The sequence below is a fragment of the Alligator mississippiensis genome, chromosome 13 (genome assembly GCF_030867095.1).
Source record: "Alligator mississippiensis isolate rAllMis1 chromosome 13, rAllMis1, whole genome shotgun sequence".
Taxonomy (NCBI): Eukaryota; Metazoa; Chordata; order Crocodylia; family Alligatoridae; genus Alligator; species Alligator mississippiensis.
In genome coordinates, this window is record NC_081836.1 from 34,068,868 (window position 1) to 34,140,956 (window position 72,089).

The following is a 72,089-nucleotide window of genomic DNA, read 5'->3' on the forward strand; positions in this document are numbered from 1 at the left end:
ATAGACCTTAAATGGCAAAACTCCAATTGACTTTAATGGATCCAGGATTGTCCCTTAATGAACACAGAGTAAGCTAATTTACTTAATTCATGTAAAGCTCTAATTTACCACTAAAATATAAAGGTAATCTGGGAAAAATCAACAACAAAAAAAACAAGCAATTTTGTCTACTTTCTCTTTTGTTAAAATGTCAATGGGCACCTATACATGTACAGTGAGGCTCCTCCAATGTGCTGTAAATGCACTCCAGCAGACTCTAGCATCATGTGTATCAGCATTCCCATGCTGAAAAATGGCAGTGGGGGTGCTTTAACTAAAGCTCGTTTGATGAGCTTTAGGTAAAGTGCTCCCACTGCCATTTTTCAGCATGGGGATGCTGATACATGTGATGCCTCAGGTGCTTTAATTAGAGTGGCTCTCAGAGTTGCCACCGCCCCACTCTCAGAGCACATGTATAAACACCCAGTGAAAGCAAAATAGTCAAAATTCTCAATGGTGAAAACTACAAGTTCTAACTGAAATTTTCCAGTTGGAAAAAAGTTGACATTTAATCAATAAGGAAAATGTTAAAGTTTTCACCTGAAGAAGCTAAATTGCTAAAGGTGTCTTGACTATCTTCAATAGTATTTAAATGGTACATCAAAAATGAACAAGCGGTCATAAATTCATTCTTTGTAATAACCAGAGGTCTTGTTTTTTTCCATTTAAACATCCCAAATTCACTGATAGAAAATCCAAAATTCTCTGATTAAAAACCCCAAATTCATGTTTTTCCATAATTAAAATGAAATATTGGTATCAGCTGAATACAATACTTTATTGACATATTTACAAATTTAAAGCAATTTGGAAGACTACCAGTGCCTCAATCATAATAAAATAAATTCTAAATAACTATACATTTTGGCATTTGATTTTATTTTATTTATCATGAAAAATCAGAGCTGCCCCTGCCCTCTTCACTCACCAGGGTGTAGATCCAGCTGCAGCTGTCCTCCCCCGTGCTTTGTGGTGATGAGCAACCCTGATATGCCAGTGCCCAGCCCCTCATTCCAAAGCCATAGCCCTCATCCCCATCCCTGATGGTGCCCCTCACTCCTGACCAACAGCACCCTGGCCCTGCTGATGCTCCTCATTTCTGACCTGCTGCCCGCCTCTGCAGACCCTAGTCCCTCAGTGTGTGAGGAAAGCCATGTTGAGAATGGGGTAGGTATGTGGGGAAGGGGGAGGTGTAAGCACAGGCAGTGCATTGGGGGTGGGTGGTATATGCCCCACAGATTTCTGTGCCCACAGTAGGGCATGGGGCTATAGCTGGCCCAGACCAGCTCCAGTCGGGAACCACCTCTGTGGCCAGAACCCAGCATGGAAGAGAGCACTGTGCTGCCATGGCCACCAAGGTGAAGCATGGCAGTAGCAGTGGTGACAACAGTGACAGCATAGAGTTGTGTCTTCCACTGCTGCCAAGTGGGCAGTGGAACGCCTCTCCTTGGCACCCATGGTGATGCAGCATTCCCTCCTGCACTGGTGGGTTCCACCATCTTCTGGGCCATGGAAGCAGCTCCTGCCTGGAGCTTGTCCAGTCTGGCTCTAGCTCCACACCCTGCTGTGGGCACAGAAATCTGGGGGGGCACATGCCCCCACCACACACCTGCCATGTTGTTTGTTCCCCTCCACCTCTTGCCATGTTGTCTGTGCCCCCCCCCCATACCTCCACACATCTCCTGTGCTCCCCTGTCCCCTGGCTGTGCCCCTCCATATGTCAGCTGTCCCCCTTCCTCATCTGTGGACCCACACCACATTGCCTGTGTTCCCCCACCAGGTTGCCTGTGCCCTCTGCACCCAGAGACTTACCTGGAGGGAGCTGCAGGTGCTGCTCTTCATGACACTGTCTGGCTGCTGTGTGCATGTGTACATGTACATAGCACCCCCTGTGTCCTGCTCCCCTCAGCTCTAAACAGCCCCTTGCAGACCGGAGCTCTGCCATTGCAGACTGTAACTCTGCAATGGTTTCCCATATTTTTCCCTTTTAAAGGAGAAAATCTGTGCTTTTCTGTGACAAAGGGAAAACTCAGATCTGTGGTAAGAACACTTTAAGATTAGCAACAACTAAATAGAATGATTTTTATCATGCTGAGACTGCATCATAGTATAAATGATATGTGCTGCATATTTGGTTTCTCTGGTTTGTGCATAATCATCATACATTTCAAAGAGAACAAGATACTGAACGGTATATTTTCAATGATTGAGTCTAAAGCAGCAGTGAAAGAGTAGAACCTTGGAATTATAAAAATGGTTATAATAGAAAATAGAATGTTAAAACAGGGCAGGCCACAGGCAATAAGGCCACTGTGTGATTGGCCAAAAAGGCAGTAATAGAAAATACAGTCATTCCTCAGCACTTTGGTGTCACACAAAGATGTGTTATTTATGTCTATGAACCTATTAGTATTTTCTAAAAGCCATAATGACCTTGGAGCTTGGGTTAGAATTCTTACAGTGACTGAGAAAATATTTCATATTGAGCATTTGAATGTAAAGTGAATCTTAGATTGACATTGTTTTAACCTCTCTTTTCCTTTTTTTTCTGTCCACATGCTGTTAATAACTATTGTGAGACAGTGAATTAAGATATTTTAAATGTATATGTCAGAATGATGCCACCTCTACAAGTCGTATGGTTTCTAGAGATTTTAGTGTAACTATAAAGATTTCATATTAGAAAACAATCTGATAGAGAGAACGGCAGAGGCCTCCCTTGGCAAAGACTGTTTTTTTTTTCCTTTAAGTATGCAATATTTTCCACTCACCATATCTCTTAACTGGCAGTTCTGGTGTAGAGTAGACAAAAGTTAACAGAAGAAAAATTTTGCAAGGGTAAAGTACAAGAAAGCAGAGGCCAAAATAGAAAATGTTAACACCCAGTCTTCCAAGCTACAGGACACCTTCAAAGTACTTAGAACTCACAAATTCCACTGAAGTCCTTTGAAGAAGGAACCTAGTGCATTAGTTCCTGAATCAGGAAAGCAAATGTAGCAACTATGGGGTCTCTGTAGTAATTGAATAGGTCATATACAGAGATGAACAAATGTTCTATAGTATTTTTGTACTTTCCCTGTATTTAATATATACTATATTGTCCAATCTGTCTAATTTCCTCATTTGACCTAATTCTGCACTTAAGAAATTCATCTCCAGTACAAAATTTTGCCAACTCTTTCCTTGAAAATTTATCATTTTTTTTTTATATCTCTGACTAATTGATAAGTGATATACATGACAAACTTAATGCAAAAGAGAAATCAAGTTGAGTATCCTTGATCCAGTAATCGGAAATGTTCTCACAGTTGATCAAAACTGTAAATACTGAAGGCTCAGCCTTATTTTTACTGCATGTCATTCTTTCATTTACAGGGAGAAGCATATATCTGGTGCGAAGTTCCTCACCTGACTAAGCTTTTAGTTTTCCTCTCTATGAAAAACTGTTATTTTAGAAAGGAGAGCTTTTCATTTACCTGAAAGCATCGAGAGGCACTAGTATATAGGTTTCAATATACAGATTTAGGCAAGCTTTCAGTTTATCATCCTTTGTGCAAAGCATTTACAAAAAAAAATCTTTTTTCAAAACAAAGCAAATCTTAGCTTGCAGACTTAATGGAAAACATGAACCATCTGTGGATGTTACTTGCAGCTCATTTGCTTCATTGGCAAATATTAAACTGTGTTGTAAAGATCCAGTGAAATTATGGAAATGGCTTTTAACATTAAAATCAAAGTGCAATTAGAACATTTCACTGCATAATTGTTTGGCAGAATACAATAGTAAGCAGAAGATACCCAGCTTTGTGATTTATTGGTCACAGGTTGTTTCTTTAGAACTACAGAAGCTGAGATGCATTTTTTCTGTTTATTTTTTTTTAAATGATCTACATAATGCATACATTTGTAGCTTTTCCTTTTTTTGTCACTTTTTATGTTTTCAACCTGTTATCTACATTTCCTCTAACCCAACATTAGTTGCAGTTTATGCAGTTCAGGAAAGACAAGACAGAAATGCCTTCATGTTTTACCTTTGTGTATGTCCTTGTATGAAAGGTATACCATATTTGTTTTTAATTAGCACTTAGATAGACATAAGAGAAAGTGGTTAATCACTGACATGGCCCAGAGTGTTTTGTAAGTAAACACCATATTGCAATAGACATGCAATTAATTACACAACATACCAATTAAACATGTTCAGAATTAAAAAGGAAGATAAAAAGGGTATCACAGATTCAGTACTGAAATCCCCAAACAATTTAAAAAACACAATAACATAGACAACTATTTCAAATAAATTAATTTAAAAAAGTGTGGTATCATCTTTCTCTGGATCTAATATTATGCTTTCAATAAATACCTGAACCTTCTTATAACCAACTTCTCACTCACACTAGGCATGTCTATATATGCACTGGACCGCAGAGTCATTTAAGCAAGTACTAAATGATGGTGCAGTAACCAACATTACTGCGCAGTCCCAATGCCACATGGGTTTTTCTCCCATGCTACTGTGCAGTACCTCAGTGCTACTGCAAAGTAGTGTCGATGTCATGGTTTGTGCCTGTAGATGCTATGTCACCATAGCAACAAGCTACAGTGATGTAGCTCATCACTATGGTGGGTGATGTAGCATCTTTTGTAGATGCGCCCAGTAAGTAGCATCACAATGGGCGTATCTACATGTGAATATTTATGTGAAATAAAAAAAACTCTGGGGCAGTTTGTGTGAGAGTGTATTGCCCCTGGACACAGTATTTGCACATGCTCCTGGGAATACAGCACGTTGGGTTGGAGCAGCACAGCCCCCCAGCTGGCAGGAGGCCAGGGGTCAGCCCTCCAACTCAGGGCTGCTCTGAACCCTTTCAGTGTGCTGCAGAGGGGCTGGCTAGGGCATGATGGGGTTATAGTGTGGAGATATCCAACTAGCCAGCACCCTCAGGCCCCAACCAGCCCTGGTTACTATCTACATGTGTGTTGTAGCAGAGTAAATAACTTTGCCATAGAATGGTACTTGTATTAGGCAGTACTAACCTATGGTGGAGATAATTAGTTTATTCCAGCCTAATCCGCAGGTATAGATGGAGATGCTTTACTGTGGAGCTAATTAGGCAACTCTACAGTAAGCATCTTGTGTAGATCTTGTGTAGATCTGGTGTAACCCCACTTGGTGTCAAATGAGCACTCCTGAGTCCCTTGCTGAACACTTACATGCATGTGACTGTGTGTGTGTAAATGCTTGAACTGACTGAGAGCAAGGGCTTCACAATTAGATCTCAGTAAGCTGTCCCTTTTAAAATTAGTAGAAAGTGCAGTACTTCAGAGATTGAATAGGCTATTCTGGGTCTAATTTCCATTGGCATAGAATTACTTCTATTAGTAGTTTTACTGACTTTATTCACATGTGGAATTGAGGAACATGCAATCTAGTTCTGGGGAAATTTGATTAATTCTCTATAAGTAAGGGCAGCAGAAAGGTATGGGGTGCAAATGATTTGTGTGCATGTACATGTACCTGTGTACACACACACGTGTGCAGATGTATGCATGTGCACACACACACACACACACACACACACACACACACACAAACTCGGGTCCCAAACCTTTCTGGTACCCTTACTCATAGAAAATGGACCAGATTGTGTGTCCCTCAGTTCTAGACTTGAATGGTTAGGGTCATATATGTATTGAAGCATCAGTGTCAGAGCCTGACCCTGCAAGTTCTTCTGCATCTCAGTAGAATCTCAGCTGATGTAAATCAATGTGGCTATGTTGTCATCTATGGAAACATGAACATTTATATTTCCAATGATTCCAACACCCACTAACTTTGGTGGTCCTAGAGTGGGGCAGCAAAGTCCAGTCAGTAGGCTGGATCGGGCCTATAGTGGACTCCATATCCCAGCAGCCCCTACCCACATGGCTGCAACTGGTTTCCATGGCAGTGGCACTATGACAATGTGGGGCCAAGGTTTCCATGGAGACCAGACCGAGCAGCTCTGGCAAGACACGTGTCTGGGAGGGGCTGGGATCTTGTGGCTGTGAGAGCACGCTCTTGAGCTGGGGCAGAGCTGGGATATCCTCCCCGCACACCCCTCTGCCCCAGCTCCACACCATGCTATCGCTGCTGTAAGATTCGAGCCCCAGAGCAGTTCCCTGCTCAGCCAAGTGCACTGCCAGGGCTGCTGGGGCTGGTTGCCATTGAAACCCTGGCCCTACACTATCATGGTGCCACCACTACTAGGGTATCCATGGAAACTGGCTACAGCTATCCAGGCAGGGGCTGCTGGGAAATGGAGTACAGCTGCCAGCAGGGTCCGCAATTTTGTCCACACCTATCCTAGAGGGTGGTCACTAACTCATGCTTTCAGCAACTTGTAAGATCAGGCCATAATAGCTAGTCCTATCAGAAGAATTTGCACGCAAGTAAAGTGACATTATGTTCATTTCTACTTAGATTGTGAGTTATTTTGGGCAGGACCCATCTTTTGCTTCTGTGGCCAGGTACAGCCATTACACTTATTGTGCAGTAAGGATGCAGAAAGTGCTCTACATCTGTAAGTGAACAGATAGTCAGGGCACATCAAGTACTGAACTATGGTGGATCCTGCTCTAAGAAAACCCTGGATGGATGTAGCATCATACTACAGTGCTATAGATTAGAGTGTCATAACAAACATCTGTACCAGATCCCATTGCAACTCATGGTTGGTCCCATTCTGCCAGCAAACCGTGGGGCTTTACAGCACCACACTCACCCCCTGCTCCCAGGTGTGCACTCTAGCCTTGGCCAGAGCTCACAAGATCTGCCCGAACACTGGGCAGGCCATCCTTGGGTTCTCAGGTCCCCAAGGGGGTGAAGCCCCTGTTTCCAACCCCACCGTCATCCTGTTTCCTTATGAGCCACTGCCTGGCATTATATCTTAGTGTGTAGATTCCATCTACCCTGTCTAGGCATTTGTAAAGATAGCAGCTTTTGATTAAGTGCTGTGCTGTTCGCTGGACACTGCACTCGTACAGGTCACTGTCTGAGATGTTCATTTTGTACAGTGTTCTTCTGAAGTGTCCATATCCAGATCTCAGTGTGCATGTCCAGACAAGCATGGACATGCCTGTTGCAGTGCCTCAAAGCAGTTTGAGATGCTGCAAGAGACACAAAAAAAAAAATGTTCCCTGTACTTCATATTTGCAGCACAGGCTCTAAATTTGATACCAGGTAATCCTGATATTAAAAAAAAACCCATGACAGAAAAAAGCAATGCAGGGCACACTCCTAGAGCATGACCTGAAACAACTGGAGGCTGGGTCCTCCAGAGAGATGCTCTGAAACCTGGCCAGAGCATCTCTATGACTGTCCCATTCCCAGCTACCCCAGCATGCTGCCTCAGCAAACTGGGGCAAGTAGGAGTGAGCAAGGCCACAGTGGTGGATTGGACCCAGGTGCTGTCCCAGATAAGTAGGGATGTGGGGGTGAAGAGGCAGTGTGGGTGGGGGGAACTGCTTATGAGGGGTGGGTCCCCTGCATGGCCCACAGCCTGCACCATGGCCCACAGCTCCCCTGCGTAGCACACTGCTCCCCTGCATGACCCACAGCCCCCCTGAATGGCCCACTGCCTCCAGGGACCACAGCCCCTCTGCATGGTCTACAACTCCCTCCACAGATGCAGCAGCACCAACAAGATCAGGGCATATGCAGGAAGGACCCAGCCTGGCCTGAGGGTATGCAGTTTCTGTCTGCAGTGCTGGAAGTCCCAGGAACCAGCAGAAGCTGGCCTGGTTCTGTCCAAGTGTACATGGGCTGGACCAGGCTCGTGCCATGTGCAGCTGCTGGTCTGAGCTGACCCCATGTCGCCAGGGGTCTCTGTCAGAAGCAGTTCCCATCAAGGGCTGCTGCTGGGGGCTGTGGGCTGTGTGGGGTAGGCCAGGGGCCCTGCATGAGGGCCAAGTTGGGGACCCAACCCTCCCAAACAGTCCTCCCCACTCTTACAGTCCCCTCACAGCTACACAGTCCACCCACCAACCTCATCCTCAAAAATCCTATACCCACCCCCCACACCCTTCCCACCCAACCCCACATATCCCCACACATTTCACATTCTGTGTGCCCAGATTCTAGATGGGACAAGACCTGGTGGCAAGAACCATGGCTGCAGGGGCAACTGCCACACTGCAGCCCTGCCTCATGGCCACACTGCTAGGACATGAGGCCCTGGCCTGTGGGGACTCCTGGGCCCAGGAACCTCTTGGGGGGTGTGATGGGATGTGGGAGGGGTGGATATGGTAGCAGGGCGCGCGCATGTGTGTGTGTGTGTGTGTGTGTGTGTGTGTGTGTAAGAAAGAGAGAGAGTTTTGGGGGCACAGACCCTGGCACCAGTGAGGGCACAGCTTTTGGGGGTTCAGACGCCAGCACCGGAAGGCGCAATCTTAAAAAGGACAGGGAGACCTAGCTATGTCAGGCCCACATAGGAAAAAGACCCCAACATATACAATACAACAGGCAGTCTCCCGCATAATAATTTCCATCAAGATGTGGCAGATGAGTATAGGGCTCCAAGGGCACCCCACTTCAGGCGTGAAGTATGGGGAAGATGGCGCTGGGGAGGGCGACCTGTTTCAGCTGGATACCTTCAAGTCAACTGGCCCTGACAATCTACACCCCAGGGTACTCAAGGAGCTGGCGAGCATCATAGCCCAGCCTCTGGCACAGATCTTTGGGAAGTGCTGGCACTCCGGTGTAGTGCCCAAAGACTGGAAGAAGGCCAGTGTGGTGCCTATCTTCAAGAAAGGGAGGAAAGTGGATCTGGCAAACTATAAGCCCATCTATCCCGGGGAAGGTCTTAGAAAAGTTTATTAAAGAGGCCATCCTTAATGGACTGGCTGATGCCAGCATCCTGAGGGATAGCTAGCATGGGTTTGTTGCGGGTAGAGCTTGCTTGACCAATCTCATTTCCTTTTACAACCAGAGACCTATCACCTGGACTAGGGAGAAGAGATTGATGTAAAAAAAGCCTTCAGTCTGGTATCCCATGATCACCTCTTGGCAAAACTGGCCAACTGTGGCTTTGGGTCCACTACAATCCACTGGCTGGGAAACTGGCTTCGTGGTTGGACCCAGAGGGTGATAATAGATGGAAGTCAATCGTCATGGTGCCCTGTGACCAATGGGGTCTCCCAAGGCTCTGTCCTTGGACCCATATTGTTCAACATCTTCATTAATGATGTGGCCATTGGAGTCTGAAGTAGACTGGCCAAGTTTGCCGATGACACCAAACTCTGGGGCAAAGCATCCACACCTGAAGACAGAAGGGTGATCCAGACTGATCACACACACTTTAATAGTTCAAAGCGGGCCACCACAAATGATCACATCTTCTGGGCAATAGCTGTCCAGATGGCAGAGCAGGGATGCCAGAAGATATGACAGCAGTGCTTCCTGAAGGCCAACTGTGCAGCCACAGCCCATAGGCAGCTGGCCTAAAGGTATAGGTGGCTCTGCTTCAGTGCCTGTACCATAGCCCAGGAGGCTGTGCAGTTCCTGTCTGGGTCTGTCAGGTGTGAAGACATGGGGATGCAAGTCTAAGGGGGCAGATACTGTCACAGGTGGCAGCAGGTCACAGGCAAGCAGCAGTCCCCACTGCCAGACTGCTGCAGTGGGTAGAGGGTGCAGGGGCCACTCTGGGTTAAGGATGCTTCATCAGTATAACTAGCACAAGGGGCAGGTGTCTCCAGTTACCAGCTGGACAGGCCTCAGAAGCTCCCGTCTATTTGTTCATCTGATTATCATGGTCAAGGTCCACCTGGCTAACTAGTAGCCCCTTTTTGGGGGGCTAATGGATGAATGGAACAACTAAATTCTTGGGAAAACTAATGAAAAAAAAAAAACAGGATAGGGGTGTTGTGTGTGTCAAAGGCTCAAAATGTGAAAATAAGTGCACCTGAGGGAGGACACCAAGCAGAACCCCCCCCCCCCCCATCCACCAGTCCTCAAAGGCATCCAAGGAGCTGGTAGATGCTGCCCACTGGTGCTCTGCACAGAAACATGCACAGGGAAGTGGGAGGAAAGTGGACCCACAGTCTCCGGGCACCTTCCCAGCCAGAGCCTCCTTCCTGGTCGAGTGCAGGGCCCACTTGGCCAGGACCAGGAGGAGGTTGACTAGAAGGTCCCAGGACTTAGAGTGACCATGGATAGGATGACCAAAACCAAAAAGATGGGGGGTGATATTCAACCAGAACCTCAGGAGGAGGTTTTGGAGGTGTTTGGAGGGGCTGCAGCCTGGCGCATTTGAGTGTCATGTGCGCCAGAGTCTCCCTCTGCCCACAGAAGGGGAAGGAGATGGGGGCAGGGGTGATGCATAGGGGGTACATGTACACTCCCTGAGTGTGGCAGTGAACCCCTCTACAAAAATGTCCTGCCATACACACACACACACACACAACTCACACACAGCAGGTGCAGGGTGCATTGGGTGGCCATGTGCAGGATGGCTAGCTTGTGGGTCATAGCTGTTACGAGCCACTGCTATGTCAGGTCAATGTGGGTGGCCATGATGTCCTCACCAGCCAATCAGGGGTGGCTCAGCTCAGTCATTCAGCTCCACTCAGGGGAGCTGGGCACACTGGGAGGCATGCAAGAGCCCCTCTCCCTCCCAGCAGCATCTGTTGGGCTTGGGCCATACAGACAGCTTCTGAGAAACCCCTCATCCCCCAGAGTTAGTATGTACTTTGCTTGCTCCTGACCTAACTTTTGGCTCTTAGAGTAAGGCTCAAAAGTTACTGTGCTTCCTCCTTGGTCTTCTTAAACACCTGTACTTAGCCTGCATCTGCAGCATCAAGCACATCATCCTAATCCATGGCTGAGGTTTTTTTTGTGTACTGGAGTGAAAACAAATAAATTGCATATACTGAATTTACACAAGTAGGCTTTGAATCAAGAGCTTCTTTTAAAAATAAGTATGACTGATATTGGACACTGGCTTAAGGCCTAGAATTCCCATTTGATAAAAAAATGTGCAGCCTGTTTGTTTGAAAGATCACATTAGTTGCAGGAAAAAATGGCATTTCGCTTTTAAAATTAATTTGCTATTGATTTCAGCTAGAATTCAGATTCCATGGCACTCTGCCAGATGTGGTCTTTTGTGAGTGGAAAAAAAAAATCTGAATGTAGCAGATTTCACAGCCACTATAATGAAACTGATGTAAGGAGTATTGTCCAGTGCAAGAAGAGAGATTGGGGTTTTGATGTGTTATTAAGGAGAATTATTCCTTGGGGGCAGTAGTCTGGCTCCATGGCCATACACTTTTGTTTTCTGTATTGTTAAAAGACACTGTTGTTGGTCAATGAAGTTGTAACACTGTAGTTGTTATAGTCAGCTTTGTGGACAGCGGGAAACCAAAAGCATGTGTTCCCAAGGCATGTAAAGCTAGTGCTATGAAGTAGCCATTCCCATGGTAGTCCATTCAAACATCAGGCATTTCCAAACACTTTAGCAGCAGTCATGCCATCCTATTTGTACAATAGTGTTCACTGTGTTACAGACCCCCAGCTATTGTTCAAGCTTAATGGTTTTTAAGTAAGGCAAAAATATTTCATTCTGAGAAAGCTTCCTAAAAACAAGTAAAGCAAAGCAGCACACCCCCCCCTAAAAAAAAACACCAGTCAATTCCTTTTTTCATTGTTTTCCCATCTCTTTTTCCATGCCCATCTCCTTTTTTTCTTTCCCTTTAAAATGGATCCTCATGTACATGAAAGGATCAGATATATTAGGATTACTTCCACCTTGTATAACTCCATTTTTTTTTGTACCAATACCACTTCCATGTTGCGAGCCATGCTGCTACAATGACATGAATCATGGGTTTTGGTGGCATTAAAACAGTGGTTTTCAACCTTTTTTAACTTGTGGGCCCCTAAAAAAATTTGAGTGGAGGTGTATACCCCTTTAAATTGTAAGTCTGGGTATTCATGTACTTTTAATTGATCATAGTAATATTTTGCAGACCCCTTTGCAGACTCCATGGACCACAGGTTCAAAATTACTGCATTAAACTATTAAAAGGCAGGGTAGTTTTGCACCATATAGACTAACTGAATGCAACTAATTTAGTTAGTCTATACAATGCAAATCTACCCTGCCTCCTGCCTGACTTCAGATTAACATAGCTAACAACTTCTCATGATTGCACAGTTGTGATCAGATAACACGAAGGGGACCTTTTCTTCTCTCAGTCATCTTAGCTAAGTACAGACAGTGGAAAAACCCGAGGCTGAATTGATTCAGTCTTTGCAGGTTAGTCTAAGCTGCAGACATTAGATTGAAACAGAAGTAAACAGACATTTACCTTTGATTCAGGAAATTCAGCCACATGACTGCAGTGGCTAAGGCCAGAAGCCGGGGGCCCTAGAGCATTCAGCCAGCAGAGGCTTCCTCTTCCTGCATCCCCTGAAGTGTTTGGGGTTTGCAGTCCCAAAATCATAGCAGCAGGACTCTGCAGGGTTGCTTATTACTTTCTCTTTCTGCTTCCAGGTGCCTCTGGAATTTGTAGTCCACAGTTCAAGTTTGAGCAGAGGAAGGGGTGTTTAACCCCCCCACCTCCCTGGCCCCAGACCCAACTAGGCTTTGTCAGGGTGGGGGGGCAGCCCCCTGCAGACTGAGCTGTCTCCAGTGGGGCTTGCCCCCCACCTCAGCCCCTTGTCAGCCAGCCAGCCCGCACTGCTCCAGCTAGGGAGCAAAGGGGCCAGGCCACACCTCCTCTCTGAATCAGACAGCATAGCCCAGCCCAGGGCTGCAAAGCATGCTGAGATGCTGGGGAGCTGTGATTTAACTTGGATTGGGAAGGGGTCTGTGACAGAAGTTTCATAAACCAATTTGACCCAAATCAGTTAAGTCTGATACTACACTCAACCAGATATCTTAAACCAGTTTCATCCATTTTGAAACTGGTTTATGTGCATTGAGCTTCTGTTCTCTTACAGGTTTAAACCAGTTTCTGATCACTTAAATTGGTTTATCTGTAATGTCTGTCCCTAGCCTTTATCTTCATGTTGACCCTAATTAAATTGCTCTTGCTTTTCTTAAAAGAAAATCAGAACCTTTTGTGTTTAAACTGCCACTGGTTTAAACCCAGGTCCTTGTGCCAGGGACTGAATTTAGTTACCATCTGAAGGCTTAGATATGTGAAAGCATCTCTCTACCCAAATACATAAGAAAGTACTGGACAGAGACAATGTCCTTGCCTGTGACATCTTCCAGTCTCTCTCAGCTGACAGAAACCCCTGACACAATCTTCTTTCTATAAGGCAGGATAGATACTCACCTTTATAGATGAACTAAATGAGATTATATATATGAGCACAAGCTTTTGTGGACCCAACCTCACTTCATCAGATGCTGTGAAAGGATATGCAGGAAAAGTGTAAGGAGAGAGAAATTAGAATTCAAAAGACAAGGTAGGGGGAGGGAGCAGAGAGAGATGGGCAAGAGGAGCAGTGCTAGGAGAGAAGAATAAAGGATCAGTAAAACCCATGCCAACTCATGCCTTTTTTGGAAATCTCAGTAGAGAGGTTAAGGACTGAATGGTCTTAGATTGGGGTGGGCAATTATTTTGGGTGAAGGGCCGCTTACCAAGTTTTGGCAAGTTGTTGAGGGCCAGATTAGTAGCGCCATCCCTTGACAGGTGCCCCACCTCCTGATTACCTTCTTGTGACCAGAAGTCCTGCCCCCTAACCCCTGACCTTTGCTACCAGAGGTCCCTCCCCCTACCCTCAGAAATACTCCTTTCAGCAAGGGATTTTGCCATCTCAGAACCAGAAAAATACCAAAGTATATTCTAAAAAAACCAAACATCTATGACATGCACTAATTTGATTACAAAAAATATTTGGCCTGATTTACATGTGTTTGTGTAGTGTACATAGAGGTGATTGCACAATAGCTTAAAATTAAGCCTTACTCTTGTATATTGTGTGTGTATGGGGAGGGAGGAGGGCATAGGTATAGATGTGTGTGGGGCTATGGGTGTGGGTGTGTCTGTGGTGGGTGGATGGGGTGTGGGGTGAGGGAGCATGTGGGTGTATGGATATGTTGCGTGTGGGTAGGTATGGAGTTTGTGGGGGTCTTTGTGGGGGGGGAGGGTGACTGGGGCATGTGAGGGGGTCTGGGTGTGGGGGTCTGCATGTATGGCCATGCAAGGGGGGTATGGGTGCATGTGTTTGGTGGGGTGTGTGCATTGGACTTGTCACACACACACACACACACACACACACAGAGTCTCTAACTCCCTCATTGCTCTCTATGTCTCTCTCTCCCCCTCCCTCATTACAAGAACATACACACACACACATACACCTTCCCGCTCCTGGCCCTGGGGTGCTCCCATGGGCCCTGTGTTCCCACAGTCCAGCCATGCAGTAGGGGGCCACATGGTGCTGGAGTGGCTGGCTGGCATTTAGCAAAGCAGTGAAAGCTGTGGCAGGCAGAGACTTCCAGTTGTAGGGGGGCAGGGGTGGGAGGAGGCTGGGGGTTGGGGGTGGGGCGGGGCTGGCCTGGCTTTGCTGTTGAGAACTGCTGGCTTCCCCTCAGTCCTACTGCCCCTGGCTCGTGTCATCTTTGACAGGCAGCCAGGAGCAGATAAATATTAATTAAAAAAAAAAATTAGGGACCCCGTGGGCCGGATAGAATGGCCTAGTGGGCTGGATCAAGCCCATGGTCCATATTTTGCCCACTCCTGTCTTAGATGGTTTTTTGTTTGTTTATTTGTTTAAATGTGGTATGCAGCAGGCCAGGTTGGGCTGAGGCACATTTTTGCAGTTATATTAGGAGACTTGTATTTCCATGGCCCATGCTGAATCTGTTCTATGGATAAACATACAGTACAATTTCAGTCCCCAGAGACTGTCAATATGGCACTTTTCACCAGCACTAAATATACAGACCAAATAAAAACATTTTTCTAAAGATAAAGAGACAACTAAAAATCTCAGCGAGCATCATGCAAATGAATCCATCTCCTCAATAACATTTTCTGACTTCCTGCAAACACCGAAGGCAAAGTGTAGGTCTTTATAATGTGACAAATCAGCCAAAGCAGCAGGGGCCTAACTGAAGAAATGGTAAATTTTTTTTGAGCACCTCTGGAGGCTAATTGATGAAAGGGTTTAAAGTTGATAAACACAACAGGAGGACTTAGATGTTATCTAGCAAGCAACAACCTGCCAGATATTTATTTTTCAGAAAGTGTTACTGTAAAATAAAAGAGATAATCAGTGGCCTTGAATATATAACCATGATTTGCAGATTTAATCTAAAATATCTCCATAGCTCAAATCCAAGATTATTCCAGATTTCTTCTGGTCCTTCACACATTGATATGCATGCACAATAACCTACCAAGTAGATGAAACAGGAAGGTTGCCTCTTGGATGGCAGTTCTCATGGGTGAGTGAGACAAAGAAAAGTACTAAAGCATCTTTCCAAAATCAAGCTGGCACATGCTGATGATAAACTGTCAACATTGGCACAGCTCTGCTGTTTAGCTTTCAACAGTGTTAAAGTCTTAGTACTATCACTGGGAAAACTAATAACATAACAAATGAAACTATTGTTCAGTTTCATTAAAAATAAATCTGATAAGATGGGCAGAATTGAATTAGTCAATCTCAGCAGGGTTACTGCTTGTTGGAGCAAAAGGAATAATATCTCTAATAGAATATGTATCAAATAGTTTTGGCTAATCCACACCACTAAATACAAATTTTGTTTGCAGACACTGGCATAACCATACAACATGCTAATGTTACAATAATTTGTTAGCACTTTTTTATCCCTACAATGGCTTCAGCTCCCATAATGCAATGATGTTGAATAAGTTAACTTGACAAACTGGCTGTTTCTCCCTTGAGTTTGAATATTACCCCTATCAGTTAAAAGTTGTCTCAAGCCCTGATAAGCTAGATCAGTGCAGTAACCAAAAGCAGATGTGGTTACTTTTATAGGAAAGTGGTTAAAAGAGAAATATCAAGTATGAAATAATAGAAATGTAGAACTGGAAGGGACTCAAGAAGTTTATACGAGTCAGGATAAAGCATACCTAGTTGATCTCCGGCACCATTTGACTAACCACTTCTTAAAAACCTGCAATTCTACAGATTCCCTGAGTGGCTTGTTCCTGGGTTTAGCTATCCTTAGAGTTAGATTTTCCTCCCTAACATCTAATTCAAATCTGGTTTGCTGAAAATGAAACCATTTGTTGTCCCTCCTGATTGGATGTAGAGAACGTTGATTGGCACACTCTTAAAAAAATAACATATGGAAAGGCTGTTTTCATATACTCCATTCAATCTTATTTTCTAGACCAAACAAACCTAGTTGGCTGATATGACTGCAGAGCCACAGACCATTATCTTTGAAAACTCATTGCAATCAGGGGAGGTCCCGGACAATTGGAAAAGGGCAAATATAGTGCCCATCTTTAAGAAAGGGGGGAAAAGAAACTACAGACCAGTCAGCCTCACCTCAGTCCCCAGAAAAAATTATGGAGCAGGTCCTCAAAGAATCCATTTCTAAGCACTTGGAGGAGAAGGTGATTAGGAACAAGCAGCATGGATTCACCAAGTGTAAGTCATGCCTGACCAACCTGATTACATCCTATAATGAGATAACTGGCTCTGCAGATGCTGAGAAAGCAGTGGACATAATATACCTTGGCTTTAGAAAGGCTTTTGATACCATCTTTCACATCATTTTGCAAGCAAGCTGAGGAAGCATGGGTTGGATGAACAGACTGGAAGGTGGATAGAAAGCTGACTGAAATGTCGGGCTCAACAGATAGTAGTCAATAGCTCAATGTCTAGCTGGCAGTCAGTATCAAGCAGAGTGCCACAGGAGTTGGTCCTGGAGACAGTGTTATTCAATATCCTCATTAATGATCTGGAAGATGGGATGGATTGCACCCTCAGCAAGTTTGCGATGAAACCAAGCTGGGGGGTGGGGCGGGGGGCAGGACGTAGTAGATACACTGGAGGGTAGGGCTAGAGTTTAGTGTGACCGAGGCAAATTGGAGGATTGGACCAAAAGAAATTTCATGAGGTTCAACAAGGACAAGTGCAAAGTCCTGCACTTAGGATGGAACAACCCCATGTACCACTACAGCCTGGGGACTGATGGACTAAGTAGCAGCTCTGCAGAAAAGTACCCAGGGGCTACAGTGGACAATAAGATGGATATGAGTCAACAGTGTGCCCTTGTTGCCAAGAAGGCTAACAGCATATTGGGCTGCATGAGTAGGAGCATTGCCAGCAGATCAAGGGAATCAATTATTGTGCTCTATTCTGCACTGGTGAGGCCACATTTGGAGTAGTATGTCCAGTTTTGAGCCCCCCAATATAGAAAGGATGTAGACAAGTTGGAGAGATTACAGAGGAGAACAATGAACATAGTTTGGGGACTGGGTCACATGACTTCTGAGGGGGAGCTGAGGGAACTTGGTGTATTTAGTCTCAAGAGAAAATTGAGAGGGGATTTAATAGCAACCTTTAACTACCTGAAGGGTGGTTCCAAGGAGGATGGAGGTAGACTGTTCTTAGTGCTGAAAGATGACAGAACAAGGAGCCATGATCTTAAATTGCAGCAAGGGAGGTTTAAGTTGGATATTAGGAAAAACTTTTTCACTAGGAGAGTGGTGAAGCCCTGGAACAGGTCACCTAGAGAGGTGGTGGAATCTTCATCCTTGGACATTTGTAAGGCCTGGCTCAACAAAGCCCTGGCTGGAATGGTCTAGCTGGGGATGGTCCTGCTTTGAGCATGGGGTTGGACTAGATGACTTCCTGAGGTCCCTTCCAGCCCTAATTTTCTATGATTCTGTGATTCTATGAATTCCTCCAAGCTTTTCTTAAAAGCCATGTTTTCTAAACCTCTAGTTTTTCTAAGTGCTGTTTTATTGGTGTTCTTTGGATTACAATTTGTTTACATTTTTGTTAAACATGTAGTATTTCAGTTGAGACTTTACAAAAACTGGCTAGAATGGGATTGGTGCTTCCTCTGCCTTACATGCGACATTTCTAATAATATATTCCATAATAACAATTGCATCTTTTGCATCACATGATTAGCCATGTTGAGTTGGAGATCCACTATAACTCCAGATCCTTTGCTGTTCCTGAGTTAATCATTCCCCATTTTGTATCCATGCTTCTGATTCTTCACCCCACATTCTAATAATTTATGTATATATGCTTTACTTACATTTAAATCATGTTATTTTTACCCTATTACTCCAATTTATTAAATCATTTTGCATACTTGTTCTTCAGAGTGCTTGTATACTTCATAAGTATGGTCTGTATTCCATCATCCAAATGAGTAATGAAAAGATGAATAGGCCCAGGGTGGCAACATGCACTGAGGGATCCCATCTAAAATGACTTCTCAGTTTGAAACCAAGTATTCCTTGAGTAATTACAAAACCATTTGCCACCCACCCTCCAGTGATTTCACTTACACCATGTTGCCTTAGTTTGTTTAGGAGAACATCATGGGGGACAGTGTGAAAAGACATACTAATTCACATTTTATAGAATATAGACCTTTATTTTTTGTTGTTGCTTGTAGATTGATAGATATTTTAGTGTAGCTAAATAACTGACATTGCTGAGACAAACTGCAACACAAAATGCAATGTGGAATTATGTCTGGCTACAATAAATTGAGATGCTGTTGACTACAATGATACAACATAGTATTTTAGTAGATCAGATTCATATTCTGCCCTCACTGACATCCTCATGCTATCCACAAATGGTTTTGGTCAATTTTGGTATCACCTGAAGATAGTTGTGTTACACAGGCATTGCTGAGACCACAGTGATGCATGAGATAACACAGGTTCTTTGCTAGAGCTGAATCTGAATTTGTGGAGATGGAAGAAAAATACTTCTGCTAATGTGTGCGATCTAGTTAAGTTAATCTTTATCTTTCATCACTTCTTCCCCAGTGTAATAAAAACCAGTGTTTTCCCCCTTCCCCCCCCAAAAAAAAAGGTTAAAAAAGAATCTGCAGACTCCGCCCAAGTTTTGGGAATTAAACTGCATATAAGCAGCAGCACAGAGACTGTGTAACACCTGTGATCTCCTAAAGTCTCTGTGTTATATTCTTACTGACATTTTTTCTTTGCTTTTCCAACACCTATTTTTCTGAGGTTATCCCCCCCTTTCCCCAAACCACCCCCAGCATTGAAACCCATGTAAAGTTTCCCAGGTTTGGAGAGATTTGTAGACATGGTGTCACATCATGTGGCTGCATGTTTTTTCCTTAAGGGAGCTGTAGTATTCTTTGGCCATCATGTTAGTGCTTCAGAATAGAAGAGGTGGAATCAGTGACTATGTAGTAAGGTTATGCAATAAGGAATCATATAAGCCAGTGTCCAACAGCAAATAATCACTCATTAGAAGAGAGGTTAAAATGCAGAATTGATAAATAATAAGTAAATTATATTATAATAATATTAAGGGGAAAGTGGCTACATCTGATGAAGTGGCAGTATATGGCAAATGGAAGCAGTATTTTGAGGGGGGGGAGGCTTAAGCTGATCTGAATTAACATTTCAAGTGAATTTGTTAAACCACATTAAACCCATATATAGATTTTCTTATATGGAATGAAGGAAACCTGAATTCAATTTAAGTTCTCACTTTCAAAATGATTTAAAATCACTTTAAGTCTAAATAAGAGTTTTTCTATATAAGGTTTTAATACCTTTTAACTATTTTTTTTTTAAATTCACTGCTTTAGTTTATTTGGTGTAACTTTGTTGAGTATCCCCTAGTACATAAACTGTTAATTATATCCTACTACCAAAGGTAGGAAGGGTCATGTCATAGGATTTTTTTTAACCAGGTTTTTCCTAAGCTGTCCTTTTAAATTTGGCAGCACCAAGTTGCTGCAGCCCTAAAGTGGCTGTTTTGAGAAGGTCTGCTGCTTGCTATATCTTGTGTTCCTTTTGTAAGTGTCTATTAAGTTTTTCTTCTTATGACTGAGGAGTTAGTGCATTCATAAAATGCAGAATTCCATTTAAGCCACATGCTGTAAAACAGAAATTGCTTCTACATGACAAGAATGCACTACCTAAAGCAATTCACAATATAAGAGTATATGTATCGTTATCAAATAGAAACTCATTTTTTCTTGGTATATAATGGAATTAATTTTATTGGCGCAAAATGCATGTGCAAGGTAACAGACATCTAAAACCATGCTACATGCAGTTCTGAGTTTCCAACTTAATGTAAGTATTTCATGAAATAGCACTTGTACAAACTTACCCTTGAAAATGTAACAATTTTTAATGCATTTATAATAAAGGTAATATTAGCTGAAAATGATGAAAGTTAAAGGGGAAAAGAGAAACTTTCAGATACTATATAGTATCAGGAACTCTGTAAGGGAAACTTCTTGTACCAGTAAGATATTATATTGATAGGTCAGCTCTAGAAATGTTAAGGTATCAGGAAGGACAATTATGAAGTATATTGAGTAAGCACATACTAAAGCTCACATATCTTATTGAATTAAAACTAGAGTTAAATGATCCTTCAACAGTTTGCAGCTGTACATAGTGGTGTGAATTGGCCAAAAACAGGGGCTACTAGAGTAATTTGGCCCAGTATGGTACTTGCTGGGCACGTCTACCTGTACATATTGATGTGCGGCAATTATTGTTGTTTACTCCACAGCAGGGTAGTACTTGTGGGGACACGTGTAGATTCTGAGATGTTTACTGTACAGCTAATTAGTCTACTGCACAGTAAACATCTCATGTAGATGTGCCCACTGTGTATATAACAAAACTGAAAATTTGCTGTGTATATAAAATTGCCATATCATGTGGCAAGAAAAGCCTACTAAAAAGTGGTCCTGGTTTAAAGGCACAACACTGGTCATTTAGAAGTAGTCAACAAATCCTTTTCAATATGCTGCAGATATTAACTAATTAATTTATAAAAAATTACAAAGGCTGACTGGGGATAAAACATACAAATTAGTTTTCTGCAACTCTCGTCTCCTAAAAAATGCTGAGTTCATTTTTTTTTTTTTTACACTCACTGAATGTTCAGCTGATACAACTCACTCCACTTTTGATGAGTGACCATTAGGCCACAGTTTCTTTGGCATATTTCACCCAATGTTATAGCCAAAGCATCTCTATTTAATTTGGGAATGAGAGGAGCTACTAAAAAGAAAAACAGGGCAGTCCTCATGATACTTACTGGTTGGTATTTTGATACAGCTAACTCCTAACTGTCTCAGCTGGGAGCAGTAAAATATATAGTGGTTTACTACTTTTCACTAGCTATGTGTTTTTCACATGTCCTATTTAGCTACATGACTTTAGAAGCTTTGGAAATAATGGTCATATTCAAAGAAAATTGTGAATTCAAGGCTTGATAGAACCTGTTCTCTCAGCTTACCTCTGAATCTCAGGAAAACCCAACTGCTGTTAGATAATGCTTTGTATGCTGTAGGATGAAGCATATTTTTGATAGGGAACAAACAAAAGCTCCCACTAGTGCATGACTGCTAACACATTACTGAGCTAGCAAAATACATACACTAATATCCTGGACTAGCCTTCAGCATATGTTATTTGGTAGAATCTGAAGCTGAAGTAACTGTTTCGCTTCCTGTACTATCTGCAATGGTGTGCGTCTTCACACTGGATTTTCTTTCTGAGATGATAGATTTAAAGAGATAACAGACTCCCCACTAATTGGTGATTACTAAGTATAAATGCATATTTTACTTAGTGAGCAAGTGGGGTTTTTTTGCTTTTCTTTATCCTGTGTGTGTTGACTTGACACCCACCAAATCAACACTCGGGATCTCAATATTGCGCTGTTAGACAGGAGGGCATGATACAAAATGGTATACACACACACAAACTACACAAACACTCTATGGGTTCATACCCAGATGCACATACACAAACATGCACTTCTGTGGTTGTGTGTTAATACTATGGGGCATTTGTGGTAACTTGGGCTGCGGGTTACTTGGGGTCTCGGTGCAGGCAGCACACTATACAGCCCCATTAAATTATTGGTTACCACACACACACAGACACTTTCACACACAAATCCACACAATGCTGGCAAAAGAGGAAAAGGCTTGGTGGAGGGATTGAAGTCAAGGTGTGTAGGGACAGAATCCAGGTCTTGGGGAAGGAAGGAGGGTGATAACTACCTATCCTGGGCTGTGAGTTGATCCTCAATGGCCAGTCAGGGTCTTCTCCAGCAAGGTGCTGTCCAGATGGGAGTTGCTGGCAGGGCCTCTGAGGGGATAGGTGGTGTGGCGTAGTGCTGGTCCAGATGGAAAGGGCATCCCAAAGAGATCACTCTCTGCCACCCCTTTTATAGGGGTGGACTACCTGTGTTGCCTATAGGAAGGATGGGTCCAAGCAAGTCTAGTCCTGCTCAGATGCATATGTGCAGATCCAGGTGTCCTCATTATCTGGTGGGACACAATGGTGGGGTTGCTGGTTTCTGTAGAGTCTTTATCTTTCAAACGCTGGGCTTTGTCTCTGTTCCTGGGTGAGGTCTGTGGTTCCTGAGTGAGTCAATACAAGACAATGGTCTGGTTGTTAAGTTGATGGTCCAGTCATTGCGTTGATCATTCAGTAGAGGCCTGCTACCATTATGCCTCAGCACCCTCATTCATTCCCATTCATTCAGGAACCAATTTATACGAGACTGATTAGACGTGAGTCAGTTACAACACACTATACAATAGGTTATAGCTGGGCAGAGGACACAAGATGGAGGCTTGACGTATAAAATGGAAACTTGATATTACTTGACATTACTTGACAGACACAGGCCTAAATCATATAAATTCAATATAAAGCAGTAAAACTCAATACAAACACAACAGAACACTATTTACATTATAAAAGGGGCTTGTTACTATAAGGGAGTATAAGAACTTAGCTTACCTATGACTACCTATAACTACTTATAAGGGGTAGGGAGGGCAGAGAAAGAGGCAGAAATGGTTGGGGAAGGGGAGGGAATGTATTTTTAAGTTTAAAAAAAGTGGAAAAACCTGGGGGTTTTGCTACATGTGCTGTACTTGGATAGGTCACCATTAACAAGATAATGCTATTGGCTGAATGATGTAGCTCAGTAGCAGCCCACCCTTTTTGGCAGGTGTGCCACAAATTAGCTCTGCACCTTCCCTGAATGGCACTCCAATCCCCTTCCTCTGCCTGATCTGCTGTTCTGCTTTTCTGCTCCCAGGCCTGTGCTCCCTGCCTGATTTGCTAATTGGCTTTCTGCTCCCTGACCCATCTGCTGCTGTGCTCTCTGCTCCATCCCCGGTCTGTTATGTGCTCTGAGCAGAGACTGCCCATGCCACTTGGGGTACCTGTGCTGTAGGTTGGCCACCTCTGACAGCTCATTGGCTATACTCATATATAATATAAACAAGATCCCTTTCCTTGCAACAAAGAGGAGAACTTCAGCTGAAAGTGTAAAAATCTCAGTCTCCAGTAGTGCTTATGTCAACATGATGGAAAATGTACTATATTTTGTATTCTGCAGAAATCAATCCTCTGCAAAACAAAATGTAGCTTTCTGTGTGCTTGTCACAGCAACCAGGTGATCTGCCCTTAAACCTTTTTTTTTCTTCCTCTCAGGTATGCTCCTCAGTGACAGGCCTGCTTCCTGCACCTTGTTCTGGGTAGAAAAATAAAGTCCAATCACTCCTAGATCTCTAGGCTGCATCCTCCCTGTTTTCCCATCCTGTTAACATGACAGGCTCAAATGAGTTTGGTATTTTGAAAGCCTTCTCCACTACGGACCTGTGACACTACCTGATTAGTAACTCAAAGGCAGGTTTCTCAAAACATAGTATTGTTTATTCTTTCACCCGCAGACATAACATACATAACAAAACATAAAAACAACAATGTCCTTGTCCTAGGCACCTATTTTACACATGCCCATCAGATGCAACCAATAGAATGAGACCTGCAGGTCTAATTTTGGCCCCAATTACAGGTATAACTGCAGTCATATTTAATGAATGTTAAAAGTTAATGACTGGACAGTTTGCACCTGATGAACTCTAAGTTAAGTGGGACTCCAGTAAGTGCCACTTCTGCTAATTTCAGTGGTGTACAACAGGATGCAGTCTTCACAACGGTGCTATTGTTTGCAGACACGTGGTGGAGAACAGAAACATAACATGTATGCCTCTCTTTAAAAGCTTAGCTTAAGTATAACTAAAAAGTGTTTGCAAAACACACCATCTCTCACATATCCTTTCTTTGCAGGAGCAATTGGTAAAGGCATAAATATATACACCAGGCCCTCAGGCCAGGTACAGACAGACATTACATTTTTACTGGTATAAATGACTGGAAACCAGTCTAGACCTGTAACAAAACAGAAGCTCAGCGCACAAAACCAGTATATACCCATAATATAACGGAAGTTCAGCACATAAACTGATTTAAAAATGATGGAACTTGGTCTAAGATTTGCGCCCCCCCCCCCCCCAACCGAAGGGAGAACGTGTATTCTATTCACTAGGGATCTAAACTATGCCACTTACAGAAAACTATGATAAAATTGATTCTACCGTGGGCTTTTTGAATGTTTGTACCTAGCCTCAGTGACATCATGACAGCATCCATGGTTCTTAGTGCTACTTATCCAGCCTTGCTAAGAATAAACACCTTTTAGCTGAATGCGCTGCTTGTGGTGTAGGCTCCTGTCAGTCCTAATTTGATTCATTTTACCTCATGGTACCAAAGATTAAATCATGTCATTTCTATCTGTGCTATGTATGGGTGATTTGTGGTATACTTCTATCTGGTGAATATGTAACATAAGACTGATTACAAGACTATTGCTGAGAGTGTAATGATAACTTCTTATGGTTTTCAGCTCTGTCATTGTCCTGATGTCATGCTGCTGAAAGGTAGTTTGGGTTCCAACGTAATACATGCCATGTTATTTTACAGGAAAAGAAAGTGGGGAGAGTAGCAGTAGACAAAGGAATGAGGGAAAAAATCCCCACTTATTCACTGCTTCTTTTTTTGTAATATAAAAACTGTCAATGCACTTATATAATAGTGTATAGAGGAGGGACGTGTATAGAACAGCTCTTGCATTCTACAGTGACTTTATAAATGTGTAAAGCATAGTGAACTGAAATTTAAAATTCTAAATCAATTCAAAATTAAAGATTTTTTTTATTCTGCTTTAAACTAATTTGTTAGTGGTGAAATTTTATACAAACGTGTTGTAGTGTGACAACCTTCTTTGGGTTCAGATATTTACTGGCCCACCTTTTACGAAGGGGCCAGTGATTTTATTTATTTATTTGTTTGTTTGTTTATTGGGTCTCCAACTCCATGAACCAGAAATTACTCAGTACTTCTTAAAAAAACAACTGACTACTAAGTGTATGTATTTATTATTCTTACTTCTAGTACAGCAGTTCAGAATACCCAGCTGAGATGGGGGACACATTGTGCACATTAGGAGGAGATGGGGGACACATTGGACTCCATTAGGACTCCATTAGGAGCTTGAACTCTAAACAGATGAGAAATGTAGACTGAAAATAGGAAAACAGATGAAAAGTTCAGTGGTAAATTTGGTAACAAAACTCAAGTCTCCTGACTTCCAGCACACTACCTAATTTATTTGATTGTCATAGGAGGTGTTAAATTTATTAGGCACTTTGAACTGCTTTATTTGTATTCTGCCTATTACTGTCCCTTTCCACCATGCTCTTTCCCTCCTCCTCCCTGTCACTCCTTATGAAAGGGCACCTTTGGTGCCTGCCACTTTAAGGGCCTGAGCAGGCAGCAGAGCAGTCTGCAGGTGACTGCACTGGCAATCAGGAGAGTCACATGGCCAGCAGGAGGCCATCTGATAGGAAGGAGGGCCTAGCTACTAGAGAATAAGAGCAGGCCCTAAACACCGGAGCCAGGCGTTGTTGCAAGGAATGGGAGAGAGAATATCACCTGTCTGGAGCTGCTGTTCCCAAACACCTGGAGGTCAAGGATAGGAGCTATGGGGATGGAAGAGGTTCCTGGTTCTGTGGCACTACCTGAAACCACCCTGATGGGGTTGGATTGTGTGGTGGGGCTGCTTGTGGCAAGGCAGCTTCCAGGAAATGCCACACCTGTGCCTCCCCAATGAAGGGCAAGTATGGGGCACCAGAAAGCCTCAGACCCCACTGACTTGCAGGTACCCTGTGGAGGGGAAAGTATAGGGGAGCACACCCTGGCAGAAAAGCACAGAAGCCCAAGCCCACTTAGTGCTGCCTGAGGTGGGGCCAAGGCCCATTGAATGGGGTCTGAGGCAGGGTCCAGGTATGTCAATAGATGCCTTGAGTCGTGAGTGGTCTGTAGTGGGCTCCAGACATGTCTATGGACACCTGAGACCCACAGGGCATAAGGCCCTGTAGCTCCAGTGAGGGGGTGAAGTAGTGGCCCCAGTAAAGGGGTGTAGTGTGAGTAGTAGGCAGTGTAGAGTAGGTCCCATAGGTGTGGGGAGGGGCTGAAGGGCTGCACATATTTGGAGTAGGGTATGGTCCACGTAGGTGGGCCTGAAGAGCTATGCAGGGGCACATAGAGCAGGGTCTGTGTGTGGGGCCTGAAGAACTGTGCATAGGCTGGCCAAATAGTTTGTTAACACAAGCCCCAGTGAGGGGGCATAAGTTGAAGCCCCAGTGAGGGGGCTTGTGGTCAAGATAAGTCTTTTGGATGCCTGAGGCCAAGTTTGGGCAAGAGGCCAAGTGCAGCTCAGCAGTAGAGCCAGGGCAGTAATAGTGGGTAGCTTGAGCCAGTGGTCTACTGCATCCCAGCAATGGGGCTGGGGGAGGTAGGAGTCCTTTGGAGGCCATCTGCAAGGCATGAGACATGGTGAAGGGCAGGTTGGGGCTCTGCATTTTGCCCTTGGCATCAGTGTAGTAAACGGGCAGCCTCCCACCTAGAAACATCTATTTATTGTACAACAAAGGTGTGGCAGTAAAGTTAGGTGGGCAGACTGCCCTACATAGGGGGGCAGGACGACATTGTGTCTGGCCAGCCTTGAGACAGCTCCCTGTCACAGCCTCAACAGTCTTTCAAAGGAATGTTTCCAGCTTTTTCCATTGTCAAATATGTAATTCCCCAATGTTCTGAGGCATAGGACAGCCAATTCTCTATTCCAGCCCAGTGAGTATTTTAACAACAGATAACACATGAGGCTAGAACAGGACTAGAAATTGATGCTTAATATAACAAGGAAAAACAGCTGTTTCCCCTTCCACTGTATGAGATAATGTTTTGAGCCCTGGTAGATCATGAGAAGCTGTTCGGCTAGATGCAACACATGTTGGCACACATGAAGTTTAAGCACTAGGAATCTCTTTGTCAATGTGTTCTTGGTCCTTGCAGTGTAAGTAAAGGCACTGTACTAGGTGGACAATTGTTATTCATGAAGGGATGTGGTCTTAATCATCATGTGGCACTGCACATTTGCAAGATGCAGGATCAATGCCAGTGCAGTGTACAAATCGAGTAACAGTGAAGTATTGCCTTATGAAACAAGATGTCTTTTCTGGACCAAGGTTAGTAAATATTGTAATGTTTAACTTCAGCAGTTTTAAAAAAATCTGTCTCTTGTTCTCTGAGCAATCACAAACTGCTAAAGTTGTTGGGTATGATGTTCCCATCATCCACTCAGGTCAAATGAGGGAACACTTAAGTACCCTTTTATTAGGTGATAGCTGAAATAATGGGAACTATGGCTTGAACTAACTAAATCCAAAGCACTAAGGATTTTTTTTTGGCAAAAGTTGTATGCGTTTCTGAGTCACAAAAAGGCATAAAGCAGGTAGGAAGCAAAACAATGCAAAGGAGACAGCAATAGATGCTTTGATTCTGGGACAAAGTTAAAGGAGGAAACTTCCATGTTAGAGTGATGGCTGGAAAAATGGGCTTCAAAATATGAGCAGAAAAACTGCATCCTCTTGATTTTTTTCTGTATTCAGAGAACCAAAAACGTGTATACCTTTTTGGTAAATGCATGAAATAAATACTCACTTCTGTCGTCAATTTCTGCTCCTTTTGGAAACAGCCTGCAAGGTGCTCTACCTGCTGACTACTTCAGGTAAAAAGGACTAATAGAACACATAAATAAAAACATTCAACTGTTTTGATTATTTTCACCTAAAATTTAAGCAGACCTTCTCTTTTTTTCCTCCACTGTTATTTGTAAGAGCCATTTGGAACACAGGTGGGGTCATTTAGACATTTACAGGAGTTTGTACACGTGACAGGGGTTTGGTCCTCAGGGTTTCATTCTATACCTCCTAAATTGAAATGGTGGGTGTTAATTTTTTTCTGTCACTGTGTACACATGACTGCTCTTAAATCTCATAAAATGCTTAGTGCACTATTCACAATAAATTACTGCAGGGGGTGGTGCATAACACTCCACCCCTCTGATTTCTTCATACTAAATTACAGCAGGGAGCACCTATAGCTCACAGTACACTGATATTAATAGATCACCAAACATGTTTTTGTTTAATTAATTTAGATAATTAAGTGTAATTTCATTACTTTAATTTCATTATTTTTACACATATTTTACACACATTTCTTTTTTCCTCTTTTACACCAATATTCACCAGCACAATAAAATGCCTTGACCTGGCTGATAAGTTCTGTCAGGATGCTGAACAGACCTGACATCAGGAGGGAAAGTTTAGACAGGAACTTCTTACATGACTGATGCTGGCCCTTATTTGTGAGAAGTGCCTCCCCTCCCCATCCAGGGACCTTCACAGAGATCTCTATCCATGAGCAGCCCTACATAGGGACCTCCTGTAGCAGGGAAAGGAGAGCACCAGTAAGTTTTAGGGACTAAGGGAAGGGTGAGACAAAGGGGTCATAATGGGGAGGGTAAGGGGGAAGAGCCAACGATGGGTGATGTGTTTTTAGCTGTTAGTGATTTTCTGATCTTTCTATAGCAAATCGAGGAAGTGGACATTGTGTTCCTGATTTTTTTTTTTCTGTTCTGTTTTCCTGTTACGTGAAACTAAGATTAATTTTCATCTGTCTGTCTGCTAACATGGGGAGGGATATAGAGGTGAAGCCTGCCTGCACCTCCCCAGGCTCCAGGTTTCACCCACCATTGCACACAAAGAGGTGGGGGGGAAATAGTTCAAACTTTTATTGAGCTGCCTGTGTCCCTAGAACTGGGTGGTCAATGGCCTCTTACATACCAAGGAAGGTGTCAATGCCAGCAGCGATGTTCTCCTCTGCAGCAGGGGGCAGGGACATGCAGTGCTGTGACAGGCAACTGTCCTGATGAGGGTAGAGGTTGTGTGGCATACCAGGCTTGCCCCCAGTGCCCTCATATCTCAGGGTCCTGAACTAGGACTGCAGGTGTGTCTGGGGCACCAGCAAGATCAACAGGAGCAGGGCATAGTGGCTTGGCACAAACGGATCTTTGCACACTGCTCAGGGAACATGTCCAGCACACCTACAGCCTAGGGAATGACCTGCTGGGTGGCACGGAAGTGGAAAGGGATCCTGGAGTCCTAGTGGACTCCAAGATGAACATGAGTCGGCAGTGTGACGAAGCCATCAAAAAAGCCAATGGCACTTTATCGTGCATCAGCAGATGCATGATGAATAGGTCCAAGGAGGTGATACTTCCCCTCTATCGGGCGCTGGTCAGACCGCAATTGGAGTACTGCGTGCAATTCTGGGCACCACACTTCAAGAAGGATGAGGATAACCTGGAGAGGGTCCAGAGAAGGGCCACTCGTATGGTTAAGGGCCTACAGACCAAGCCCTACGAGGAGAGACTTGTGGGGGGAGTTGTTTGCTGACCCCTGGTTAGCTTGATGTGGTCAGAGTATCCACCCAATTAGCGCTTCCAACCTTAGCCAAGTTTTGGGCCATCCCGCCACCATGTCCTTCCTATGCCTATTTCTAGAGCATCTGCATCACAGGGGGATGGCACATAACTGAGTCAATTGGGTTAAGCCCATGCCATCAGCAGAGGGGTAGATTTGCCAAATGTGAGCCAGCCATGCAATGGCAGTGTCATGATTCAGTGGCCCCAGTCTCTCAGCAATAGCTTTGGCTTGACTAGGAGATCATTTCACTACATCAGTGGCCATCTCTGTTGTGGGAATATCAGCTCCTGCAAGTAAGCTTTTAACCTCCCTTTTGGAAACAGGGGAAACATTATGCTAGTAGGGCCAATCAGGGTTGAATGGGCTTTTGGGGAGTGCATCAGGGGGTATATCTATTTTCCCAGGGAACTCAAAGTTACAATCTTCTCTTAACCTTACAGATACTACCACCCCCTTATGGGCACTAAGTTGGGCACACAATTTACTAATCTCTTCCTCACACTGCTGATGGCTTGCTGCTGCCTTTGCTGTCTTGTTTTCATCTGCCAGGAAATTAGTTGCTGCTCCTGCTTCTTCTAACTAATTTTTTGTGTGTGTTAACTCTTCCCTATACTGCTCTACATTCCTGCTTGCCTTGTCTCTCTCCTCTTGTATATTGCTAAGTCAAGTCGTCATTTTAAACTTTTCTGCTATAAAGTCACATGTGCCCATCTCACATTCACTCAAATGATGTTGTAACTGCTCTTAAGCTCCAGTTCCTGCCTCCCCTTTAACATTTCAATCATTTCCAAACATGCATAGAATAATGCCCACGCAGCCACCACATCCTTTTCACTACCACGTGGCTTAATGGTTGTGCAATACTGTTCAAAGTCCAGACTCACTTCAGTCAGGGGATTCTCACCCTTGAAGCACCCTTTTCCCAGGGCATTTCCCCTTCTTCATTGTCCATCTCTCTAACCTGCTGGTTTTCTCCTGTCTCAAGTGAGCAACTAAGGGGGTTTTCCCAGCCATCTCAACTTCCCTTATCACACTACCAAAAGCCTCTTTCATGCAGTCACTCAAATCTCTACTAGAGACACAGTATTGCTGTAAAATCTTAATTCTAAGGTACAACTCTTAACTCTTTATGGCACGGTCTTAAAGTTATTCTAAGCACATTTTTTAACTTAAAAGTTACAGGAAGTTACCAAATATTCTATGAGAGAGAGACCTTGCTAAAGGAACTTGGTCTGATAGGAAAGAAAAGAGAGGAAAGAAAAAGGAAGAAAAAGCTTTCTCAAGTCTGTGCCTCAGTTTCTCCACTCTGCTGCAACTATTCAACAATTACCGCATGATTAAGGTCACATGCTGCCCACATTCTCCACCAATTTGTTACCAGATTTGCCCATCACTTTGGGGTGCGCTCGTTTATTAGGGGTACATTTCTGGGGTCTCTGTAATTTTTTTCAATGTTCTGCTTGTGTTACTTGTGTTTCTATATGGAGCTGTATCTCTTCCTTCTACAAGTCCCCACCCCCAATGGAGCTATCTTGTAGGACTCAGTTTCAATGGGGCTGGGTTCCTCCAACCACTGAATCAGTCAAACACATACACGCACATACACACACAGCTTAACAGGGCATGCCTAGCCAGGCCAGGTTATTCAGCATTAAGAGGCTAACACCCTCATATGCCTTGAACTCAGTTCATCAGCGCATAATAAAATGCAGTCAAACACAAGCACATGGGTTAACAGAGCATATTTGAGTCAGGCCAGGTTATTCAGCATTAACAGGCTGACACCCTCATGGCCTTGAACTTAGTTCAGCCCTTATTTCAGCAGGACAGTAATAAATGCAGTTAGACACACACACACACACACACACACACACACACACACACACACACACTAATAGTATGTCTGAGCAGCCTGGGTCCGATCAGAACTTTCAGTTGATACCCTCATGCACCTCAAAACTTAGCCCATCCCAATCTTTTGTCACAATGGTGCTGGTAGTAACTCCCTTGATGAGCAGACCCCACCATAGTTTTGGGCATTACAGGGATCTTTGGCTCAGGTAAAAGAAGTGTTGCTGCAGAGCAAATGGGATGGTCAAGGGGTAGGAAAAGTAAGTGCAGTTCAGAGAGAGAGTATAGCAACCAGCTTGACCATAAAAGTTATTTATTGCCAGGTATATGAACTTGTGATACTAGTAGTAACAGCCATATAAGAGAGACAAATAAAACAGTTACAATATTAAATAGTTTCAATTAGGTATTTGGGGAAGTCTAGTTAAAGTTTGATCAGCAAAAGTCAGGTTTAGAAAGCTGTGCCTGGAGTAAGAGAGTAAAAGTCAGGTTCCTGGAATCAGAGAGAGAGAGAGAGAGAGATCAGCAAAAGTCCAGTTTAGAAAGCTGTGCCTGGAATCAGAGAGTAAAAGTCAGGTTCCTGGAGCCAGAGAGAGAGAGTGATCAGCAAAAGTCAGGTTTAAAAAGCTGTGTCTGCAGTAAGAAAGCAAAAGTCAGGTTCCTGGAATCAGAGAGAGAAAGAGAGAAAGAGTTGGGGTCTCACCACTCAGTGAAGCTTGAACCAGTTGAGGTTCCCAGGTGTTTGTTGGAGCTTGCAGATAGAGAGAGACCTCTGTATGATCAAAGAAGGGATTCCAGACAGGAAAGGAGTGGAACTGGTGCAGCTTTTGGATCCAAACACTAGGACAGAAACTTGAGCTTGGGTATGGGTTTTTGTAGAAAACTAACAATGGCTCAAGGGAGAACAGTAGGCTTGTTTATGAGTAAACAATGGTTCATATGCTGGATAATAGGAACTGATCACTCCTGGCTATGGGTGGCATTACTCTGAGGGAGCTGACAATACAGACAGGCAGATTTGGTGGTTTGGGTACCAATAAAGGAGTCATTACTAGAATTGGTCTAATAAATGCTGAGCTGGGTATATGTAGATGTGGGTTTATTAGCATTTGGAGCAGGGATCCCCCATCATGCAGTGCTTCCCTGTTTCTCTGGTCCCAGAGTTCAGTGCGGTCCTTGCCTTGGAATCTCTGCTCTCCATTCTGAATGCTAATGTAGGTGCTTTTCTGTCCCATCTCACATGTAAATGAGTTGTCATCCAGTTCCACCTCGAATATAAATGAGACCAGAGGAGTTCATTCACTCCTATCACCCTTGTGTGGAGGGATTTAAGCATGTCTCCCACTGCATCTTCATTGTCTTTTGTAAGTCCTTCCTTTAATTAGTTCTTGTTCAGGCATAGGTGTGTGTGTGTGTGTGTGTGTGTGTGTCTGTGTGTGTGTCGGGGGGTGATTCCTTTGTGAGTCAGACAGGCTGTGCTAGGGTTCCCCAAGAAGACAGAGCTGATAGGTAACAGTCTGTGCTTGGGACTTTCACTTTCAGCAAACTGGTCTTCCAGTTATTTTTGTCTGCAGTTTGGGTATATGAACAGACTTACAAGCAGAACCCCTGTACTTCTAAGTGTTTATAGTGAAGATGATAATATGTTCCATTTATTGTATTTGAAAATGGCTAGGCCAACAACTTTGTATGAAGTGTGAATATGCTATACAGTAAAAGCTCTGTTATCCAGCATCCCCCAGGAATGGGGGATGCCGGATAACAAAATATGCTGGTTAATTGAGTGGCCTCAGCTGCCACTTCTGCTACATCTGGGGCATCCCTCTGCCCCTCCCGCAACATTGCCACCCATCCCATGGCATCGCCACCTCTTCTGCAGGCCCTGCAGGACAGAGAGGCAGGCCGCACACAGCCCCATGCAGCCTGTTATGTCTCCGGGCCATGGGGGCTCAGCAGTGCAGGCCCACGGGCCATGGGGGGCTCAGAGAAACCGGAAGTACCACGGTGGGCACTTCCAGTTTCACTTTTCCTTACAAGCTGGCATGCCAGTTAACAGGGTATGCTGGCTTGTAAGGTGCCAGTTACCAAAGAGTCTACTGTAGTTTGAAATGGTTTATAATGCACCTTGTCAAGTGATTCTATAAAGTTTATATAAACAGTTTTGACTGAATTTTACTTTATCATATTTGCCCATTACTTTGGGGTGTGCTCATGTATTAGGGATAGTTTCTAGGGTCTTGGTGATTCTGTCAATGTGCTGCTTGTGTTACTATACGGAGCTGTATCTCTCCCTTCTGCAAGCCCTCACCCCCAATGGAGCTATCTTGCAGGACTCAGTTTCAATGGGACTGGGTTCCTCCAGTCACCCAATCAGTCATACACACACAAACACACACAAATTAACGTGACACGCCTGACCTGGCCGGGTTGATCAGCATGGACAGGCTGACAACCTCATATGCCAAGAATCAGTTCATAAGAGCAACAATAAAATGCAGTCAGACACAAGCACACAGGTGAACAGAATCCTTCTGAATCCAGCTGGGTGTCCAGCTGACACCCTCATGGGCCAGCATTCAGTTCATAAGGGCACGTCTGAGTCAAACTGGGTCAATCAGCCTGTACAATCTGATCCCCTTATGTGTTTCAAACTCAGCACGTCCCAATCTTTGGCCTCTTGATGAACAGACCCCACAATATTTTTGGGCTTCACAGGGATCTTTAGCTTAGGTAAAAGAAGCGTTGCTGCAGAGCACAGAAGGAAAGAGAAGCAGAGAAGGAAAAATATACCCAGTTACTACCAGTTTGACTATAAAAGTTATTTATTGCTAAGCATATGAAATATATAATGGTACTAGTAGTAATAGACATGCAAAAGAAAAACAAACACAAACAATTACAGTACTACCCTGGTTTCACTAAGTATTTGGGGAAACTTAGCTCAAGCTTAACTAATACAGTTCAGGTTCAGAGGTTTATGCCTAGAAAGAAAAGAGAGAGAGAGCGCTGGGATCTCACCAGTCCAAGGTACTCAGGCTTCAGAGCTGACAGGCACAGTCCGTAGCACAGTTCTTGAAGAGAGAGACAATCTGTTCTTGCAGCATCCCAAGAACGACAGGGGATGGTGTCAGCACAGGAGTTTTCTTCTTCTTCTTCTTCTTTCTGAAGCACCTCTCTCTTCTTCTTGAAGCGCACACACTTTTTACAGATTTTTATACCCTCAGTTCAGCTGCTTCGAAGCATCCTTAATTGTGTAAATCATTGTCTTTTTTATTGACAAAGGGTTATCTGGTTTGGAACTTCTCAAGAAACAGATTGATAATCAGGAAACACTTAAGATTAGGGAGTAACCAAATACTTGGGAGCCAGCTTGAGATTCCTATGGATGGCAGATATATTGATGGGATATCTCATGGTTTCTTCAGAAACAATAGATAGCTTGCAGCATCAGGATTTTGGATTTTTACTTGTTGTGCACAAGCCTCAGCTTAGCATGACTTTTCCAGATCTTACTATAGTCTTTTAACAGACTTAAAGCAATTATTGGGGTGTTCATAACCTTTTGTGGAGAGGACTCCCACCAGTCGTCTCGGGAAAAGTATGACAACACCTGTGATTAGGGCTCCAACGGGCTGGATGCTGTGATGAACCCTTAACCATTGTTCAAATGTTGCCTATACCCCCTCTGATTCGGTCTCTTGCCTCAGCATTCCTTAACCTGGCAACTGAGTTTTAGTCAATCAAGTTTAAATAGGCCTCCCATAGTGGGACTGGGGAATGTACGGCCCAAGATGCCTATTAGAGGTGTGTGTGTGTCGGGGGGGGAGGGAGGGGAAAGTCCTTAGTAAATCCAGATTAGAACTGGTCTGATAAATGCTGAGCTGGGTGTGTGCGAACATGGATTGATTAGCATTTGGAGCACAGATTCCCCATCATGCAGTGCTCCCCTGCTTCTCTGGTCCCAGAATTCACTGCAGTTTCTGCTTCAGGCTTTCTGTTCTCTATTTCTCATGTAAATGAATGGTCATCTGGTTCCATGTCGGATGCAAATGAGACCTAGGGCAGTTGTTTCACTCTTGTCACCCTTATCTTGAGGGTCTTAGGTGTGTCTCTCGCTGCATCTTAATCAGTTTCGTTTAGGTAGAGGAGGGGAGGGAGGGGGGTGAGTTCTTGTGAGTCAGACAGACTGCATCCTGTGCTAGGGTTGCCCAAGAACACACAGCTGAGAAGTAACAACTTCTCTTGACAATGTCATTTTTATGTGTAAAGCAGGGTTAATTTGTTTACAGAAACTATGCAAAGAGCAAAGGATTTGTGAATCAAAAAGCCCCTATACAATGTTTTCAGTTCTTATGCATTTCAGTTGACAGCCATGGAGTGTAGTAGAATTTTTATTAATGTAACTGAACCTTGATGTCCTCAGAGGGATATATTAGCAAAAAGCCATTGTTTTCACTAGGTGCAATCTAACTATTATATGTTAGCAAGGAAATTGGAATAATTACTAAATTGGAAATATGACATAAATTGACATGAGTTCTGAGCAAATGCTGTATATTCAGAGCATACATCAAGCCACAAAGGAGAAAAATACTTAAAAAAAAGTGTTAGCTTTAGCTTATAAAAGCAAAGAAGTACAAAACAAAGGGATAATGCACCACCCTTGACTCACAACCTTCTCTCTAAGACTTTCAAGGATCTAAAAAGGAGTAAGCTGTGATATTTAAGTGCAGCATGGGGAAGCTTTAAGAAGAGACTATCTGCCTGAATTTAAAAGGAAAATGGTCTGGAGTTTCCTTACGGTTTTTGAGGGCAGGTAACTATTTCTTTCCAAGTCAGTATCGAGTCCTGGCCCTGTGTTTGGATTTAGATCCCTCTGTGCTCTTCTTGCCTCTGTGTGAAGTCCAGAGGCATTTGCTTCTTGAGGCTCACATGCCCACTCCATTTCTCAGTTCTTGATCTAATATAATCCTTAGGATTTACCCTTTTCAATGTCTGCCTCTTTAATCCATTACTGCTTTCTCCTTTTTAAATATGAGGAGGACTCACTGGAGAAGGTGAGTTTGTAAGATCTGTGCACTTCATAAAACTCTGAAATTCCTTGTTCCTTGCATACCAGAGAACACTGTCCAGATAGAAATAACCAGGAGACCCCAAAGACTAGGAATGTCACTCTTCTTGCCAGTTGCCATTCTTAAAAAGGTTACCTACTGGATCAGAGTGCATAGGAAATAGCTCTAGAGAATTTATCTGGACATGAATGGTGCTTCAATTTAGTTTTAAAGATGTTTCTGCCTAAGCCAATTCACTTTCCCATAAGAAACACTATGATGGTTTGTATACCTCAGTTTTCCACAGACCCTTCTATTGGAGTAGCACTTCTAGAAAACAATAACTTGTAACCATAGATAGATAGAAGATGGTTCAATGAACTTTGGCTCTGTATTTGGTGGTTAAAGCATTTCCAACTGATGACAATGTAACTGATTATAACTTCAGTTCCCTTTTTTTAATCACTGACACCACTGGAAAGAAAGACTTTACTTATAAAGTTCAACTAGGTAGCTTCATTTCTGCATGCTTAGCCCTACTTCATTGTAAAGCTGTTTTTCTTTCCTGAAAGATAAATAAATAAAAAATATCCCTATATCTATTTGCCTTATAAATGTAACACTTTCTGGTCCTATTTTTACTGTGAAAGATGCTAGTAAATTGAGTTCAGAGTGCTGAGGACACAGTTCAGAAGTTTCAAACTGTAGCATACCCGCTTTGCTGAAAAAGAATAATGAGGCAGGATAGCCACAACTGCTGGAATAGTCTCACTCTATTGAATTGCATCAGCTTTAGACAACTGGATTTGAACTGTGACATGTGAAACAGAATGTTGTAAATAGCATGGCTGTGTGAACTGTGCCGTCTCTCTGTTCCTGATGCCTCCCCATAGAAGCACTTTAAGCTTAGAGCTCAATACTAGCTCCTTTCTTGCCAATAAGAATGAATTTTAATAATTTTGAAGACCACTGGGATTCCCCACCTAGCGAGAGAGAACTATCTGAACTTCAACTCCAAACTCTTTGAGCCTGGCATGCATCTTTTCCTAACCTCGCACAGTTCTATTTTCTAAATCTATCATAATCCATTCACTCCATTTCTCAGTTTGCTTACAGTTAGGGTTTTAAGTTGTGAGAGATTCTCAAGAACTGAAGTGCTCATCTTAAGAATAGGAGAGCTAGTTCAAATAAAAATAAAGATTTAAATCCAGCCACATTCCCAGGGCACTTCTTCAGTCTGTTAGTGTGTATAGAGTTCTTTATGTGTGTAAATGTTCACACTCCTCCGTATGTCCTAATTCTGGATGGAAGCAGATGGACTGAAATAGCATGTAAAAAGAAGGGTTTTTTTCAAGATTTCTTGTACAATGAGAAAAAAAAGAGTGATTCCTTAGTATAAATCACATGCCTAAACTGTATGAAAATCAATCCATCTGTACTAAGGGTGGAAACCAAAGTTCAGATCAACTGGTTGAACTTCAACTGGCTGATTTTTCAAATGGCTTACCCTGTAAATAAGTGCAAAAGGATGCCTGCATTCTCTACCGACAGTCTGCAATGAAGAAAGCACCCAGCCAGGGGGGACCCAGAGCATGCATTTCATTGTGCTTTATTGGCTCTTTTGTCTGCCAGAATACAATTGACAGAGGCCCAGGGTCAATTGGCTGGTGCCCAAAAGATTCCCTTACCCAGCTCCAGAATACTACCCCCCTCCCTCAGCTGTCAGACAGCAGACCCATAGCTGGTCTACTCTCTCAAGATTGTCAGTTTTCCCTCCAGCAGCTGACTCCTTGCCCCTGGGGAACCAACTGCCATATCCAACAATATCTTTAGTGTAGGCAGAGGTGCAGCTCCCAGCTGTAACTCAGAACCTTTTTTTGCAAAGTGTTCTGAGTTGCAACTTTACCTCAGACCAACCAGAAGTTCACTGCTGGTTTCAGGGGTGAAGGGAACCTAGATGCAGGCTGGGAGCCTGAAGCCAGGTTCAGGTAACGGTCACCAGTGCTCACTGTTTTCAGAATAAAGGGAAAAGCAGTGGGAAAATCCTTATCTTGTGGCTTCCCAGCCAGTGCTGAAGGATGGGGTGGATGAATTGGAGCCCCCCCCCCCCCCACCATCCCATGTCCTCCAAAATAAAAGGGCAGGGGGAGGAAGTCATTCAAAAGTAGCCCTTATAATAACAGAGGCTGCATCCAGGCAGCATGCTGGAGCAGCAAGGGAAGGGAGCAGGCAGAGACACTATGGCCCGGTGGCAGAGAATATCTTTGGAGGACCCAGCCTCTGGTTATCTCAGGGCACACCCCAGGAACATGCCCTGCACTGCTTTTTCCCAGCATGTTTTTTTTTTTTTTTTTTTTTTTTTTTTAATACTGAGATGTCCCAATATCAAAATTAGAGCCTGTCCTACATTTTTTCAATCTCAGCATGCATTTTGCAGCATCTCAAAGTACTTTGAGATGCTGCACCAGGCATGTGCTCGCTCATCTGGACAAGGCCAGGGACTTCATCTCAGAAGAAGGCTCACAGCTTCATGGAGGGCAGTAGAACTTCAATGAAGAGTCCTCAGGAACATGTGATTTGAAAAGAACCTGTGTTGCACCACCCATTCCTTTGACCTAACTGGAACATTTTGTGACCCCATCAGAAGACAATTGGAATTAGTGTCCATAGCTGGCTGCCCGAATTCAGCTGGAAATAACTCCTTAGAAGTTTTCTCCAAAGTACTTCGTAAATAATGGAAATACAGTGAACATCACCCAGTGAAATATAGACTTGGAAAAAAATTGGAATACTTAATTTTTATATAACTCTTTCTCACAGGTATCCTATTTTTTATTGTTTACTAATTTTCTTTGCTGAGTATGCAGCATGTTCTAGTCCCATATAGATGAGGTGGAATTATAGCCTTGCATTTTCCCCAAACACTGGGTCCAAATCTCAGTTTTGAAGCTAAAACCAATCTGTGATAGAAAGCAGAGGTTAGTGGTGCATGAGCCTTCAGTTTGGTGTGAACAGGAATATTTGCTACTCAGGAGCTTCCATTCCTTCTAACTTTCAAACCAACAAAGAACCCTGAATTGTATGGGCAGAAAACATACCTATTCAAATATTATCTTGCATTGGTTGTGGACTGCAAGTTAACTCAAAATCAAAGCAATGAGATGGACTTCAATTTCTGTAAAATGGTCTTTTATTTGCAGTATAGCAACAATGGAAGCTGCCAACTGGAATGAAAATGAAATTTACTACCCTTGGTAGAGTCAATGGAGTCATGCAAAGCACAGTATAAATTGCCTGTAAATTAGATAACCTTTTAAGACTCAACTCCTTCAATTTAGGGAGGAAGTTTCTCTGCCAAACATAGTTCTAGGGCATGAAATTATTTGTCCTTGGTGTAGGATAATGAAGTCTTCTAGGTGAGTTGGGAGATGATGGTTCATATAAACCTTTTTGAGCTACTGGTGTAATGTAAAGAGGAAAAAATGAAAAGAGTAGTACTGTTCAAAGAAGAGCAGCTAGAGACAGGCTGAATTTTTTCTTGTGTCCACTTGAGTTTGGACACTTGCAATCTGCAGTTCCAAGTACCCAGTAGAAATGAAGGGAACACCAAGTTTCTTCAGGTGGACTTTACACAAAGGTATATTTAACATACAGACAAACATGCATGTTCCTGTTGCAGCATCTCAAAGAAATTTGAGACACTGCAAGAGGCATGCTGGGAATGAAAAAAAATGTTCCCCAGGCTGCATATTTGCAGTGTGGACTCTAAATGTGATGACAGGAAATCCTGGTATCAAAAAAGCCCCCAAACCCCAAGATGAAGAAAAGCAGCACTGAGTCCCTGAAGCAACAGAGGCTGGGTCCTCCAAGGAGACTCTTGAGCACCCAACCAGAGTGTCTCTATGCCTGCCCCCTTCCACTGCTGCTCCAGCATGCTGCCTCAGTATGCTAGAGCAAAGAGGAGAGGGCAACACTGTAGCAGTGGATCAGACCCAGGCTGTGTCCCCATTAAGTAGAGATGTGGTAGTAGGGGGAACTGTGCAAGTGGGGGGGATTGTGCATGTGGGGTGGAAGGGCTGTGAGTGGGGGTGGGGGAGGCTGCTTGTGAGGGGTGGGTCCCCCACCTAGCCTCCACTTGGTGCACAGCCCCTCTGTAGTAGCAGTGGCCATCAGAGCACTCAGAGTCCACTACTGGCAGACCCGACCCTGCCATGTTGCGGCATGGCCCCAACCACCTGAGACCTGGTGCCGTCTGTGCCACTTGGCATAGGCCCATCCAGTTTGGGGACATGCGCCTTTGGGCAGGACTGGGATGCTCTTGCTGTCACCCAGGGTCCCTGGCACCACATGCAAGCACTGCACATCAGGCTGAGCCAGGGCCTGCTTCCATGGAGTCAGTCTGAACCAACAGTATGTGTGGCACTTGGAAGCAGGACCTGGTTTGGCCCAACACGTGGCTCTTGTGTGCAGTGCTGGGAACCCTGGGTAACAGCAAAAGGAGCCTGGACCTGTCTGAAGCTGCATGCCCCTGGGCTGGGCCAGGCCTGCACCATGTGGTACAGGTTGCACCAGGTTCCAAGCTGCCAGGGCCATGCTGCACCATGGGGTGGGACTTCTGCCATTTGTGGGCCCTGAGTGCCCCTATGCCTGCTGCTGCTGCTGGGGGGTGGGGGCTTTGCACCATGTGGGTGGTGAGCAGGGGACCTACCTCTCCTGAACAGCACCCCCTACACACAGTCCCCTCCACACCCGCAACCCCCCCACAATCCATCCACAAACCCCACACCCCCAAGCCAACCCAACCCCCTCACACACCCAGCCACAACCCCCTACACCTCTGCACAAACCCCATACCCCTCCACAAACCTCACCCCCACAAGCCCTACAACAACCACTATACTCATTTGCAACCCACCAACCCCCCACAAACCCCACCCCCCTTCTCCCCAAATCCTACATCCCTCTCCTCCAGAAATCTCACACCCTGCCTGCCCAGCCAGCCAAATGGGATAGTATGGGACCTGCTGGCAGGAACTGTAGCTGCAGGGGAAACTTCTATATGGCAGCCCTGTCCCATGCCCACAGTGGTGCTGGAACATGCAGCCCAAGCCTGGGGGGCTTCTTGTCCCGGGAGCCACTTGGGTGTGTGATGGGTTGGAGGTGGCAGCAAGTGTGTGTGTGTGTGAGAGAGAGATGGGGGTCAGGGTGGGGGAGCACTTTGGGTAGGAAAGACTGCCAGAGCCAGGCTTAGCCCCCCCCCCCCCCAGAGCAGCCTGTACAGGGGCAGACTGGCCTGGAAGGGAAGGATCTTGCTCGGTCCTGTCCTTGAGCCCCAGTTGAGGGCTTTCCAGGAATAGCATCAGGATCACTGGGGCCTGGGCACAGGAACAGGGAGCAGACCACCAAGGGCTGGCACTTCTCAGAGCCACAAAGCAGTGGGTGGAACAGCTGCAACTGGACTCATGTCCAGGTGCTGGGACAGAGCAGCTGCCAGGAGGGAGCTAGTGGGGTGGTAGACAGGGGCTGTGGATAAGGAGTGAAGGGCACTGGTGGGGCTGCGGGTTGAGACTGAGGGGCAAGGGCAGGGGCAGGGAACAAGCATATCAGTGCTGCTCAGCACCCCACATCCTGGTGAGCAAAGGTGGCAAAGGCAGCTCTGATTTTTCTCTGATAAAAAACTAAAAGCAAACACAATGTTAGACTTAATTGTATTATGATGATAGAAGCACTGGTAGGCTTCCAAATTTCTTTAAAATTGTAAATATATCAATAAAACTTTGCCCAACTAATCTCTCTCTATATAAAGGTGTTTCTCTTTAATCAGGGAAGAACCTGGATTTTGGATATTTCATAGATTTATAGATTCATAGATGTTTGGGTCAGAAAGGACCTTAGCAGATCATCAAGTCCAACGCCCTGGCCTGGGCAGGAAAGAACACTGGGGTCAGATGACAGTATCCAGGTGCATGTGTAGTCTCCTCTTAAAGACCCCCAATGTAGGGGAGAGCACCACCTCACTTGAAAACCCATTCCAGATCATGGCAACCCTTACCATGAAGAAGTTCTTCCCAATGTTTAACCTAAATCTGCTCTCTGTCAGTTTGTGGCTGTTGTTCCTAGTTACTCCATGGGGTGCCCTGGTAAACAGAGCATCTCCTATTCCTTGCTGTCCCCCCCCCCCCACCCCCCAATGAATTTGTAGGCAGCTGAAAGATCACCTCTCAGCCTTCTCTTGAGGAGGCTGAAGAGATCCAGGGCCCTCGATCTCTCCTCAGAACACTTTGCCTGCAGGCCCCTAACCATATGAGTGGCACTCCTCTGAACCCTCTCAAAGTTGTACACATCCCTCCTGAAGTGTGGCATCCAAAACTGGATGCAGTACTCCAACTTCCCCTTTATGCATCATTGGTCAGGTTAAAGTATCACCTCCTTGGACCTGTTTGTCATGCACATGCATGATAAAGTGCAGTTAGCTTTCCTGGTTGCTATGTCACATTGATGACTCATGTTCATCTTGTGTCATCAATGACTCTGAGATTCCTTTCTGCTGCTGTGCTGCTGAGGAGGTCCTCTCCCAGCCTGTAAGTGTGTTGGTGATTCCTTCTCCCTAGGTTCAGGACCTTGTATTTGTCCTTATTGAACTGCATCGTATTTTGTTCCACCCACTTTTCAAACCTGTCCAGATTTTCTTGGATTCATTCCCTACCCTCTCACGTGTTAACTTTACTGGTGTTGGACACCTAGACTGGCCCCTGCACACACTCTCTCTCTCACACACACACATTCCTGCCATCTCCACCCCTGCTGCCAGGAGTTGTTCTTGGGACCAGGAGCCCCCCAGACTTGGGCTGCATGTTCCAGCACCAGTAAAGTTAACACACCAGTAAAGTTAACACACCAATGGTGATAATTTGGTATCACCTGTGAATTTGGACAGAGTGCTTTCCATGCCCTCATCCAAGTCACTGATGAAGACACTGAACATCACTGGTCCAAGGACCAAGCCTTGTGGGACTCTACTGTCCACATTTTTCCAGTTCAATGCCAACCCATCCATCACCACTCTCTGGGTGCAACCCCAAGTCAATTTGCCACTCACCTGACCATGTAATCAGCTATGTCAGAGCTGTTCAGTTTATCTGTGAGAATAGGATGAGCTACCATATCAAAGACCTTCTTAAAATCCAAGTAGATGGCATCTACCTTAATTCCTGAGTCTAACCATTTTGTGACCTGGTCATAAAAAGAAACAAGGTCAGGCAGCATCTACCTGGTATGAATCCATGCTGGTTGCCCTTTAGCATTGCTTTTTCCACTGGACTCCCATAAATGTGCTCATTAATAAATTTTTCAAAGGTTTTCCCTGGGATAGAGGTAAGACTAACCAGTCTATGGTTACCCAGATCTTCCTTCCTCCCCTTCTTGAAAATCAGGACCACATTGGACCTTTTCCAGGCCTCTGGGATCTGACCTGAGCACCAAGAGTGTTCAAACACCTGTGCCAGTGGCTCAGCTATGACACTAGCCAATTCCTTCAGCACCCTTGGATGAAGATCATCTGGGCCTGCTGACTTAAACACATCCAGGCCCTCCAAGTGTCTCTTCACTAAGTCAGTGCGAACAGTTGGTGAGCAGGTATTCCTTCTGTGCCTGTCTATGATCCAACTGGGAAATTTGCCTTGATCTGAGCTCAGGAATACAGAGGCAAAAAACTAATTGAAGAGATCAGCCTTGTCCCCCCTCTCTGTCACTAATTGCCCTAGTTTGTCCTGTAGGGGTCCTATGCTACCCTATGCCTTCTTTTTACTCCCTATATACCTGAAGAAGGACTCTTTGTTGTCTTTTAATTTTTCTTTCCAGCCTAAAGTCCATTTCTGCTTTGGCCTTTCTGACTGCCTCCCTGCAAGTGTGGGTCAAGTAGGAATACTTCACCTTGGTAGCTACACCCTGCTTCCATAGCCTGTATGCCTCTTTTTTTTCTCCCTAGGCTTTCCTGAATTTCCCTGTCCAGCCAAGAGGGTGTTTTGGCCCCTTTGCCCCCTTTCCTGTGCAATGGTATTATCTCCTGTCTCATTTTAATGGGAACATTTTGGGGGGGGGGAGTTATCAGAGAATTTGCACTTTTTAAACAGGAACACCAAGATCTCTGCTGTTAAGGCAAGTTGTGAAACCCATGCAGAGGAGCCTGCCCAGGGCCAGCACCGGGGATGCAGCTGGAGGGCAAATGAGGTGGCTGACCTGGCCATTTGGGGCCAGGAGGACATGCTTTGAAAGTTCAAAATGGGCCACCACAAGAAACGCATCTTTTGAGTGATAGCTGCCCAGATGGCAAAATGGGGACACTAGAATACATGACAACAGTGCCACATGCAGGCCAACTGTGCAGCCACAGCCCACTGGCAGCTGGTTCAGAGATGCAGGTAGGTGGCTCTGCTGCAGTGCCCATACCACACCTCAGGTAGCTGTGCAATCTCTATCTGGGTCTGGCAGGCACACAGCCATAGGGCTGTATGTTGTCCCTAGTTGCAGTAGGTCACAGCCAGGCAGCAGCCCCCCACTGCCAGAATGGTGCAGTGAGTAGAGAGTGCAGGAGCCACTCTAGATTAGGGCTGTTTCAGCAGTCCAGCTGGCACAAGGGATTAGTGTCCCCAGATACCAACTGGCTGGGCCTCAGAAGCTCCTGTCTATTGTCTCAGATGGCCGGAGCTGACTTGAGGTGATCTACAAATTGCTCAGCTGTTGGGCGGGCTGGTGAATGGAGAGGCAGACAAAACGTATTGGTTGCAAAAAGGCTTTACTTACGCTGCTAGTAGCCACGACGCAGGTGGTCTGATCGCTTAAATAATTACACGAGTTGCTCCAGCTGGCAAAAACCTGGGCCAGCGAATCCGTAAATGAACCAGGCATGCAGGAAAAGGGGTTACATTGAGGGATAGTGTTCGGTGACAGGGAGAAAAATCGATAGTTGATCAGGCTATCGATTTGCTCTGCCACGAGTCAGGAATTCTCTTAAGTCACTCTGCAGCGTGCTCAAAGTTCTCTGACTTGGGCAGAAGTCGCACATAATTTTATACGGCTAACAAGCCAATCGCTAGCCGCCACATAGGAATAATTTAGAATCGGCCAATGATAGGACACAAATTTGCATACGAATGGCGGGAACTTTCTTGCACCGGAGTTTTCTATTGCAACAGAAAACTTTGCTGTGCACAGAGACTCTCATGTGGCGGGAAAATTCGATCGTGCTGAGGCACTTAAAATCATCGGGTTATGACATGCCCCCTTGCCGACGGTACAGCTGGAATTTTAGACACATGAACGTGCCTCTAGTAAAGTTTGTCTAAGGACTCGTTGGTTTTGCAACGCTTAAGTAACAAATATATATATATTAACAAATAACTTTATAGACCGGTCTCTAACAAACTATAAAATATGACAACTTGAACTTATAACATTATTAATCATCAGTTGACTGGGAAACATCTACTTGAGACTCTTCCTCTATATCAGTTGACGGAGTGTGGTCCTCAATGACATAGTTGCCACGGAACGTTCGCCTTCTTCTATAACAGATAACTCCAACTAAAATGCTTACAAATATTAGAAAGAAAGCTCCGCCCATTACACTACCGATAATGGTACCCCAATTGCCTTCCTGCATCGCTTTTAAGGTTAAGGCCGATGCTAAACCCGCAATGTTATTGCGTGGGCCGGGCCCCGATCCAGCCCTCGTCGCCATGCGCGGCGGTGATTCTGATCCCATTCTGGCCACCATGGGCAAGCTGGGGGTGAACCGGGGTCGTACCGGACCCATCTCCAGTGCACGCGGGCTGTGGCTGGCAGCCCGGGCACGCGGGGTGGGAGACAGCCACAAAGAGGTTTAGTGCACGTGAGTTAGAATTAGTTACGGAGGCGTAATGGTTGATTGAAAAGATTGTTTACTTACACTCAAAGATGGTATTGGTGTAGGCTGGACAAGTTTCCAGGCACAGCTCTCGCTTGAACCCTCGTTGGAGGACTCTGACAAATCGATTGCTCCCACGGAGTTTGCTAGGCTCCACGGTTCCGGTTAAGTTGGGTTCAAAAGTTTCCCCGGAGTTATTCAGGCTCCGCGGGTCCAATAAGTTTTCCCCGGAGTTTGCTAGGCTCCGCGGGGTCCGAAATTACAGGAAAGGGATACGTCTAGGATTGCGCTCGGTGACAGGGAGAGGCGAGAAGCGAAAGCTCTGTAGGCTCAGTTCTATTGCCTCTCTTGCCTGCTTAGGGGAGGCGCGCCGGGTCCGTGAGGGTCCACAGCGCTTGGAGATCTTCACACAAAATCTCTCTCTCTTCCTCCCTCCTCTGGCTTGGGCGGAAACTACCCAAGCCTTTTGTACGGCTAGCAAGCCAATCACTAGCCACCACGTGTGCCTAAATTAGGAATCGGCCAATAACATGGTGCGGATCCTAATACAAATGGCGGGAACTTCTTTGCAACGTGTATCACTACAGTGCAAGAAAGAGATGCACACTGCAAAGAAGCTGCAATCCGGCGGGAAATCCCCCGTTGCACCAGAGCTCTCTCTAGCAGCAGAGAACTCTACCGTGCAAAGAAAGCGAGAAATTTGGCGGGAAATAATTTAGCGGTGCCGAAGCGCGCACACAAACAAAAAATCACAACTTTGGGTTGTGACAGTTATCAGTCAACGGATACCATGGAACTGTGGATGATTGTGTAACAACAATACAAGGATCTAATATATGGATAGTTTGTTGATCGCTTCTTTGACCAATGGAATTTGTTACCCTACAAATATAGGTTCCAATGTATTCATAGGCTAATGGGCCACTGAAATATAGCGTATCACTCACGGATACTAAACCCGCAGGCCACTGTTCATCTAGCCTGGTCCAGGTGACTTTTATAGATGGCGGATTGGAATTAACATTACACTTAAGCTGAACAATTTTTCTGCCAAAAACCCAATTTCCGTCATAACCAGTTGTTGATATCCAGGGGCATAATGGATGTCTAGTACATGAGAGTATCTTATTTCTTTGTTTAAAGCTAGGTGTTTCACGATACAAGTTATACGCCTTCCCCTCACAAAGTTAGTGGGAATAATCTTATATCGGCTTATAACTGTTACCGTTCTATTTGGAAAGGAAATTGAATTATATTCCATTTTACCAACGTCTCCTTCCCAACTTATATTTGCAGCGGGTTTCCCAGTGGCTGCTGTACAAATGGCTGCCACTACCCACTTTCCATCATCTATTAGAGAATTTGGCCCCTTGGTAAAACTTACAGTGGGCTCAACAAGTACAGTTACAATTGTTAACGATTGTGTATTTCCCAATGGGAATGTAGTTACTTTGCATATATACTCTCCTTCATCATAGAAACTCACATTATGCAGACTAATTGTTGCATCAATGGGCGAAGAACTTCTAGACAACACCCTCCCATGGTATTTTCTTTGAACAGAGACCCCATATTCAGGATGATGCACAACAATAGTTTGTGCACTTTTATCATATATCTTTTCCCATGAAACTTGTATTATGGTTTCATTTATGTCAATCATACATTTTAACGTGACATTCTTCCCCCAAACTGCTGTTACGTACAGATCAACAACAGGTCTAACTAATACACTGCAGCAGAAATGAGAGAGGAGCAGCACCAGAGTGAGTTCTGGCCCGGCGGACATTCACTGCCTCAGTGCCCCCTCCATAGCCGTCACTACGTTGACTCGAAGGAACCGCAGTTGGGTGCTCGACGGATCTCACAATCGAGCGGCTGTAGATTACTGCTTTGTTGAGGTCAGGCCTGTAAAGAAAGAAAACAACAACTAAACAAAAGAGAATTGTAATTGAATTTACTATAAAGATACTAGGTGAACGTCGGAATGACGAGTCATCCAGTTGTGATGAACGATAATGGGGGACGATCGGGCTTTTCCTCTAATAGGACAGTATAGGTATTAGGGTACTGTCCCAATCGTAGAACTGTTCCTTTGTGAACTTGTGGATGAGACTGGTGGGGGTGCGGCATTGAGACCCACACTAACTCATCTGGTTAGAATTTAGGTTCCCAAGGTAGAGGTTTTTTGACATTAGCTTCATCCCATAAAGTTTTTGCGGTGTTCAGTGAGATGAGAACATCATGATTGAATTTAGTCCAGTTTTTAAACGTCCCTCCCCCTCTGAGATGAAGTTGTTCTTTGTATAGGCCTATATGTCTTTCTACAACGCCATTGGACTGCGGGTGGTACGGCAGATGGAGATGCCATGCTACATTGTGAAGACGAGCAAATTTGTCTAGAGCGTTAGAGTTAAAAGGGGGTCCCCCATCAGACTGAATCTCATCAGGAGGTTGCCAGGTGGCAAATACAGCAGTTAAAGCAGAAACAACAGCAGTGGCATTGCTTTTTTGTAAGGGAATGACTTGTAACTGTCTTGTTCCCAAGTCGACAATGACTAATCCTTTATTTGGTGGCTTAGACCCTGGGAGGGGTCCTAGCAGATCTACCTGCCAGACTTTTCCTGCTTGGAACTGCGAAGAGTTGAAAGCTCCGAGCTGATGTTTGGTTCGATGACACTTCTCCTTAGCACATATCTCACAGGCCTGAGCTACCTTTTCCCAATCGCGCCGAACTCCATACGAGGCTGGCTCCGTAATGGTTTGGCGCCAACGTTGATGGCAAGCTTGAGGTCCTGGGTGACCTCAATTTTCATGAAGCCATGCAAGGAATGGACTTACTTCAGTACCAGAGTTAGTGGTAATGGGTAACACTACGTCAGTCCGAAGTGGGTCTTCTAAGAGTTTATCGATGACCTCATGCACTGGGTCAGTGTCCGGACGGTGTGACTTAGTGTGCCTAACCAACGGGAACCGTGCAAATTTAGTTAACATTTTCCAGATCTCTTTCCAATCATCCAAATTTTCGGTGGGAAGGGCTGTACCAGTAAGAATCTTGTAAATGTACTGCGAGTCGATTGCGATAATTGGAACTGGGAGCGTATTGTCATGATGTGTCAGACAATGCTCCAGTACCTTGAGGAATCCTAACAATTCACATTTTTGGGCCGAGTTGTCATCCGGGTAGGCTTGAAATATTTGCTTATCGTGACAAGCCTTGCAATAGTACCCATAGCCTCCGCCATGTCGGGAGGTTCCATCTGAAGCCATCCATGCCGGGGCAGAGGTTCCATACAGCGTAGGGACCTTTTCCTTATCTCCTGGGCTAGGATTGGGCGTCGTATCTTCAAACTTCCAGCAGTGCCAGTTGTAATGGTGGGTAAGCACCAACGTATTCCACGTTTTAGGCTCCCCCTGAAAATGCGGGTTGACTTTTTCCGCATCCAGCAAGGGTAACAATGTGGCACCAGGAGCGCATAGTGTCCCATGCCCCATTGCTAATGGTTCCACTAGTTGTCTAGCCAGGAGGATTTTCCCTATAGCTCCATACCGGTGTTGTGCCACTTGAAGCGTCTTATGGGCAGTGTATACTAGCTCATCGTGAAGGTTGTGCACAACAGCCCATACGTGATTTGTGGTGAACCCAAGGGTTACGATTAATGGCTCGCCAAGATCAATTGCATGGAGCTGTGTGTTTTTAACCGTGGCTAACAGACGAAGTAGGTTCCGCTGATCTTCTTCCGTCCAAGGTGTGGATTTTCGGGATTTGTCACGGATCTGTCACTGTAATTTAGTAAGGAGCGCCAAATGACTGGGTTCAACATAATGCTGGTACCAGTTTAAGTGACCTAAAAGCTGTTGAAAGTGTCTCTTAGTAACAGGGAGGAATGTCCTTAATGGATCGATGTTAGGACTATCATGTGAGATTCCGTGGCAGATGGAACCAATATATCGGGTGCCGAGGAACGTGATGTCATCTACAGGATGTAGGCATGACTTTTCCTCATTGATCGTCCATCCTTCACTCTGAAGGTGAGCGACTAGTTGGTTAACTATATGAATAACGACGGAACTATCACGACTCATGATAGCAATGTCATCGACATAACTCCAGATTCTTAATTCCTCCTCTGGGGGAAGAGAATGTGAGGCATGAAAATTCTTCAGGGTATTGTTCATGGCACCAGTAGCCAGCAACGGAGCGTTGCGATATCCCTGCGGGCAAACCATCCATCTGTACATAGTGCCATCAATGCATGAGGCGGGAAAATTCCATCGTGCCAAGGCACTTAAAATCATTGGATTATGACATCTATTTGTAACATTCAAATACCATGGGCCCTAAGGCCCACCTGGATAACTAGCAGTCACTATTTTATGGGGACTAATGAGTGAATGCTACCACAAAATACTTGGGACAACAAATGCAAAAAACAGGACAGGAGTGACATGAGGGTCAAAGGGTCAAGACATGAAAAATGAGTGCTCTTAACGGGGACACAAAGCAGAGGCCCCCGGACCACACCCACCAGTCCTCAAAGGCATCCAAGGAGCCATTGGACACTGCCCATGTATCAAACCCCCCAGTTTTTCTTTTTATATATGTATATATATGTATATGTATATATGTATATATATAATAGATATGCATTCCCTTCCCTTCCCCAATTATTTCTGGCTTTTATTTTTCTCTCTCTCTATTCCCTATAGGGAAGCATAAGTGAGCTCAGACTTAGGATAAGCTTTAACATTTTTATTTGGGTAGCAAGTTTTTGGTTTTGGATATACACTTTTATATTGTATTATTATTAGGTGTGTATTGATACTTACTGTTGTATATTGTATTATTATCATTTTCGTATTGATTTTTATTGTTTCATATGGATACTGTATGGTTTAGGCCTGTGTTTGTAAGTGAACCAAACTCATGTCAAGCTCCCATTTTCTATGTCAGGCCTCCATCTTGTGTCCTCTGCCTGGGCATCCCTTGCGTAACAGCTGTATGAGTCACGTACTCCTCCCATGTAAATTGGTTCCCAGATGAATAAGAGTGATTGGGAATGATTGAAATACAATGGTAGCAGGCCTCTACTGAATGGCCTGTAATGACTGGGCCATCACCTCGCATTGATTAATCCAGGAACCACAGACCTCACCCAGGAACAGAGACAAGAACCCAGCATTTGAAAGACAAAAGACCCTGCAGAACCAGCAACTCTACCGTTGTACCCCACCATTAGAGACACCTGAAACTGCACATCCCTGCATGGAGCACACATGCTCAGTACACCAGAGGCTGACCCTGCCTGGGCATGCCTCCTGTCACTAGCATCACACAAGGTCTGCCCCTATAAAATGGGGCAGTGAAGACAGATCCAGTGGGATGCCCTCTCCATCTGGACCAGCACTATGTCACACCACCTATCCACCCAGAGGCCCTGCCAGTGACCCCACTCTGGACAACACCTACTGGACAAGGACCCCTTTCCAGCCTGGATATGTAGCTATCACCCCCTACCTTCTCTTCAACCAAGGACTTGGACTCTGCTTCTCTTCCCCACCTGGATTCCAGCCCTTCCACTGAGTCTCTTTCTCCTGCTGCCATTGTGAGTGTGTGCGTGTGTGTGTGTGTGTACCAATAGCTTCATGGGGCTGTGTAGTCTGTTGTTTGTGTAATAAAACTGTTATTTGGACCCCTAAGTTGGGTTTTGCTTTACTATGGTTTGGCCCTGCTCCAATCTCTGCTCCTCGCCCCTCTAACTTCTGTCTCATTTTTCCTTCTCTTGCTTCTGGCTCACTGCCACCTCCAACACCTGTCCTGAGCTCGTCTCTGCCTCCAACCCTCTGTTTCTTTGCCACTGTCTTATCCCCACTGCCTTTTCCTTTTCCCCTGAGCAACCAGGTTTCTGCCTCAGTTTCTTTCCTGGCTGTCTCCTCCTTGCCACCACTTATCTGTGCTCCCCCCAATATCACAGCTGTCTGCCTCAATTGCCAGCCCCAGTCTACCTTAAGTAAACCCAAGCCTCAGTTACTCAGTCAGCTTCTCTGTAGTCCACTGGTTCTAATCCCGGTTCTGGCAACTTTCACTCCCTACACTTTAACTCTCTCTCACCTGAACCTTCCCCCATGTATCCCAGGTAACCCCAAGCACACACATACACACTGTACCATCCAAGTTAGGAACTTACCTGTGTGTATGTGTGTGAACTGGTGAGTGTGTGTGTGTATATATATGGCATTGTGTGCATGATATATGAATTAGTGATCTGTGTCTAACTTTTGGGGTATATAGTGTATGTGCTTGAACTGGTGATAGGTATTCATGTGCCTAGGCTGGTTTGGATGTGTATGTGCCTGAGCTCATAGTGTGTGTGTATGCAGCTAATTGATTTGTGTGTTTGTATATGTGCAATTGTGTCACACCCTCCTGTCTAACAATGCAATATTGAGAGTTGGCCTGACCCCACAGGGCAATACCCACTGGTTCTCTGCTCAGAAACATGCACAGACAAGTGAGAGGAAAGTAGCCCCACAGTCTCTGGGCACCTTCCTGGCCAAAGCCTCCTTCTTGGTCAAGCCAGAGCCAGGAGGAGGTTGACCAGAAAGTCCTGGGACTTGGTGGGGTGACTAAACCTTGATGGGGTGACTAAAAACAAAAAGGTGGTGGGTGAAATTCGACCACACACTTAGGAAGAGGTTCTGGAGGTGGAGGGGCTGCAACCTGTGCACTTGAGAGTCATGTGTGCCAGCATCTCCCTCTTCCTGAAGAAGGGGAAGGAGACTGGGGTGTCTATCAAGAGGCAGAATGAGCGCACGTGATGGAGGCTGGGGTCCCCAAGTGGAGGTGGAGAGCACGTGGCAGAGGTCCGAGCTACTCACCAGGGCAGCTTTTTGTACCACTGGGGCCAGGTGCTGGCCCCAGATCTAGCTTCACCTGGCTTCAGATCTGGGAGGACCTGGGCAGGGTCAGTTTGCCCCAAGTGACACAATTTGCTTTAGACCAAAATGCATGTTCAGGCATGTGTGCTGAAGCACAAATCTCCAGCACAAATTTGTGCTATTGCTATTTGAGCTGCTGCAAGTGCACCTACCTGCATGTGTTGATGTGCCCATTGTCCATGTCCAGATGAGTGTGGCTGTGCATTATGAAGCACCACAAACATGTCTGCAGTGCCACATACCACACATTTAAATGTTCTCTGTGCTGCAAGGGTGCACTACCCGTGTATGCACTGCTCCCCTTTTTTTTTTCTTCTCAGAAGCCCCTTTTCCTGTACGGTAATAAAGCAGACATATTAACAATCCATCAGCATATGACAGGGTGGCTAACACACCATGTCACAAAGACATGAGGGGAAGAAAAGAGAAAAGAAACTTCCCAGGGGCAAACCCAGACAAAGGAAAAGATGTGGTGAACCTGGGTGGGATAGACACCACACCCAGGCTGATCAGGGGAATCAGCTGGGAAGCCAGGGCCATGACAGATCAAGGCTGCCGAGGCAAACCCAGCTGCTCTGGGATGAATCCAGAGGGAAGAAAGAGACACAGCCAGCCCAGACAAAAAGAAAGCCATGCCAGAGACCCTAAAGGGAATCAGCTAGGAAAGCCAGAGAGGCATTGAATCACATGCTGCCATGGTGGGCCCAGCTTGCCAGTGTGGGAGACTTAAGGCATGCTGACTAAGTAGTTGGCGTTGGTCCCTAGGAAAGAAGAAGGCAAAAGAAGTATGGAGAATGCATAGAGACCACAACAGAGAGACATCAACCCGAAGATTCAGAGGAGAATCCAGCAGCCAACGTTGGAGATGAGGTGGCAACAATGTTCCAGCTGGTGAGTCCAATCTGTGAGGGTGAAGTGAACCACTCCTAGGACCTGGAAGGGAAGAGGTGCAAAGAAGAGGTTACAACCTGGCAGGGTAGTAGTTCCAGTCCCAGTCCTAAAGTCAAGGACAGGATTTGAACCTTGGAGCAGCCAGCTTGGGACCTGTTTAGGGAAGAATGAGGCAAGAAGCTGGAATAAAAGGAACACCCTGAACAGGGACCCCATAACCAGGGAATTAGAACTCCTGGCGGTGAGGGATAAGAACAGCAAGACCAGAACATCTGGTGAAGATAGAGTAGGGCATGGGGATAGTGGAGCCCTGTGAAGAGGAGCCAACCTCCTGAATCATTAACAGCCATCTTGCCTCCTAGGATTGTTCCTATCTTTTTTTGCCCTTAATACCAAAGTTGTGGCAGGCGAGTTCAAAAGGGAACACCTCATCCTAGCAAGGTGATGAACCAGCTCCAGGTGGCTCGGCATCAACCCTCACACAGGGGTAATGGTTAATGGGTGAACTATTTGTTAATAGTTTCTTATGAGGTTTCCTATGAGTTAATAAACATGGCACCTTTATCCTTTTGTTTGGGTTCTCCTTTTAAACATTTCTTTCGTTAACTGTATTGGTTTCTGCCCTTGACCATTTTTTGCTAAAAAAACAAAGAACCAGTTTCATGTTTTTACCCTATATCCCTGAGATTGATATACTTGCCTTTTCTTTTGTATGATATATGCAATTTGTTGGTCCCAAGGATGCCTTTCATACTGAAAAATATTGCTTTAGAGGAATCTGGTATAAAAACTGGAAGCAAGTCATGCTATTTTTGTCTGTAGGTTTTCCAAATACCAGTTGCCAACTTGTCTTGAAAACTAACTGTATTCAGCACCTCCAGGTAATGGCTCCTGACATACTTTGAACAAAATGTTATTGAAAACTCATGATTTAGCTCCTCTTTTCAGGCAAACAAAAGAACAAAGATGGGGGAGATAAAATATCATAGCACTTATTTCCTCCTCCTTTTAATAAGGGTATGTGAACTGGATAAGGGGATGCTGGGGTGGGACCCTGTACTTGTAGTGGATGAGCAAAAGGGCGCTTATGTTTTTTCTTTCTAAAGGAGATGTCACTTTAAATTATGTTGCTGGGTCATGGCAGAATGCCACCCCCTGGTGTGGGCATACTTTGAAGTGAATGCACTATAACTGGTTCAGCTTCTCAGGCACACCAGCTTGGGTACTGTCATACAGAAAAAAAAGGAAAGCATCTCACTTGTCAACATTTAGAGAATGAATAAAAACTAGCAACACTTTTTGCATCTTCCATCTGATAACTTAAAAAGTCTGCTCAAATTGTTTTTAACCTTTTTTTCCCAACCTGAAACTGAAATGATTTTAAAACTAGCACCTGGGCAGTGAGATGTGAAATTGAACTCAAACTTTCATTTTTGAACAACCTGTGGCAGGGTTGATCTGCAGTCACACCACCCCAGAAGCAGCTTTGGGAAGTATCAGTCTCACGCAGGCAAAAATATTTCCAGGAACATTGCAGGTCCATGCAACACAGAACCAAACTTGGGAGAGGTGGTTCCCCACTACTTACCCTCTGATGTAGGAATCACCTTTTCTGTCTCTCCATTATCCAGAACGTTGGGAAGTCTAACTGCTGACAGCATTGCTGGACTCCCTGATATCTTTAGCAGTATTCCTACTGAATTCAATGGAGCCAGGACTTCATCCCCATAGTTTTTGATTTCAGGGTTTGAGATGCCTCATCTCTGCAGTATGAAGAGAATGGCAAAATGAAGGCCTATAGCTTATTATACATGTCTAAGCTTTTTAAAAAAGACCTCTCCTTTTCTCTCAAGAGCAGGGTTTTAATGAATTGCAGAAAGTTACTGGATGTTTTGTTTTAAAATGTGAATTTATGGATTTCCCTCAAAAGACAGAAAACCTCTAGAACACCCATCTAACCATTATAATCAAATGAAGCTATCTTGATTAGATCCTGTTAGGTAGCAATTATATTGTTTGGTACTAACAAGACAAGCCCTTTCTAAGGAAATGAGGCACTTGAAATATAGCTGGGAATACTGAGGCTGAGGGTTTTTTATATGCTTTGTTCATGAGATACAGAATAATATTATATGATAGAAGAACTTGACTGAAGTAAAGGCTTTCAGCTATTTGTATGACAAGTCTTTAGTGAAAGATTAGTATTGGAAGTCTGCAAGGGTCACAGGTTATTTATATATGTTCTTCCTTATTTCATATTCTTATCAACTCGGTGTTCAGTTCTCCCATTTTGCTGGATTCTCTTAACTTTTCTCATATTTTTTGTGTGGGCATGAATTTCTGATTCTATATAAACCCCAAAGAGTCAGAATCCAGTAAGTACATACTGAAATATGTCAGTTGTGCCACTGTACTAAGCAGGATCAGGATGGTGCCTTCATTGAGGAATAAACTTTTCCAGGTGCAGGACATCCTCTTGAGGCTTTCTCCAGCATGTTAGCTCTATAAGTTGCTTTAGCAGAGGAGCTGAGTGAGCCAAGCTACTGTATACTTTGTACACCTAGAGATGAAATGGTTAATACTGTGAAATATTCTTTGGTAGTCTGGTTCTATGTGGCATAGTGGGAGGAGGGCTAGCATAGTTAGTGTATAGCCTATGGAGTTGAACCTATTATGTGGTAGGAGACAGGCACAATTGTTCATGCTTCATTTGACTGGTGGTATAACTTAAATAGACATTATAAATAGGAGTATCCCATTTCAGACTGATCCCTGTATCTTTGGAGAAGAGGATTATATAGCAATAGGGCAGGTGAGCAGAGATTGAAGTAAAAAACAGTGGGGGTTATGGTACTACCACATTCCCATTACTGGTGTAGAACCACTTAGCTCGAACTGATGCCATAGATTAGATAGCATCGTGAAAGTCTCTTCAGTGGTCAAGCAGTGACCCACCTAAAATGTACATTTTCTGCTTCTGCAGAATAGAGTAGAACACTTGCCCAAAAACAGATGTTAGGATAAGGTGAAGCAAAGGAGAATCCCTCAGTGGGCGCATCTACACAAGACACTTAATTTCATATTAGCATAGTTTACATGCACATGCTTACATCACAGTAAACCTCTGTAATCCTGAGTAAATTTGCTACCTGCAAATGCAAGTAGAAAATTTACATGAGCTTAGTGACAGTGCGATAGCACTCATTTAGACAGCTGACTGGGAGCAAAATCTGCTGTATCGACTATCCACTAAGGCGTGGAAGATTGCTCCCTGTCCCTGTGAGCTGCCTGCTGCCAGGGTGGGCTCCACCACCAGAGCCCAGGTGGAGACAATGTCTCCCTGCCCTGAGAGCAGGGAGCTCCAAGCCCTGCACTCCAAGATTGCAATCAGGGAGCAGAGGCTGGGACAACCTTATCTCCCAGCCCCTGCTCCGCCATCATGATTCCACTGGTGCTGCTTATTGCCCAGCACCAGCTCCATGGCCATGGGGCCGGTGCTGGGAGACCCTTATCTCCCAGACAGAGCTCTGTGGTCATGGGGCTCGGGCTCGGAGAACCTTATCTCTGAGCCCAAGCCCCGTGACTATGGAATTCAGGCTGAGACATAAGAGTTCCCCAGCACCACCTTCATGGTCATGGGGCTCGTTCTGGTAGCTCCCTGCTGGCAGAGGCAGAGGAACATGTACCCTGGCCAGCTCCATGAGATGCAGGGAACAGGTTGGGAACAAACCTCCAGCATGTCCCCCCCCCTCCCCCGCCCCCACTATGCTCACAGAGCTGAGGACCTAACTGCCCAGCCTCCACCTGGTATGCAGGGTGGGAGCTGGGAACTGTCTTAGTCAGGGACAGATCTCAGCCCTGTGCTCTAGTTGGGTGATCAAGGAAAGAGCTGCAAGAGTGATGTAGGTCCCAGCCCCTTGCCCCGATCTGTTGGTGGGACCGCTAGCACTGAACTAGCTGTTATCTGCCTTACTAGTGGATCGGGGTAGTGGATTGGGACCTGCCCTTCCCCTGCAGCACTTTCCAAGTCCCGTACCCCTGATTGGGGAGCCAGGGCCAGGAGCTCCTTGCTGCTGGAGCAGGGGGATATTGTCCCTGCCCCAGCATCAGGCAGTCCCTAGGGCCAAGAGACAGCTGGAGCTTCCCTTGGTGGCAGCAGGGACTCATTACAGGGATTCAGGGAACTGGATGCAAATCTCCTCCCTGACCCCTGTATGTGTAGATGCCTGCCCAGAAATACTTGCTGTGGATTAATTTACACCAAAGAAATCTAGGCCAGAATAAATGCATGTGTAGATGTGCCCAGTGAGAGGGAAAAGAAGAGGAAGGATCAAGAAGACAAAGTGAGGAAGGAACAGGAGGTACACAGAGATTATGGAGACTGAGAACTGGGCACTCCTAAAAAGACAGAAAAAAGAATAAAATATGAGGAGAGAAGCCCTTTGCCTGAGCATACCCAAAAACATTACTCAGTCTATGCAAAAGATGGAGTCAGGCAAATGTGTGTCAATTTACATCAAATGCTTCATGCAACTGTGACAGAGGTATTTTTATTTTTTCTTCCAAGTAAGCCTTCCATTGTTTGGTGGGGTAGTGTTCCTCTGCCAGGAGCTTCTGGTGTGAAAAATGCCAAAGTTCATTCTAGTGTTTCATTCAATTTCACTGAGAAATGCCCAATGGAATCACTGATAGAGTCAATACAAGCCCCTGAGAGGGATGATTTTCATTTTGATTGGTTGACAAAATGCATAGACATTGTGCTCTCCTCACTATGTCTGATATTAATCCAGAGAGGTGACATTATCTGCTAGAAGAGGGCTTCCAGAAATTAGGGCTTTGTCAAAAAAATTAGGATACATTTTGCTTAAGCTGCTGTTGACATAGGAAAAGTATTCTCTTCCTTAGTTTAAGACAATATTAATGTTCAGTGGTAGCATAAGGATGGGTGCCAGGGAAGGCCACGAGCTCTGAGTACTGCGTAAGAGGGAGAAGGGTCCCAGAATGGAGCTAGTGGGGGCCTCCTCCCTCCCTGGTATCTTCCTTGCAGCAGCTCCAGTTCCAGAAGTGGGAGGGCAGAGAAGTGGTTGCAGCATGTAGCCAGTGGTTTGCTGCTGCAGGAGACAGATGGCATTTACATTTTTACCGCTGAAAAAAGTGGGTATTTTTGGTCACTTGACATAAATGTTGGCAGCAGGAAAAGGAGGTGAGATCTCCCTAATCATCGGTAAACCTCCCTGAAGTGTGTGCCTCTGCTGCTTAGGGCATGTATGGATCCTGATATTCAGTGTTAGCTCAGAAGACTGAAAGCTTGTTCCATATTACAGTTCTGGTTAAATGTAAACAAAATCCAAAGTAACTGTTTCTATGTTCAAATTTAACAGAAACATGTTAGTTTTAATTTTTAAAAATCCTGTTTTTATTTATTAATAGTTATAATACTATTAGGGATATGTGAGGATAACACTTTGCCACCAAAAAAAAACCTGGAAAGGTGAATAAGTCCCATACTTAGAAAGAAAGAGAGAGAGGGAGAAAGAGACTGAAGATTTTGGCTAAAAGATTTAGACTTCCCTCAACAGGAATTTAATGCTCCCTCTAGGGCCCTAATCTTCTGTGAGCAGCCCAACATAGGCCACCAAGAATATTCACAATAATAAAGTTAAGCATCATGTTTCAGGATTGGGGATTAAAGCTTTTTCTTGGAGGCAGGCATTCTCTGTATTGAAAGACTTGATAATAAGTCTGGAGCAGAATGGGGAACACAGTGATATACTATGTATAAGAAGAAGGAACTTGAAGCTTGGATCTGACTGATTATATTATCACTTATTTTTTCTTGTCTTACCCATATTGTTGCAACCTCCTTACCCACTCAACTCCCCTGTCCACCGCACCCTCCCTACCCTTAGCAGATAGGTGACTGGCATAGAAATTTGCCGTTCTACAACAAGAAAAGAAACGAGTAACTCAATATAACCTATTGAGATACCAATTTGGTTTGCTATGCCAGCTCAGACCTATAATATTAAGGTCCCTGATCCTGCAATTGTCTCAGTAGAAACTAAGCCTTAGCTCATTTCAAGATCAAAGCCTATAAATAATATCCTTGTTATGACAGAAGTACACTTCACATTTCAATGAAGGTAGCAACCTCCTACTTGTGCGTTGGGACTTCCACATTGTACGGTGTTATATACGGAGCTGGAAGAGTCATATTTAACCTCTGCAGTGAGCACTTTACATTGGACACATGAGATTAGATTGACCTTCCTCCTTTAGATTTTATCTGTTCTCTTTTCTTAAAATAGGCATATAATTCTGGAACTAAAGATGACTAAAAATCTCTTACGTCTTGGAATTCTTATGTTTTCATTGATTGGTGTATTGATCTATGTATTCACTCTTTTCTTGTAAGTGTAACATTCCCTCAATCATTAAAATGTCTTAGTCTGTTATTCCTGAAAAGCACTACATAAAAAATGCACATTACTTTTAGTTGTAAAGGCATACAAGCTACCCGATTAGGCTCAACAATAACATTAAGATAGCAAATGCCTGAGGAGCATCAGCTCTGTAAAGAGGGCATAATTATATGTGCTTTAAATGGAATATGTTTAAATAAGTTCATTGTTTTGAGGAAAAAAAGGTTGCATCTATCAGAACTATCCATTGTGTTGGCTGGTTGCATAGCAACACATTAACATTGAAGATAATTTAACCTGAATTTCCAGCCTGAGTTAATTTTAAGCCTTGTTTGCATGTCTCTCTCAAGATTCCTAGCTGTTAATTTTTTTTATATATATACTGATGGATTTTGCAGGCTCAGAAAAAAAAAAGAGGAAAGCCTGGATAAGAATCAACTATACTTGCACACAGTGAAATACCATATGTGAAATCTAATGACACTAAATATTGAAGGGATACATATTTTATTTCCCATCTTATTGCCAGCTGGCATTTTAGATGCATCTGGTTAAATTTTGTCTTTCTTCCTTCCTTTCTTCCTTCCTTCTGCTTTAGATGCTTAGGACCAGGCTCGCTTGGAGCAGTGTGGGTCGATCCTGAGCATAAGACTGTCTGGCTTCCTACCCCTTTTCTTTTCTTACTTCCACCTGCTTAAGGTCTCTTGCTTCTGTTCATCTCCCTTTCTGATTCTTTTCTTGCATTTTCACAGTGTTTGTTATTTTTTTTCCTCTGTTCTCTGTCCCCTCCCCCTTTACTTTTGGATTCTTTGCCTGCGAGTTGCTATTTCACAGCTTTTAGCTTTACTGTTTATTTTCTTTCCTTCTTTCAAGATGGCCACCAACAGGTGAAGCCCTTCTGAGCTCCTTCCCCCTCAGGTCACTTCTGCACATTCTCCACCCCACACTCCCTGCATCCCGCCCCCCTGTTCCTCTCCCCACCCAAACCTTGCCTCTCCCCAGCCGATGCTTGAAGACCCTCTCTCTGCCTTTTCCATGCTTTCTGAGCCTTTTCTCTTGGGCTCTTGCATCCTCATTTGCCTCTGCCCCTCCCCCACCCCAGACTGGGCTCTCCCTTTGATTCCTGCTGCCTCCCTCCTCCAGAGCCCCTTACCTTGGTCTCTGCCATCTCCTCCTGCCTTAGTACTTGCTTTCATCCCCTGCAGGGTTGTGCTGCCCCCCCAACACTGATTTTGGGGCTGTTTCAGCCGCCTCCCCCAGTCCCCAGCTTCAGTCTGAGACTACTTTTTTCCCTCCTGTAGCAGCCCCTGTGGGAAAGTTAACCCTCTCCTGCCCAGGATGGCTGCCAGCAGTCAGGGCACTTAGCACGGAGATGTCTCTGCAGACCTTCCGCTCAGCCATGGCCTGCGGGTGCATGCCCCTCTCCATGTCAGAGTGGAGGCCTGCACCAGAGCTCTGGTGCACCTGCTGGAATGCAGGAGCATCTGGTATGCCTCCCAGGTAAACTCTGTGCTCATCATCTACCTGAGCTCTCCCAGCCTGGTGAGGGAGGTGTGTGCAGTGGGGCTGGAGATCTCGGGCATCCACTACTTGATTACACCCCTGGAGACCCTAGCAGTGTGGGTGGTGGCCTCTAACATCCCCCCACACCTGCCAGACTGGGACTTCACCAAAGCGCTCGAGCACTTTGGTGTCCTCACCAGCCCCTGGCGCAGGCTGACCATGGGGAACAGGGAACCCAGGCTCAAGCATGTCCTCTCCTTCTAGACGTAGGTGTTCATGCTTCTCAAGGGGGGACCCCAGACCCTGCCTTTCTCCATGACCTTTGTGGTACATGGGAAGCCATATGTGGTCTATTTCTCCCAGGGTGGAACTGCATGCCACTGCTGTGGCAGCAGCTCCCACCTGGCTGCCCAGTGGCCACTGGGGCAGTCAGCCAGGGCACCAGCTGCTGCACCCATGCAGGGCATGGGATCCTCATCAAAGGGTGGGGGTGGGGGCTCCTCCCGGCCCCCCCACCCGTGCTCCACTCGGGGCGATTGACCCCTCTGACATGAGCATGCCACCCGGGGGGGGGGGGAGGCTGGGATGTCTTTCCATGTTCCTACCACCCCTGTAGGGGCTGATGCCCCACCTGGTGGAGGGGCTGGGGACTCCTTTCTGCCCCCTCCTGTCCTGGTCCCCTCTGGGATAGCTGGTGCCCTGGGTGCTGGTGCCCAATGGGTGAGGTGACTGTGGCCCCCTTTCAGCCTCCCTCCAACCTCCCCCCAGCTGATAGGGCTGCCCCCCCCAGTGTGGGGGTTTCATCTGGTGGAGGGGCTGGGTTGTCATCCCAGTCCCCCGGTCTCAGTTCCAGGGTGGCTAGCATCTTAGGTGCTGGAGCCCCATCAGGTTGAACAACCGAGACCTCCTCTCCACCTCCCTCCATCCCTGCCTCAGTCAAGGTGGTGGACCCAGAGGTGGTGAACCCCAAACAGCCTGGCCCACCCCTTTTGGGGGAGGTGCTTCCTGCTCCCAAGAAAGCTAAGAGCAACAGGCAAAAAGGAAGCTTCTAAAGGAGTCCCTGCCCCTTTGGGGCCTGCCTCTGACAGCTCCGGGGAAAATGTAGCCAGGGAACCTGACCTCACCCTGCCTGCTCCCCCGGAAACCCTGCCACCTCAGGCCATGACTAAGGGTGTTCCAGCGACGTCTGGCAACCCTTCACCCCCATCCCAGCTCGTGGGACTTGTGAGCTGCAGGGAAGGGAGAGAGTGCTTGCCTCTCCAGCATCAGGCACAGGAGACAGCAGAGGGGCCCAACCCCCCCCCCGCCCGCTTCCCTGCCGAGGAGGGGGAGATGGAGTACCTGCCCTCCGAGCACCACAAGGGGCCCCGGGATTGGGATGACATTTGCCCCCCAAAGCGGATGGGGATCAATCTCCCGGAGATGGTCTTTGACCCAGATACTGAGGAGGCCTGCGAGGGAGCCTGGCTATTGAGGGCACTTCCACGGGCCTCACTGGTAGGTCCCTTCCCAGAGTGAAGCCCCACTGGTTCTTGGTTGGCAACATCCAGCTCCTGCTGTAGAACACCTCCTGGGTGGCCCCCAGTTACGGTGGCCTACTTGACCTCTTAGAGCAGACCAAGGCCCAGAGGAAAGTGGTAGAGAGTACCCAACAATGGTGCCTGGACCCCATGAAGTCTGTCCATGCTGCCAGTGATGCAGTGAGGCTTATGCACTGGGACCAAGACATGCCTCAACATGCCTTCTGGCTTGAGAAACTGGTGATCCAGGTGAGGGAGGTGTGGGGCCGAGGCAGGTCCAGGGAATAGGGTAGGGCAAGGATAGGCCTTCCCCTGTCTCTGTGGTTTTGCCTTGCTCTATCACCTCCTCTCCTACCTGTACCCTGCCTATCCTTCCTCTCTATTCTCCTGCTCATGGTGGTTACCACAATTGCCTCACTAAACACTAACAGCTGCAGGGACCCAGTGAAGCAGACAGCTGTCCTGGAGGGTTTGCAGCAGAAGCAGCTGGCAATCGTCTTCCTCCAGGAGACACACAGTGATGTGCATGTTCAAGCTGAATGGCGCACTGCCTGGAGATGCTGCTTGTTTCTAAGCCATGGCACCAACCTCAGCACAGGAGTGGTGGTCCTCCTCTTGCTGCAGCTGCACTACGACTCGGCGGTGGCACAAGAGGTCATCCCCGGCCAGCTGCTGACTGTCCATATCACCCTGGCACACCATAGCCTGCTCCTCATCAATGTCTATGTGTCCACTGAGGGGAGAGAGAGGGTAGCCTTCTTAGAGACCCTGGGTGAATTACTGTGTGACGCCAGTGAGAACGATGACCTGTTCCTCATGGGCGGGGATTTCAACTGCACCATTGAGGTACTGCCAGACCAGATGGGGCCAGATTCACACCTGCCTTCAGCCCGCAAGCTGCGGACTGTGCTGAAGGCCGCGGATCTCGTCGATGCCGGGCGGGTCTTCCATGCTGATGCTTACCAATATACCTGGGCAAAGATGAGTGCCAGTGGGATCACGATGGCCCGCCTTGACCACCTCTACATCACTCAGCACCATCTGCAATTACTGCTCAGCAGCCACATCATCCCATCAGGACTCTAAGACCATGCCCTGGTCTGCTGCGAACTGAGCCTGCCTGGCAGAGCACACATGCGCACCCCTTACTGGTGCCTCAAAAGCAGCCTGTTACAGGACACCCACTTCAGGGACTGCTTCACCCACCTCTGGAGGAGCTGGGAGGCTGCATGAGCAGACTACTCCTCCTCGCAGCTGTGGTGGGATATGGGGAAGATCCAGTTCTGGGCATTCTGCCAGCAGTATTCCCAGCTGGCAGCAAGCGAGATCCGCTGCCACACCCGGGAGCTGGAGGAGGATGTGGCGGAGCTTGAGGCAGCCCTGCTTCATGCAGGCAATGATGCGGCACTCCTTGAGAGCCTCTGGTCCCTCAAGAAATGCCTGCGGGAGCTGGCAGAGGGCGCGGCCCACGGCGCGCAGGTATGTGCCTGCTGCCAGGAGCTGGCAGAGGCCAATGCCCCAACCGGCTTCTTCTTCGGCCTGGAGAGGTGGCAGGCTGTGGCAAAGGCACTGGACCATCTCAAGACCCTGGAGGGATGGCTGCTCATGGACCCAGGCAAAGTGCGGGGGCATGCCGTGGCCTTCTATCAGGACTTGTTTGCAGCTGATCCCATTTGTCCGCAGGCTGCTCAGCAGCTGCATAAGGACTTGCAGTGCCTCGGCGCTTCGCAAGTTCGAGGGTCTAGAGCGCAAACTCTCCCTGGCAGAGCTTGAGGCTGCTGTGGGGGTGCTTGCCTTGGGCAGGGCCCCAGGCCTTGATGGACTGCCCATGGAATTTTACAAAGCCTTCTGGCCCCTCCGTGGGCCCAGCCTCCTCCACGTCTTCCACGAGAGCCTCGCCAATGGGACCCTGCCGACCAGTTGCCACTAGGCAGTGCTCACCTTGCTGCCCAAGAAGGGGGACCTTGGCTGCCTTAAGAACTGGTGGCCCGTCTTCCTTCTGTGCACTGACTATAATATCCTGGCCAAGGCATTGGTGAACCACCTCTGTACCATCATGGCTTCCATCATCGGGCCTGAGCAGAGCTACTGTGTGTCGGGCAGGACCATCCAGGACAACCTGTTTCTGCTGCATGACCTGCTCACAGCTGCGGAGATTTTGGCCTGGACGTTGGCTTGGTCTCCCTGGACCAGGAGAAGACCTTTGATTGCGTCGACCACCGGTACCTGCTCGGCACCCTTGAGGCTTTCAGCTTTCATTGTGGTGTTCTGGGTCCTGTACCATGACGCCTCCAGCCTGCTCAAGGTGAACGGCGTGCTGTGCTCCCTGTTCCCGGTGCGTCGCAGTATACACCAGGGCTGCCTCCTGTCAGGCATGCTATACGCCCTGGCCATGGAACTGCTGCTGCACACTCTGCGACGTAACCTGATAGACCTAGGCCTGCCACTGGCACTGGGCCTGACCACCGGCCCCCCAATCTGGTTGACGGCATACGCGGACAATGTGACAGTCTTCCTGGGCAGCCAGGAGGATGTGCGGGCCTTGGTGGACTGCCAACGCACCTATGAGCTCACTGCATTGGCCCGCATCAACTGGGGCAAGAGTGACACACTTCTGCTTGGGATGTGGGCTGGCAAACCACCTCTGGACTTGCCAGGGGGCCTCACCTGGCACCGAGAAGGCCTTAAAGCCCTAGGAGTGTTTCTGGGGCCACCTGTCTTTGCAGCCCGCAACTGGGAGAACCTGGCAGAGGGAGTGGAGGCCTGCCTGCAGCACTGGTGCTTGCCCACCCTCTCCTACCACGGCCGGGTCCTCATCACCAACAACTTGGTGGTGGTGACCCTGTGGCACTGCTGTGCCATGCTGGGCCCTCCACCAGAGTTACTTAAGAGACTGCAGTGGCTCCTGGTGGACTTCCTCTGGGACAGATGCCACTGGCTCCCACGAGCTGCCCTCTACCTGCCCACCAGCAAGGGCGGGGGCAGGGCCTGATTGACCTGGCCAGCAGGGTGGCTGCCTACTGGCTGCAAGCTCTCCAACAGCTCCTGTATGCTGAGGGCCACCTCCCATGGTGGCAGCTGGTGTGCCAGTTCCTGTGGCGAGTGGGGGCCTTGGCTTTGACCGGGAGCTGTTTCTGCTGGACCTCACCTTCCTGAACAGGGCGGTCCTTCCCCCATTCTACCACAGCATGGTGAGGGCCTGTTGGGCAGTCTTCCATCTCTGTCCCCAGGCCAGGCACCTGCAGTTCCTGCAACTGCTTCAGGAGCCCCTGGTCTACAACCTGGCCCTGCAGCATGTTGTGCCGAGCCTAGCCTCTGCCAGCCTCATCGAGGTGCACACCACTCGCCTGGGGCACCTCCTGGACCCTGCTCAGTTGGACTGGCTGTCACGCAAAGCCCTGGCTGCCCGGCTAGCACTGTACTCCGTCCACACCATGGGCCAACTTCTGCGGGACATCAGGGCCACCCTCCCAACGGAAGCAGCGACTGCCCTAGAAGGCTACCTCCAGGCTCACCAGATCCTCCCCACCATGGACACTGCAGATGATGCCTTCCCACCACTGCTGGTCATCCCAGTGGTGGCCAGTGACCTAGCTGAGCAGCCCAACATGCTGCTTAGGCTCCCTGTGCCCCCCAGTAGCAATACAGGCTGCCCTTTTGGCACACTGACCCAGAAGGGCCTCTACGTGTGGGTGGTGTGCACCCAGCATGCCCAGGTGCTGGCCGGCCACCCTGACACTGTGTGGCAGTGGTGCCTGTCATGGCCCAGGACCCCAGTGTAGTGCACGCTGTACAAGGCGCCCACCGCCAAGAAGACTGGTGACCTCCAGTGGTGACTAGTGCACGGCATCCTGGCCACTGGCACCTTTGTGCGCCACCTGGACCTGGTGGCCTTGGCACCCTGTCCCTTCTGCCCAGGGGTGCTGGATGAGGATGTTTTCCATGCTTTCCTTGACTACCCCCTGTTACAGCCGCTCTTTGCCACCCTTGGAGCACTGCTTCAGGCACTGGGCCGGGACTTCTCAGAGAACACCTACATCCACACTTTCCTGTACTGGGTGGCTGAGTGGGCCAGTCAACCTGTCCAACTTCCTGGTGGGCCAGGCCAAGTTGGCCACCCTGAAGAGCTGGCAAAACTGGCTCACCGGGACTGGGATGGTCAATGCTCTGCAGCTCTTCAACCTGCTGGTGCGGGCTCGCCTCTCACTGGAATTCGAACATGCAGTCCTCTGGTGGACGGTGTCCACCTTTGAGGAACACTGTGCCCTCAAGGGGGCACTGTGCCAAGTTGAGGCAGGGTGCCTTCTCCTTGTCCTGTGACACTACCAGCTGCTCAAGGTGCAGAGGTGCATCCAGAAAGCCAAGACCTCTGACTTTGTTCATGTGGGCTGACCCCTGATGCCCTGAGGCCCCCCTGGGTGTCCCCTCTGGCAGAACTGTATATATGTAAATACTCCTTTTGTTCTTTGTGTTTTTGTTTTTTGTCTAGAGTGTACTGGCAGGCCTTGCAGGCCATGAGCCCAGGCCTTGTCCTTGAGGCCTGTATCCTCGGACCAACCTGTACATAATTTCTACTGGCCCTGATTTGTCACTTTCCCTGGAATAAATGCTTCTTAAAAGTCAAAGTCTTTCTTTCTTTCCTTTTTATTTGTCCACTGCAGGGAGTTATCTTATTTATCTCTTGTCTTTCAAGGGGTGAAAATTATCCCCCTTTTTTTTCCTCTTAACTCCCTCAGCCCTTCTCTCCCTGACCCTTCCCTCCCCACTTTGGGTACACCCCCTGCCTCTTGCTTTTATGGCTGCATTCCCAGACACTTATCTTTGTAGTTAATATACACAACTTTTTTTGTTTTGTTCTCTTAGCTTTAGCTTTTGAAATTAACCCTGTCCTAGCAGAAATGGCTGCTCCTACACCCAGCAGCTGGCATGGGGATGCCTCTCAAGACCTCCCCCTTAACCATGTCTTGAGGGTTCACAACACTCCCTATATCTGGGTTGAGGCCTGCATAGGTTCTCTAGCTGGTCTCCTGGGACAGTGTAACATATGTTATGCAGGTCATGTTAAAACAGTCCCAGTGATTTACCTGAGCACTTGCACCCTGGTCAACAGGGTGTGCATGGAGGGCCTAGACATTGTGGGCATACACTATCTTGTCACGAACCTAGATACCCAGGTGGTGAGGGTGGTGATTTCCAATGTGCACCCACATGTGTCTGACCGGGAGCTGGCCAAGGGACTAGAGCACTATGGGGTTCCTACGAGTCCTTTTCACCAGCTGAATCAGAAGCAAGGACCCAAAGCTGAAGCATGTCCTGTCATTTTGAAGGCAGGTTTTCATGCTCCTTTCTTCCCTCAAGAAGGTGAGGATCACTCTTCTGGAGCCAGTCCTTGACCTGGACAATGAGAGGAGGTTGATGTGTCTAGACATTGAGGGTGTAGACACTGCGTTTGTGGGTGAGCTCCCACCTGGGGTGCAGCCTCACCGTGCTTCTATCAGAAATGTCCACCCCATGTTGGCAGACCCCCCCACTCCCAGGTCACCCCCGACTATGGGGATCCCCGGGCCTTTTTGAAGCAGGCCAAAGGACAGAAGTATGTAGTGGGGCATATCACCCACTGGTGCATAGATCATAAACTATTTGTCAAGGTTGCCAGAGCCATGGCCAAGCTCATGCAACAGGATCTAGGTACTCAGCAGATGGCTTACCATCTGGAGAAGCTTGCACAGCAGGTGAGAGATGAGTGCGGCCTGGGGGTGTCCCTGGAGTAAAGTAGGGCATGATAGGCCTTTCTCTGCTATTTTGCTCTAATCTTGGGTGCTTGTTCTTCCACCTACACCTTACCTTGCTCTTCCTGTCCCATACCCACACCCATGGCAGCCATGACCATTTGTACTTTTAACATCAATGGCTATCAAGATCTGGTGAAACAGGAGGCTGTCCTGGAGCTTCTGCACCAGAAGCAGCTGGCCATCACCTTCCTCCAGGAGCCACATTCTGATGGGCTCAACTAGGTGGCTTGGCATGCTGCCTGGTGAGGCCACTTGTTCCTGAGCCATGGCACCAACCTTAGTGCCAGAGTTGCAACACTCTTATCACCACAACTACAGCATAATACAGCAGTGGCACAGGAGGTCATCCCCAGCCACCCGCAGACTGTCTGCATCACCGTAGCACAACACCACCTGCTACTCATTAATGTCTATGCACCCACTGATTGCCAGGAGAGGGTCGCTTTCTTCGAGACCTTGGCTGCCCTCCTGCATGATGCTAGTGAAGATGATGACATGCTCCTCATAGGTGGCGACTTTAATTGCGCCATTGATGCCTCGCTCGACCACATGGGGCCTGATCCTCACCTGTCCTCAGCCTGCAAGCTGCTGTCTGTCCTGGATACTGCAGGCCTCATTGACATCTGGCGAGCCCTGCATCCTGACATGCACCAGTACACCTGGGCCAGGAGGAGTGCCGATGGTCTCACCATGGCTTGCCTTAACTGCTTTTATGTCACCAGACACCATCTGCCACTCCTGCACAGAGGCTGCATCATTCCTTCGGGCCTGTCAGATCATGGCCTGGCCTACTGTGAACTGAGGCTGCCATGGAGATCCTGTGTGCAGATGCCCTATTGGTGCTTCAACATCAGCGTGCTTCAAGACTCCTACTTCTGGGACTGTTTTGCCCACTTTTGGTGGGGCTGGGAGGCTGCGAGACTGAGCTCCTCCTGCATGCTATGGTGGGATGTGGGCAAGGTACAGATCTGGGCTTTTTGCCAGCAGTACACCCAGCTGGCCACAAATGAACTGTGTTGCCATATCCAAGAGCTGAAGGAAGATGTGGCAGAGCTCAAGGCCACCCTGCTGGCTACTGGCAGTGACGAGGTGTGGCGCAAGAGCCTCCAGTTCTACAGAAAATGCCTGCATGACTTGATGGAGACACAGCCCATGGAGCAACGATCCTTGCCCACTGCCAAGAGCTGGCAGAACCTGATGCCCCAACCCACTTCTTCAACCTGGAGAAGTGGAGGGTAGTGATCAAAGTCTTAAATCACCTCAAGACCCCCGAGGGTCGGGTAAACATGGACCTAGGCAAAGTACATGTGTACTCCATTGCCTTCTATTGTCACCTGTTTGTGGCTGAGCCATCCTGCCCCGAGGCCATGCAGGAACTCCACAAGGGCCTGCCACATCTCTGTGCCCTGAAGATCAGTAAGCTTGAGCAGGAATTGTCTCTGGCTGACAGCCGCCACAGCTGGCTTCACCTCTGGCAAATCCCCAGGCCTCGATGGGTTACCTGCTGAGTTCTTCAAGACTTTCTGGCCTCTCCTTGGCCCCTGCCTCCTGTGCATTTTCCAGGAGAGACTTGTCAACAAGGTCCTGCTGATCAACTGCCACCGAGCAGTGCTCTTGCTGCTGCCCAAGAAGGGAGGCCTTGGCTGCATTAAGAATTGGTGGCTGGTCTTCCTGCTGTGTGCAGACTACAAGATTCTGGCCAAGATGCTGGCGACCCACCTCCACACCATCATGGCCTCCATCACTAGGCCCAAGAGGAGCTACTGTGTGCTGGGCAGGACCATCCAAGACATCCTGTTCCTGCTGCATGACCTGCTCACAGCGGGTGAAGTCTTCAGGCTAGACATCAGCCTCCTCTCTCTGGATCAAGAGTAGGTCTTCAACTGGGTGGGCCATGCCTACCTATTCCAGATCCTGAAGGCCTTTGGCTTCAGGCCTTTTAACCAGGGCCCTCTGAGTTTTGTACCAAGACACCTCCAGCCTGCTTAAGGTGAACGGCATGCTCTGCACCCTGTTCCCCACATGCAGGGGCATCCATCAAGGCTGACCCCTGTCAGGCATGCTCTATGCCCTGGCCATTGAGCCACTGCTGCACATGCTCTGGCACTGTGGGCCCATCCATTGGCCCTCTGCTGTGGCTGTCAGCGTATGTGGATGATGTGACCAAATTCCTTAACATCCAGGAAGATGTGTGGGCCCTGACAGATTGCCAGCAAGCCTATAAAGCCTATAAATGCACCTCCTTGGCCC